Raw genomic sequence first — 72089 nt, 5'->3', positions numbered from 1 at the left:
GAAGTTATGAGGATTGCAACGAACGCGCAGCGTACCTCCGATCTGTTTGAGTCCTCCTTCCTGTGCGCCAACCAGGACTTCGAGAACTAGAAAAGAAAAAAGATTAGTGGGGAGTGTGCAGAATGTTCACATGAGCGAATAAATGTGCTAGTGAGTACAAAAAATATACTGAAAGCAGGCACTTGTAGTGCGTTTCAGCGCAGGCTGGTACGCTACTGGCCTGGGTAAATCGTTTAGTTTTATTAGGAATGAAGTAAAGACTGAGCTACTTGTCTCAAATATGTACCTCGTCACGGATTTCCTTACAAAACTGATGAATACGGTACTTTTCTACCCCCCCCCTCCCCTTGCGTTCCTTTCTGCTTCAGTGTGGATGCCTTCTGAAATGGTTCCACCGTCCCTACGCTTCGCACGTGGTGTTCGGAGCCAGTTGAAAAGAGCTAGTGGGTTCCAGATAATCACGTCACTGACCTCATAAAACGACCTTGTGGTCTTCCTTACTGTGCTAAAGCTGTTCTAAGGACATTCCATGCATTTGTGAAAGCCATGAACCCGGAGCGGACGACGCGAGGCTTTACCCGGATCGCTTGGAAAATAACCGATGACATTTGGGCCACCAAATGCATCTCGAAGTAAATCCAATGTGAAACATCACTTAAAATGAAAAGAAGTTGATTTAATAATTTGGCAGAGTGAAACACACAAAGCCTTCTCGAGGCGAGCTCCCGCCTGTGAAGGATAAACGAAAAGAAGTGCTCCCCCGCCACCGGGAGCTCTGGAAATAAAAAAAAGGAGTGGAGAAAAAAAAATTCATGCGCACTTGTGAGCTCAAAAAACATTCTCTTGGCCCTCGCTCCATTATATAGCTTAGCTCCCGGGACCTGCAGTTCGGAGCCCAGCCCTTCCCTTAGCGAAGGCGCTCTCCCTCTCACTAGAGTCACTAAATAAGCTCCGCTTCAGAGTATCGACACTGAGGTCTAAGGGAGAGCAGGACCGCCATCTGGTTTCCGCACCACACCGGTATCATCCCTATTTGAGGATCGTAAAAAGGCTAACGTAATGCTCGCTGTGGGATTAAGAAGCGTGTATGATTGTTGCGCGGTAATCCATGTATTGTCAGCCAGAGCGTCCAGAAGATGTCAAGGTGAGCTCAAGGCCGTCAACTGATGCTCGTACAGGAAAGGAACATTTCACCCGCGCACGATAGATGGCAGCGTGCGCTAACGTAGACTGTGCGCGTGCGCAGCGTGGCGCGGAAACAAGATGGCGCATGCTCGCTCTTGGAACTCAGTGTCGATACTCTGAAGCGTAGCCTATTTAGTGACTCCGGCTATCACCTCCCTGTCGGAACGGTTGCGGAAACACCCTTAGTAACGGAAAAGTAATCCGTCAAAGGTGTTGTCCGGACAAATAAACGTTGTTGAACTGTAGGTGCGATCGTAATAGTGGATGCCTCATATACATGTAGCCGGGATATTTCGTTTTGAACCAGTCGGAAATATTAGAAATTGACTTTAATTTGATATTGCATCCCCGGCTTCGCGCTCCCAGCAGAATTCAGGCAACAAGGCGCGTACCGACGTCACTGGAGTCGGTTACGAAGGCAGGCTGTCCGTCACAAAATACGGTCTGGCTTCCGACAGCAATCTAATGCCTCACTGTCGCTATAGAAACATCTCCGTTCACGATTTCGGTGGTATCCGATTGCAACCAGCAGGCGACGCCGTCAGCTGAGTGATTGGGAATCTCGCCGGCAATGTCAATCCGCCTTTTCAAAACATGTGTAGAGCGCATGCGCAAGACCGCTGCGCACCGAGCGGCAGAATGCCTAAACGACCTGGTAGGCACGGGACAGCTCGCGGCTCTGTTTTGCAATGTCAATTACGTCATCGGAATGGGCGAAGCACGGAAAGGCTGTTTCAATCGGAAGCTGACAGTTGGTTTCGAATTCCATGTTTTTGCTGTTTTATGAAGAAAAAGAAAAAAGAAACAGATGAAAAACACGAACTGACTTCGGGAAACTTTTTTTGTGTTTTCTTCTTGGAAGTTATCTTCAAGTGGATATCACGTTAACTTTAGAATTCCGGATTCCTCACGGACGCAAACTTTAACGAGGAACGAGAACTCGTTTGTTTTCGCTGTTGAGTAACGTATTTCGTTCCTTTTTTTTTTCTTTCTTTTCGTTAATGGTTGCGAGTCCAGGTCTCTTTAAAAAAACCCATACCGGTATTGCAACACGAAACTAACGTGGCCGACACACACACACACACAAGAGAAAAAAAACCTTCAAATCACATCAGATCACATTTTCCTGGGGGGGGGGGGTAACTTTGGTTCTCGAGGTACAAAAATGTGCCAAGATTTCGACGCAAAAGGAACTGTCGCTGCACGTACGTTTCGAATTTAGAAATATTGTAAAATGAAGCTATCGAAAGAAAGAAAAAAACTCAAATATGATATATTGACGATGAAGTGGGGTGATGTATCGAAAACTCGTTGTATATGTACCTTACTTCTGTAAGAATGAAATGGCAGTGATCATTCGTGGGTTTACGTCGCGAGACAACTTGTAAGAATAAGGGCGTGTAACCAACGCTTACCAATTAGGCACACGAACAGACAGAAGAAGGTGTACTTGAACATCGTAGAAGGCTTCACTGCAAAGGAAGGCCAACACCTCAGTTATCTTTTTGTCACACCACTCCTCTTTCTCTCGCATGCTAAACTACACTCTAAGGGAAAAAATACTCCTTGTGGACACTAAACGCATTGCCACAAAAAACAGTCCCTTTCGGGAGTAAATGAATGTCACTGAGTATTTCACGTTCTGTTCCAAGAGTCCCAGGTAAGTAATTCGTGTGCATGCATGAAAATCGTTTGAATCAAACCGTCAACCGCGATATATCGAGTGGTATAAAATCTTGCGACATACATACATCGAACACAATTTGCTAAGAAAGGAGCGCCAACTGTTTCTTACTCTGTGTGGGTGCAAAATTGCAAAGTTGGCTAAGTTATACAGCCGTAGGCCATCAGATCGACCAAGAGCACATATTTACGGAGACTATTGCATTCAGAAGGCCATTTGCGACGTTCAGTGACAATTTGCAGTGTAAATGTCAGTATCGGGGGACTAAAATGGGGAGTAAATGTAATCTAGGGGTCTAGAAGTTGCAATCAGTGGCGTAGCCACGGGCGGGCTAGGGGGGGCCCGAGCCCCCCTATACCTGCCACTGACCGACCAACGCAAATCATGTCAACCCGAGGGGAAAATAATATATGGTGGGGGGGGGCAGTGTGACGATCGGGAAAGTTCTTACAGTTCATGGCGTCTATCTAAGCGGCACACTTGAATGGTTTCCAAAGTATGAGCTTTTCAAAATCCTTCCAATCACGTGGCACCACCTCATTGGACATCACAGTATAATCGTATTGTGAATATCGAAATCAATTATTTTCGTGTTTTTTTTTTCAGCCGCATGATGCGGTGTGCACAAGTATTGTGTGTTGTCGCACCCAGGATCAGCGGGGGAGGGAGTGGGGCGGGTTTTCGTATAGAGCCCCCCCCCTACCTTGGAGGTCTGGCTACGCCACTGGTTGCAATTACTCCCCATTTTACTCCTTTCTTCTTAGAGTATATACATGTACTCGTCAGACACTGAACGGTTGGCCAGAGGCGTTATAGCTACCAGAACATCAATACGAATGTAGGCAAGTTTTCCTGTGGTAACAAATTATTACTAATACCGCCGGTAAATTTGCCTAAACTGGAACCCTTAATGGAAAACGGGATTTACGCCTAAACTATTAAGCCCGAACCAGAACAAAATCCGCCACGGATATATCGGTAATGGCATTGTGTTCTCGACAACAGGTATCTTTTTTTTTTTGAAATTTCCCTAGTGGTCTTATAAAGCAAGCTGCTCCCGGAATTCAACGTTGACGTTCCTGGACCTTCTACGGGAAGGCTTTGTTTCCTTTTCTTTTTGTTTAAGCATTACAACTCAAAGGCCCGCCGACAATCACACATGAAGCCACTCATTGAAACTCCTGTCGTACAGCGTACACCAAATATGCACAGATAAAAAAATTATACGAGGCGAGGTCACGTGTACAGTACGCAAAGCTAGTCGTGTCATAGCCCAACTATAGTCACTGGAGATGTCGTGGACCAAATTAGGCCACTTTCTCTGAGCTCCACTAACTTTAACACAGCTGACGTCCCGCACAATATGTCTACATGGCATCTGGAAGGCAACAATGACAGTAAATCCACACTCTAGTCCCAATGCAAAATACAGCAAAAGTGCCATTGTCTAATGAAAGACACGCGTAGTGAACCAATAGAGGTAAGAATGCTCGCTTCGGCGAGAAAACGGCGCAATTTGCCGTGCCGTCCACGTCCGCCGTTGCGGTATGTGTGAACTAGCCCCATGTCTTACCATCCAACGAAAACTGTGCTTGAGTACCTGAAAAACTGCTCCTCAGAAAACTCTTAGTGCATGTAACTTCCCAGCAGTACACAAGAGTGTAAACAGCAGCATCACAGAACGCAGAATGCCTCAGAGGATACAAACACACACAAATTACATGGAGTGATTCAAAAGCCGGACTACACAAGCCATAATATCCTTCCTACGACATTCTCACAGCGTACAAGCAATCCAACAACAACAACAACAGATAAATTAATGATGATGAATGGGAAAATCACCACATGAGGTGCGGCCCACTACCCCAAGGCACAATGGACAGGATGAGATCCGTCCAAGCAAGCCATGGATGCATACTACATGTATTACTGGCATACTGCAACGCGACGGCAACCGATACTACCTTTATTATTGCATTCGTCTACATGGTGACTGTCACTGCTCAGTAGAGCTTACAGTCGCACAGTTCGGCGAAAATGTCATCGGTCCATTTTATGCGGTGATCCAGATTATAGAAGCTTCCCCTACATCGCCTAACCTTGCATACAGAGGTAATCGACCCTCGCGACAACATGGCTTGCGCAGTCATGTATTCTCGATTGTCTTAAGTGCCATTTTGGCAAGGCGCAGCCGTATCGTATAACCAGAAGTGTATTAAGACGAACATGCAAGCGAAAAGCTCCATGCTCCTGCTGGCCTCCTTGCGGGTTGCCTGGGGAGGATGTGAAAGTTTATTAAATGATGGGTGATACCTGGGGGAATATAGGTTTATTGCAAAGAAAACACAAAGAAGAGGCGACAGGATAGCCTGACTCCAGAAGCCGACTTGGTGATGCCCGGGTCATGTGATGCATGTTCCTTGTTTGTTGCTGCTATGCGTAGATAGATTAGAGCACTGCACGAGTCGCGTTCCTAGGGCCATTCCCGGCGCGAGCCTCGCCTTCCTTTGATTTACCCGCCCGGTCCTCGCCCGTCTGCTCCATACCTGTCCCGGGTCCGGCCCAAGCCCGAAGAATTCCTAGGTTTCTGGCCGAGACCCGGCACGAGCTCGAGACAGTTATAGGCTACTCGGCCCGGCCAAGAGTTGCGGACTCTTAAATTGATACTGGCTAAACGGTGGTGTAACAGAGGCTCGATCCCGACCTATAGCCCAGGCAATGTACCTGCAAGGGCCCATAATGGTCAAACCCGTGCCCGGCCGAGGCCAGCAAAAAAGTGGCTTTACCCGGCTCGGCCCACGGACCCGTGCAGTGCTCTAAGACATGTATGGTTAGTTGTATGGGACAGCTCTGGAGTGTACCGTGCCATCCTCCAATTGCACCTTTCCTCAGCTCCCAAAAGGCTATTTGCCTGCAGCGATGCTCTAATTGGCTTTTGTTTCTTTTAGAAGGCAAACGTCATGCTGGAGAGTTCTGGACTTCCTTTTCTGACTTTAAAAAAATGCACGTGCCCATGACAACATATGCAGGCTACAGAAGCCACATGGAAGAATATCACGAATAAGCGTCCAATATCTGCAACAATCGCGTAAAAATCCTAAAATAGTTCACACACGGGCAAAGAACAGTGAGCAAAAAAGGAAACGCCGTTTACGCTCCTTAATAAAGAAGTAGAGCCAACAACAGAATTCATAATGTAGAAATATTATATGAAAACACATACATGTTACAGAGTCAACCTTGAAGAATAGCGTGAAGAATATGTGCAGGATGATCTCTCACACGGACCCTGCGGAATGACGAACAGAAACTGGGACATTCGAGTTACAAAACGCACAACGCAAAACGTACATACGCCACTTGCGCATGTGGATGCAGATGTAGGAAAATACCGAGTACAACAAGTGGAGCATGCGGTAGCAGTTCAAAAAAACAGTCAGAAAAAAAAACGGGGGGGGGGGGGGAGGACTGGCAGCTGAGCTCGCGCGTGTATCGCGCTTCCTTGTACGTAGCACCACGGGGCTCCACCACCTGGAAACGAGGCTGCGAAACACACACACGCAGTGATATTTGTGTTTTGTTGATTTGATCCAACCCGGATCTCCACGTGCCCTGTGACCATACCTGGGTAAATTACTTCAAAAATGTAATTAAATTACATTACTCATTACTCTAGTTAGAATTTAATTAAATTACATTACCCATTACTGCAATTGAAATGTAATGAAATTACATTACAGTTACTACGAAAAAGTAATGACATTACAAAGTCATTACTGCGGGTCTAATCGTAACGATATTGAGGATGTGGAAATTCACTGACAGACAACACTACGTTGCAAAAGCAAGACATATTTTACTCTGTGCCGATTGAATGCGTCACCGTTCATATGACGTTTTCACTGGTCAGTCGGAAACTCTCTTTCAGCCAAGTGCCAACACAGAACACACACTCGATTCTTTTTTAAAAAGTAATGAGTAATGTCATAAAAATACTGCCCAAATGTAATTAAATCACATTACAAATTACATAATGTCAAAAGTAATGCATTACGTTACAAATTACCAGAAAAAGTAATGTCATTACTGTAATTTCATTACAGTAATGACATTACTGCCCAGGTATGCCTGCGACCGTTCTTTGTGGTTGCCATGATGACGGTGTGGCCACAAGGTGTCCAGCGCATCAGTGTTGGCTACTGACGCTAATCTGGAATGGCAGCGGTAAGGTTGAGTTTCCGTCGCCAGAGGAAGAGTTTCTATGCCATTACATCCAACGTGCCGTTACATTCATCGTGCTGGTACATCCAAAAGCGAGATAGTACATCCATCATGCCTTTACATCCAACGAGCAGTTACATCCAACGCGTGCTTTCATCCATTTTTGGCTGATACGTCCCCAGGTCACTACGTCCAACGGCGTTGTTACATGCCCCGGCTGTGCTGTCTGAGGTTTTTCCTGTGCTTTGCAACTACATGAATGGCAATGAGATGAGATGTTTTACCGCAACAATTGCGCTACAATACCTCAGTGCATGTGGGTTAACATATGAGCGGGATGACGATGGAAAAGATGAGGCAAACACAGTCGCGCACACACATGACACACGCAAATGAGATATCACACACGCGGGGGCGTCGTAACTGATAGGGATAGGAGTCCATCCTGCCGGCCACCGGCGATGTAGTGCTGTGAAGATCACACCTCTCCATTCGTGGCGAAACCTCTGAGGTCAGAGGAGTTCAAGCAAGCTGGTAGACGTCAGGAACAGATAGAATGAGCGCAGGCATTGACGGTACTGCACAGGGTTAGAACAAGGACAGGCTACAAGGCTGAGCGGCTTGTTGTTTATACAGGTCAGTTGGAACTGGAGTATTGCTCTCTCCGAACTGTATAGAGGGCAGTCGATGAGGACGTGTTGGATGCTCTTCAACGTATACTGGATACCGAACTCAGTGTCGTTTGAAACAAGGCGTAACGCCATCACGATACCTGTCTACACCGGGAAAAGAACATCCACCTAAACGGCGCAAAAGTGTGAGTACTTTTGGTGTGAGTCCGTGCGGCCCAAATGCTTATCACAGATTTCACGATTCTGTAAGCGGGTTAATTTCATCTGCGCGACTTGGAACCTTACGGCACGCAAGAGAGAGATAGAGAGAAAGAGAAAAGAGAGATAGAGAGAAAAAAAAAGGACAAAGTGGAAGTTACCGAACCTAGCCACTAAACCCAGGCGGTGCACTGTTGATGAAAATAGACTTCGCTTAGCAGTGTCTTAGAAACCAGTGTCTTAGGCGTTATCGCCTCTCACACATGTCACCGTCTACTGCTGCGGAGATTCACGCCATTACCCAAGCTCTTCGATGCATCAAGACAGCAAATTGCAATCGTTGGGATGTGTACTGCGACAGCAAAATCGCTATATCTGCGCTAAGCCAGCCGCGACCCATTCTCATCGTGCGCTTCAATGGTGTACGACGCCCTTCTTGTTCACGACGCTGTTGTCCAGGACGGCCACGACATTAGGTTCCAGTGGGTACCCAGCCACTGTGGTATCACTGGCAATGAAAAGGCTGACTGTCTCGCTACAGAGGCATATAGTATGCGCCGATGTCGTGCTATTCCATTCACAGCGCACGACGCCCGCCGACTACTACACCGCGTCACGTACAACGTTCCTCGTCGGCTGTGGTTTGCAGACAGTAGCCATAACCTGTATGTTCTGCGACAGATGGGCCCCAACCTAAGATTTTTCATGCCTGGCTGCGTACCCCGATTCCCTCCACCGGCCGTGGCCGCTGTATTCCCCGTCTTCGAGCTGGCGTCCCGTTCTGCCGTTCTTTACTGCACAGGATGGGTCTGGTTGAGTCTCAGTTGTGCCCCGTGTGTGAGGTGATGGAATGACGGCGGTCACGTCTTGCTGGAGTGCCGCCACTTCAGGTCACAGAGACAGTCACTCCTTGCCGGCATTTTACGCATGACGGACCGCCCAGTGGAGCTGACTCATTTATTGGGTCCTTGGGATACTCCGCGCAATCAACGAAAGGCAATCCGTCTGCTGGTAGCCTTCTTGAGTGAGACTGGTCTCACAACTGTGTTTTGAACACTAAGTGCGAACTCCATCTTAGTGATCTGCTGACACCGTGTTTTGTAGATCTGTAGTGTACTATATTGTTTTCTCGCTCTATTGATTGAGTGCTCGTGAGAATGTGAGGAATCCCGATGTGATTTGTTTTGATTGCTGTGAGGATTTTGATTCAGAGTGTGTAGTAGCTAGATAGTTTTTGCAATGGAGCAGGTAGCACTCATGGCGGGTTGCCGACCTATAGCCCAGGCAATGTACCTGCACGGGCCCATAATGGTCAAACCCGTGCCCAGCCGAGGCCAGCAAAAAAGTGGCTTTTCCCGGCTCGGCCCACGGACCCGTGCAGTGCTCTAAGACAGTATATGGTTAGTTCTATGGGACAGCTCTGGAGTGTACCGTGCCATCCTCCAATTGCACCTTTCCTCAGCTCCCAAAAGGCTATTTGCTTGCAGCGATGCTCTAATTGGCTTTTGTTTCTTTTAGAAGGCAAACGTCATGCTGGAGAGTTCTGGACATCCTTTTCTGACTTAAAAAAAATGCACGTGCCCATGACAACATATGCACGCTACAGAAGCCACATGCAAGAATATCACGAGTAAGCGTCCAATATCTGCAACAATCGCGTAAAAACCCCAAAATAGTTCACACATGGGCAAAGTACAGTGAGCAAAAAAGGAAACGCCGTTTACGCTCTTTAATAAAGAAGTAGAGCCAACAACAGAATTCAGAATGTAGAAATATTATAAGAAAACACACATGTTACAGAGTCAACCTTGAAGAATAGCGTGAAGAATATGTGCAGGATGATCTCTCACACGGACCCTGCGGAATGACGAACAGAAACTGGGACATTCGAGTTACAAAACGTACAACGCAAAACGTACATACGCCACTTGCGCATGTGGATGCACATGTAGGAAAATACCGAGTACAACAAGAGGAGCATGCGGTAGCAGTTCAAAAAAACAGTCAGAAAAAAAGGGGGAGGGCTGGCAGCTGAGCTCGCGCGTGTATCGCGCTTCCTGGTACGTAGCACCACGGGGCTCCACCACCTGGAAACGAGGCTGCGAAACACGTACACGCAGTGATATTTGTGTTTTGTTCCTTTGATCCAACCCGGATCTCCACGTGCCCTGTGAGTCACAGGGCACGTGGAGATCCGGGTAAATCACTTCACCTGGTACCTGGGTAAATTACTTCAAAAATGTAATTAAATTACATTACTCATTACTGCAATTGAAATGTAATGAAATTACATTGCAGTTACTACGAAAAAGTAATGACATTACAAAGTCATTACTGCGGGTCTAATCGTAACGATATTGAGGATGTGGAAATTCATTGACAGAGAACACTACGTTGCAAAAGAAAACATATTTTACTCTGTGCCGATTGAATGCGTCACCGTTCATATGAGCGTTTCCACTGGTCAGTCGGCAGCTCTCTTTCTGCCAAGTGCCAACACAGAACACACACTCGATTCTTTTTTAAAAAGTAATGAGTAATGTCACAAAATTACTGCCCAAATGTAATTAAATCACATTACAAATTACATAATGTCAAAAGTAATACATTACGTTACAAATTACCAGAAAAAGTAATTCATTACTGCAATTTCATTACAGTAATGACATTACTACCCAGGTATGCCTGTGACCGTTCTTTGTGGTTGCCATGATGACGGTGTGGCCACAAGGTGTCCAGCGCATCAGTGTTGGCTACTGACGCTAATCTGGAATGACGGCGGTAAGGTAGAGTTTCCGTCGCAAGAGGTAGAGTTTCTATGCCATTACATCCAACGTGCCGTTACATTCATCGTGCTGGTACATCCAAAAGCGAGATAGTACATCCATCATTCCTTTACATCGAACGAGCAGTTACATCCAACGTGTGCTTTCATCCATTTTTGGCTGATACGTCCACAGGCCACTACGTCAAACGGCGTTCTTACATGCCCCGGCTGTGCTGTCTGAGGTTTTTCCTGGGCTTTCCAACTATATGAATGAGATGAGATGTTTCACCGCAACAATTGCGCTACAATACCTCAGTGCATGTGGGTTAACATATGAGCGGGATGACGATGGAAAAGATGAGGCAAACACGGTCCCGCACACACATGACACACGCAAATGAGATATCACACACGCGGGGGCGTCGTAACTGATAAGGATGGAGTTCATCATGCCGGTCACCGGAGATGTAGTGCTGTGAAGATCACATCTCTCCATTCGTGGCAAAACCTCTGAGGTCAGAGGAGTTCATGCAAGCTGGTAGATAGATAGAATGAAACAGATAGAATGAGCGCAGTCATTGACGGTACTGCACAGCGTTAGAACAAGGACCCAAGATTGCTGCAAGGCTGAGCAGCTTGTTGTTTATACGGGTCAGTTCGAACTGGAGTATTGCTCTCTCCGAACTGTAAGAGGGCAGTCGATGAGGACGTGTTGGATGCTCTTCAACGTACTACAGGTTTTCTCGCTCAATTTAATCCAATCGTCACTCATTTTAATCCCATGGTCACTGAAATTAATCCCATGGTCACTGAATTTAATCCTATAGTCTATCAATTTAATCATATGGTCAACCAAATTAATCCAGTGATCAGCCAATTTAATCTGACCCATATTATTGCATCTGCCGCCTTTGGAATCAGTATAACCCAATAATTTATGACTACTGCTGCACGATAAGGAGATAAATTGCGAGTACTTGGTCATTTATTACATAGGTATTGCGTCATGAGTTATGACTATGCGAGACTTTATGAGCTTTTCATGACTATAACCTATATTATAGTTCATGACTGAACTATTTGGGACCACCGTTGTCGGAAATCGTATAATGACATGAATAATGACTATGCGGGACTTCATGAGGTTTTCATGACTATAACCTACTTTATAGACTATAACTGGACTATTTCGGGGTAACGTCATTGCAGAGAGTATAATACCATGATCTATGACTATGTGGGATTTTATGGGCTTTTCATGACTAAAACCTGCATTGTATACTATGACTGAACTATTTCGGACTAGTACTCTTGTTGGAAATTGAATAATGTCATGACTTATGACTATGCGGGATTTTGAGCTTTTTATGAATATAACCTACATGATAGACTATGATCGGACTATTTCGGACCACCCTTGTCGAAAATAGTATAATGACATGAATTACAACTATGTGAGACTTCATGAGCTTTTGATGAATATAACCTAAATTATAGACTATAACTGGACTATTTCGGAGTAACCTCATTGTAGAGAGTAATACCATGATGTATGACTATGTGGGATTTTACGCGCTTTTCATGACTAAAACCTGCATTGTATACTATGACTGAACTATTTCGGACTACTCTTGTCGGAAATTTAATAATGTCATGACTACGCGGGATTTTTATGAGCTTTTTATGACTATAACCTATATTATAGACTATGACTGGACTATTTCGGACTACCCTTGTCAGAAATGGTATGCCATACTTTATTAGCTTTTCATGACTATAACCTGCATTATGGACTATATCTGGACTATTTCGGAGTAGCCTCATTGCAGAGTACCATGATCTATGACTATGTGGGATTTTATGAGCTTGTCATGACTAAAATCTGCATTGTTTACTATGACTGAACTATTTCGAACTGCTCTTGTTGGAAATTGAATACTGTCATGACTTATGACTATTTGGGGATTGTATGAGTTTTCATGACTATAACCTGCATTATAGGCTGTCACCGGATCAGTTCGAGCTCCCCTTGTTGGAAATGGTTTAATGCCATGACCTATTGCTATTTCAGCATTTTATGAGCTTTTGATGACTATAATATATATGAGTGGACAGTTTATCGGTTATGACGAGGGCAGTGCTGGGCTCCGTTTAATGGACCATATACATCAAACTGTCAATACCCCAACAGTTACATGCCATATCATTGCACACATTGCAGTTAGGGTAGTTCAAATTAGCCTTGTGGTAGTCATTAACATAGGCTATGGTCATGAAAAGCTCATCGGATACGAAGTAGTGATGTCATGACATTATACCATTTCCAAAAAGGCCAGTGCGAAACCGTCCGCTCATAGCCCATATAACAGATTATCCTAGGTCATATCATGTATATCATCATGTATCATCATCATGTATATGTATGCATCATCATGTATATGTATGCATCATCATGTATATGTATCATCATGTATATGTATCATATAACATAGGTCATAAAAAGCTCATAAAATGCTCAAATGGCAATAGGTCATGGCATTAGACTATTTCCAACAAGGGGAGCCCGAACTGATCAGGTGATAGTCTATAATGCAGGTTATAGTCATGAAAAGCTTATAGAATCCCCAAATTGTCACAAGTCATGACATTATTCAATTTTCAACAAGAGTAGTCCGACATAGCTCAGTCATAGTATACAATGCAGGTTTTAGTCATGAAAAACTCTTAAAATCCCACATAGTCATAGATCATGGTATTATACGCTATCCAATGCGTTACACTGAAATAGAGCACTGCAAGGTCCTAATTTTCAGGCCCGACCGCTGCGGCCCGCAACCGACCCGGGGCCCCACTTCTTCTATAGATTTGCAGCCCGGGCCCGACACAGGCCCGACTCCGCCGGCCCGGGCCCATCCCGTTCCCGACTGTTTCCATGCTCAGGCTCGGTCCCAGCCCACTTCTGCACTATGTGGTCTCGAGGCCCGGAGGCGTATTTAGGTTTACTAAAGAGCACAACGCAGCGAGGAAAAGGACGCAGCTAATTGGTGGACAGTGGTACACTCGAACGGAGCGGCTGTGTTTCTCTGCCGGCAAGCCGCTGTGTGCTTAGTGTTTACTTGCTTGGGAAGGCAGCGTGCAGTGGCGCGTGGGAAATATGTATGTACGATGCGGTTCAAGAGGGATTCATCTCCGCTCTATTGCGCATGCACCGGTGTTAGTTGCCCTGTCTCGAACTCTCAGCGATCGAATGTCAGAACGCCTAACCTAACTGACCCTTGTGCCGAACTCTCAGCGAACCCGCCACACCAATCATTCACAAATGCGTGTAAGTGCAAGTGTGAAATCCAGACCCATTACACGAAATAAGCATGATCACATATAAAAAAGTGATAGTTCTCAGATGAAAATATGATATCCCATAACCAATGGAGAAAAAGTGACATTAAAATTCAGCTGTCTGGTCCCCTGAAATATGTTCACTACATGCCCGACCATGGCGGGCATTGCCTAGCCCCTACCCAGTGGCTGAAATCCGAGCCCGGCCTAGGGCCCCGTAAAAAAGGCAAAGCCCGGCCCACGGTCCGGGCCGCACTCGGGATTTCGGGTAAGCCTGGGCCCGTGCAGTGCTCTACTCTGAAATAGTCCAGTTATAGTCTATAATTTAGGTTATAGTCATAAAAGCTCATGAAGTCTCACATAGTCATAATTCAGCTCTTTATACCATTTCGGAGAAGGATGGCCCGAAATAGTTCAGTCATTGCCTATAATGGAAGGTTATAGTCATGAAAACCTCATAAAGTCCCGCATAGCCATAATTCATGTCATTATACCATTTCCGACAAGGGAAGTCCGAAATAGTCCAGTCATAGTCTATAATGTAGGTTATAGCCATCATAAGCTCATAAAGTCCCGCATAGTCATAATTCATGTTATTATACCATTTCCGACAAGGGAAGTCCGAAATAGTCCAGTCATAGTCTATAATGTAGGTTATAGCCATCATAAGCTCATAAAGTCCCGCATAGTCATAATTCATGTCATTATACCATTTCCGACAAGGTTAGTCCGAAATAGTCCAGTCAGAGTTTATAATGTAGGTTATAGTCATCAAAAGCTCATAAACCCCGCATAGTCATAAGTCATGACATTACTCAATTTCCAGAAAGAGTAGTCCGAAATAGTGCAGTCACAGTATGCAATGCAGATTTGAGTCATGAAAAGCACATAAAACCCTACATAGTCATAGATCATGGTATTATACTCTCTGCAATGAGGTTACTCCAAAATAGTCCAGCTATAGTCCATAATGTAGGTTATAGTCATGAAAAGCTCATAAAATCCGGCATAGTCATAATTCATGTCATTATGCCATCTCCGACAAGGGAAGTCCGAAATAGTCCAGTCATAGTCTATAATGTAGGTTATAGCCATCATAAGCTCATAAAGTCCCGCATAGTCATAATTCATGTCATTATACCATTTCCGACAAGGTTAGTCCGAAATAGTCCAGTCATAGTTTATAATGTAGGTTATAGTCATCAAAAGCTCATAAAGTCCCGCATAGTCATAATTCATGTTATTATACCATTTCCGACAAGGGAAGTCCGAAATAGTCCAGTCATAGTCTATAATGTAGGTTATAGCCATCATAAGCTCATAAAGTCCTGCATAGTCATAATTCATGTCATTATACCATTTCCGACAAGGTTAGTCCGAAATAGTCCAGTCATAGTTTATAATGTAGGTTATAGTCATCAAAAGCTCATAAAGTCCCGCATAGTCATAATTCATGTCATTATACCATTTCCGACAAGGGAAGTCCGAAATAGTCCAGTCATAGTCTGTAATGTAGGTTATAGCCATCATAAGCTCATAAAGTCCCGCATAGTCATAATTCATGTCATTATACCATTTCCGACAAGGTTAGTCCGAAATAGTCCAGTCATAGTTTATAATGTAGGTTATAGTCATCAAAAGCTCATAAAACCCCGCATAGTCATAAGTCATGACATTACTCAATTTCCAGAAAGAGATGTCCGAAATAGTGCAGTCACAGTATGCAATGCAGATTTGAGTCATGAAAAGCACATAAAACCCCACATAGTCATAGATCATGGTATTATACTCTCTGCAATGAGGTTACTCCAAAATAGTCCAGCTATAGTCCATAATGTAGGTTATAGTCATGCAAAGCTCATAAAATCCAGCATAGTCATAACGCATGACGCAATACCAATATAATAAATTACCAAGTATTCGCAATTTATCTCCTTATCGTGCAGCAGTAGTCATAAATTACTGGGTTATACTGATTCCAATGGTGGCAAAGCAATGATATGGGACAGATTAAATTGGCTGACCACTGGATTAGTTTGGTTGACCATAGGATTAAATTCAGTGACCATAGGATTAAATTCAGTGACCATAGGATTAAAATGAGTGACCACAGGATTAAATTACAGGATAGATACGGGTCAGTTGGAACTGGATTATTGCTCTCTCCGAACTGTATAGAGGGCAGTCGATGAGGACGTGTTGGATGCTCTTCAACGTACTAGATACCGAGCTCAGTGTCGTTTGAAAAAAGGCGTAACGCCATCACAATACCTGTCTACACCGGGGAAAGAACATCCACCTAAACGGAGTCCGTGCGGCCCAAATGCTTATCACATATTTCACGATTCTGCAAGCGGGTTAATTCTCATCTGCGCGACTTAAAACCTTGAGGCACGCAAAAGAGAGAGAGAAAGGGAGAGGCAGAGAAAAAAAAGGCCAAAATGGAAGTTACCGAATCACTAAACCTAGGCGGTGCACTGTTGATAAAAATAGACTTTGCTTAGCAGTGTCTTAGGCAGTTCTGGTAGAGATGGTTCTGGTAGAGAGTCCGGCGCAGCGAATTACATCCTGTACTGTCAAACTTGGGCTGTAGGACCACAGTCATGCAGATGATCGTAGCATGCACTTGTCCAAAATAATTTGAAAGTGACTGTTCAATGCATATATTGCGCGCACATACGAGTGAAAATACGTGCGGGCAGGCAAACTCAATGTGGATCATCAAGAACCATTTGTGCCCAACTCAATCAAGCGAGGTATTCTGCTTTTTTCGTCTAAGGTTTTCACCGTTGGTTGCTAGGTATTCATTGAGCTTCGTGAGAGAAGGTGTTAGTCTTTTTTCTTTGTCGGTCGTGCGACTATGCATCTTAATGTTGAAATGTCGTTCATAATGAATCTGTATTCTAATGTACTGTGTTCTAACTTCTAATGTACAAATAAAACGGGAAAGCTGTGCAGATATGTCACCATTGTGCCACGATTCTTTCAGTGTCTACGAATAATTCCGTAAGTGCAACCTTCACCAAGCATAAGCCCCCCCCCCCCCCCCAGTAGTGAATTTCTGGGGAAATCACTGCTTCTGTGGAACACCGCCAGAGGAATCACGTCATCGAAACCCTTAAGAGAACGGCCAAGGTATACTCCCATCAGGCCCCGCGTCTTCAAATCTACGCCATCTTTTGACGGTCAGCGCCGTCCATCCTTTGTGCGGACAACTACAATTGTGACGGCACTTATGACATCAGGTGACGTCACAGTCGATGTCAGTTAACGGGTTCGCGCACTTCCGTTTCCCTTTCCCTTCTTTTCCCTTTTTTCTTTCCTTTTCCCTCATGCGCTTCGTTTTCCTTTACTTCCACCGCGACGTACAACAGTGGTACGAAGGCCGATCGATTACCTCTTTGACCATGGAAGTAGCCCACTGAAGAGAGCAATGAAATGCAAGACAGAGAACACTTCATGTAAGAGTGCACTTTTAACAAGTTTAATGACAAATCACCCATAGTAACATATCATAACTCGTGCGAACATTGAGAGTTTTGTGTGTGGTAGCTTGACGTTTACCGGATCCGCAATTGTGTGGCGTACTTGTGATCTCATAAGGGTCTTGCTCAAGTTTGGATTACTAGAAATTTTTCAAAGAAGCTAGTCCATTCCACCAGCACACATCACTGCAACACATGGTCTACAATCTGTGAGAGTGCACTATGCAACATATGCCACTGTATACCAACTGTAACTTTCACATGCAGATCACAAGTGAACGTAGGGCACAACACGGCATCACTCGAAATGGCATGGAGGGTTACTTCATCTCGCACATCTGTCATAATGCCGTGTGGGTTGCTTCACCTTTTTAAAAAGTGTTGAGTAATTCAAGGTGGTAATTCTGAGGCAATGAGGCAGGGCAAAAAGCAGCAAATGTGCATGACCCCTGGTACATGGTATATGCATATGACAGTCAACCTGAAACATTCGAAATAACACAATGCAAAGCACAAAATACATAATAAGCACCAAGCCACACTATATTACTCAGTAAAGCAGCCGATACATACTACGAACAGTGTTTCTAAGCTCACCAAAAGCATTTACCGTCCTCACGTGGACCGAGTGAAATTATGAAAGAGGTTAAACAAATACGTACAAACAGCAGCCTTGCAACTTCCCCTGCAGCCCTCGGATGCACTGTAGAGTCCTTCAGCTGTGCATTTTTGCGTCCCCACGGGTCAAAACAAACACACTCGAAGAAAAGGAATGAATAAGTCTGCGTACACTGACAGAGAACACAATGTTGGAATGTTAAGTTTCACCATAACTAAGATTTCCCTGAGAGCTTAGACCTGACCCCTTGGGCAGTAAGGAACCTGTCAACATTGCACTCAAAAGCTTCTTCACTGGTGCTAGCGAATGCGGAATGTTCTTCCAGACTCTGCACGAGTTCACACATTGTTCTTGATTGCTGACGTCGCGTAGATATTTGTGTAGTTTTTCGTTGCAAGCCAGGAATCTGTGCACCTTTTCCCGCAGCTCCTGCATCTTGCTCCTCGGATGTTCAAGTGTTGTCTTATATTGAATCACATGCTGCGGACGGAGGCACTGATCAACCGTGCCCATAGGAATGATGACAAAAGGAAGGTTACGGATTGCAGTAACTGTGACAACAAAACTACTCAATGAGGGTGCACACCTAGGTTGGCGGTCCTGATGGTACTTGTACAATATTGTCAACTGCAGGTGCACAGACACCGCTAGCAGTTGTCCTGAAGGGAGGAGTCGTACGTCATGATGCTCAGTAATCTGCTGGTTGTTGAGACCTCTGCCCCATTCCCTGTTGTGCAGTGCAAGGTGATGCACGGTTGACTTCAGGTTATGCCACTTTCTCATGTCAGCAGTGGCGTCGGAACTATTTTTGCACTGGGGGAGCGAAAAAAAAAACTATCATCATCACCATCATCATTTATTTTCCTTGAGGGCTCATGCAGGTAATACAGGGGTGGTACACACAGGCTTCTCGACAAGATGCACAAAAGGGATCTCTGCTCCTCACAATCAAAATCGCCATACAGGCTACCCGACAAATTGAACAAAAGTGATCTCTGCTTCTTAAAACCACAATCGCCGGGCTACCCAACAAGGTGGACAAATTCTTAAACTCAAAATTACCGCACAGGCTACCTAACCAAACAGCTTTTATGTCAGTCTCGTCAACTTCACTTAGCTGTAGGGGTGGGAAGTCCGAAGATTCCTCGAAGAGGCCTGAGACGTCTTCTTGTCGGTGGGGTGTCTTCTGGCATTTTCCTCGACGTCACACCGTGGCAAACAACACTTGCACACGTCACAAAAATAATCTAATCGCACGGTGCAGCAACCTGCTGTTGAGCAGGATCCATCCAAAAATGGGAAGAAGAAGAAATCATACGACAAGCTCGTGACTCTATGTGAGGTGCAGTGGGGCGCACTGTTCAATTCCGCGTGCCCAATATCAGAAACAGCAAGGTACCTTTTTAATATTTTGAGTGTTTACCAGCTCAGTTGATGTTGACCAATGCGGACAGATGTTCACGCAGCAACAGTGCTGAAAATCACACAATACCCTCCATGCACCAGCAAACCATCACATGCAGTTGCTTGACAGTGTTTGTTTATTTGCTCTAGGCATCACATGATATCCAAAGCTAACCGCTTGAAGTATGCATAAATGAGAAGAACCGCAGACCCATGTATATGCACGTATAGCGCTACTCGAAACAACAATGCTTCTTCAGGTGCTCATCTGGCAGGATCCTGAAGAAAACGGTAGAAAGCTTGTGCCGCTTGTGTGGTGCCGCCAGCGACAGTCTCCTCTGCTGTTCAGAAAGCACGCCTACCTGTGTATCTGGACATGGCTCACGCATTTACCAGGTCATGCAATAGGGAACATTCTGACTATGTTCAGCTTCTCTACTACAAGTTCAACTTACCTTCAAGTCCTCAAATATGCAACTCGAGTGTTCTTGTACGACATAGCAATAAATACAAGCAAAAAATGCGAAGCGGTCTGTACGGCACACGCGGAGACACTTGAGGAACTGCGCAAGCGCAGCCCTCGGAGAGCAGGAGGATCTCTATGGCGGAAACTCGCTTACTGTGCACAGCTTTGACGTACGCATAGAGCAGGCAAAGATGTACTTTTTCCTATATTGAATAACCGAGTAAGTGATTAGTACACACCTATCTTTTCTTATCGATGTAAAAAAAAAAGTTGTTTACATTCGTGTTTGTCCTCGCAACACCCAGGTTCGTTCGCGCATCAAAATACCAGGGTTGCCGGGCCAGATTTTGTATTTTTTCCCGCTTTCACTACCAATTCAGATTTACCTATATTGAGTTAGTACAGAAAGTAGAGGGGGAGCTCCGGCCGGAGGATGAAAACTACAGACGCCATGTTTCGAGGACTACGTGACGCAATATCCGTCGGAGTTCGTCTGCTACTGCTGCGGCGTCACTCCGTCTGCCAGACGAAATCAAGGCATAATATCGATAAAATTGCTGCGTTTTACTCACGAAAAGCAGTTTTTTAGTTGTTCGTGTGTGTGGGTGCGTTTCTATACTGTCTCAAATTGCTCTAAACGGGAATCAATTACTTTTAGATGAAAATTTGCTGTATAGTCTATTCTTTCGTGGGGGCTGCAAGGTTCGCTCGTCACGCTCATGCTCTTAACTCGACATCGGTTGTTCTTTTATCAGCAGAAGGCAGGTGACATTCCTCTTGACAACAGCGTGGCGATGCGGTCTGTTGATATCGCATGCATGATTGACACATTTTTGCCGACGGTGTGATATGCGCGCCAGTTAAAGCGCTTTTAAATCTACCCCAGCCCTTCTGCCCCGCCTTCGGCACATCTAGGCGTTCATGTTTTATATAGCGCAAATCACCAAAGCTAGCGTTTTGCATTTTCACAAAAACTGAATATCCGTGAAATTGTTCCTCTTTCAAACTTGGCTATCCTTTATACATGTTTCATATGCCTGTAACAACTTGTCCATCTTGTGCTCTTATCTGTGACAACTATTTCTCCCCAAACGCTGCACTTTGTCAACGAGTAAGCAGTTCCTTGTCATCCGTTTTTGCTGTTTTGGATGTTGCTAAAACATTCCTGCCTAACTGTAGCACATCTGTTGTAGGTTCCCCATAAAGAATGCTGCACTATTGGCCAAATGGTTGGAAAGCATGAAAGCTAGCTCATATGCAGTCACAAGCATCATGTTCATTTTCTCACTCCACTTCGAGAAGTCATGCTTCTACAGTGGTCTTGAGCGAGTGCGTCTGAAAGAACGCGCTGTGCCAACTCTCTTCAACTTTCAGGAAGAGACTGGACAGGTAAACTGATTACAACACTGACTACGTTTGAAAAGCACGTCATTGAATTATGAGCTCAAAATCTACTTTTACAACTTCCACAGTCATCTCAGTCACTTTCACTTTAGCCGGTGTCACTTTTGCACAAAGTTGTTGTTGACGTTGCTTGATTTACACGAGCTGTGCTGTCCCTGTGGTACCACTTACTTTTTATGTTCAGATAATACCTGTTTCTTCAGCGTCTTTGTTATATACATACTACGTCACCTGATATCAGTGCTTGGGATATTAACTTTTGCATAGGGTGGTACTTCAAGAGTGTCCATTGGAGGCACTGCGTACTGCGCAGTCCCAGCCACCCTGTGTTGATGTTCCTGCACTGGCACGGCTGCTTCCAGAAACTGTGAGTCCATGCTGTACTATTTGTAATTATACTATGCAGCCCAATGGAACAGTAGCTACTTTGGTACAATATACAGTACTCTGTCTGTTATATAGTCTCTTTGCCAGTTACTCCTCTGTTTCCAGGAAAATCCACCGTTGGACAGACCAAGCTGCTCTCGGGAATCTGCAACGGGCCAGGACAGTTTATCGAGCACTACTGCAGAGACAGTGGAAGTAGGGCAGGACACCACCCTCTCATTCGAGCTCTCTGAGGTCATAAGTTCAGGATGCACCATCCGTAATTATACCTATTGAGCATAATCAAACAATAGTTATTTTGGTATACAATAAGTACTGCATCTGTTATAGTCGTTGTTGTTGTTGGTTGGTTAAATAACAAGGGAAGGTTGAATTCGCGCAAGGGAGTTCTGCTATAGTCCCCTAGCCGGTTACTGCTTTGTTTGTAGGAATCAATACCCGACTTGGACAGACCGAGCAGCTCGTATCAACCAATCGTGGAAGATGAAAGCAGCAGAGGTGCTGAGTGGCGAGCCCTCCAGGATGAGCTGCTACGGGTAAAGTTATTTATTTATTTACTGTTGTATACCCAAGAACCAGAAGGCATCACATGGGTTGACATGAGGAGCCAGAAGGGTAATGTGGCACAAACAAGGAAAAACAAAGATGAAAAGTGTAAAACACAATGAGACAGAGGCTCCTGCATCAGGGTGGCATATCTTTTAGTGATCGAGCGGACGACTGAGCGCGTGATTGATTGTAATATTAGTGATGTCGATCAGGGTGGTTGGTCGATGGCTTAATTCCTCCTCTTTATTTCCACAACACACTCCCGGCAATGGCAAAACAATTTGATGAAGGCACGTGAATTCAGACACACGTTAATAATTTTGGTGTTCAGTTGGTGATGAAGTTCATGAGGCAGTCATCCGTGTCGACGTTCCATGATTGGCGACAATAATAATGCCGGGAGTTCTTCTGAAATTTTTGACCTGGTTGGGTCAATGTTTATGTCGTCGTCCGGATCCGTAAGCAGGATGTCGCAAGATGTGTCTGTCAGTACCGCATCGTCCGCGTGCATTAAAGTAAGGGCAGAGGCCTTCAGGAAGCTGCGTCACGCGTAGACCTCCGCTCTTCTGGGGCAATGGATTCAGGAGAACTAACAATGTGGCTGACCTCTTCAGGAACTGCGACAGCACGGATGGTTCCTGGTTGCTGTTGTCCAGGTCGTTCCATCATCCAGTAGATAGCAGGTTCAGGAGGATCATAAGCTGTCCCCTTCTTCTAATCCGACGGGGTTCCCGGGTTTCGACACCAAAATGTGAACGAAAGAGGGAGGCTCCTGCGTCAGGGTGGCATATCTTTTAGTAGTCCAGCGAACAACTGAGCGTGTGGTTGAGGGTGATATCGGTGATGCGTGGAATGATGTGGAACTGCCCCAGCCTGCGTCTGAAGTAACTAATCAGCAGTTCTATTCATTAATGTTATGGCAGATGTGAGTATGCCGCTGGACTGTAAACGTGATATGAAGACCATGGTATTTGTAACGCAATGTGTTACTAATGGGTGTATTGTGAAGTATGTACGGGTAGGTGCTTAGATGTTATCCCAACATAGAGGCACGCACATTTACTGATGTTAAGTTCGTACCAACCAGACAATGTGCCACTTGTCTCAAACATCTCTACCACTATTCCTTCTGCAGGATGAAACCATGTCAACAACATTAGAGGAGACAGATAATGAAGAAGCTGCCTCAAAGACTGGTGAACCACCGCCTGAGTGGCTGGAACATAACTATTTTTACTGGGAGACACCCCGCAAGAAGGTTAAAAGACTTTCCGACAACCTCTGGAAAACAAGGAAAAGACTCTACGCTTCCCAACAAGACCTAAAGCGCCAAGATGCAAAACTTCTGAACCTCAAGTAAATGATTGAAAGGATGAAGAAAGATACCCTTCTGTCTTCAGAAGCAGCAGCACACATAGGATCCCTCAAGGAGCTCCCAAAGGAGCTACATCCTAAAGGTCGCAGGTACGATGAAGAGACACGTAACTTTGCATCGACCCTCCATTTTTATTCTGCAAGAGCATACGAATTTGTTGCAAGTCGTTTTCTCATGCCTAGTGAGATGACAATACGGAATTGGCTTCAGGTAGTGGAAGGATTTCCAGGCTTCACGAGAGAGTCATTGGAAACGCTGAGAAAGCAAAATCAAAGCTCGACAGACCACGACAAATTGTGCACGATTATGCTTGATGACATGAGCATCGTGACGCACTGCCAGCTTGACACAAAGAGTGGAAAACTTGTTGGCTATGTGGACTGTGGAAGCACATCACTACCAAGAGACACAAGGAACCTTCCGCTTGCGACAGAAGCTTTGGTGCTCATGGCGTTGCAGCGCACTGGAAGATGCCATTTGGGTATTTTCTACAGAGAGGAATGACGGGCGAAATGCTCAAAAACCTTGTTACTGACGCAATCCTGTCCCTGGAGGACTGTGGTCTTCACGTCGTAGGCATTGTCTGCGACGGGTTATCAGCAAACGTTTCAATGGCACGGCTCTTCGGATGCAATGTCCACGAGAAAAGAAGTCAAGATTTCAGAACATCGTTCGCTAGCCCTGCAGATGCATCCAGGGTGGTGCATGTGATGTTCGATGCATGTCATGTCCTGAAACTGCATTTCACTTCATAGAGGGGTGTTGCACAGCTAAATTTCAACTGCTTCATTGCAGGTACCTGTGCACATATCGCTTGAGCAAAGACCACCTTGATATGTTTTTCTCCTGCGTCCGTCAGAGAGGTGACTGGAGCAAGAACTCGACAGCAGCACAGTAAAGAAACGCTGTAAAAACGCGCAAACATAATGAAAAACCGCCACGGCAAATCACTCATCTTTTCCCCCACGACCATGGTGCGACCAGGGTGTCGAACCGAAACGTTTTTCGTTCCGGTTACATCATAAACGATCCGGTACTGGTTCTGCTCCGGAGCAAAAAAATAACGGTTCATACCGGTTTTTAACCGGTTCCGCTTCTGCTGGGAATATTCATCCCCACAAAACAAAATCAATGTTACAAAATGCAAACCCGTTTATTCCGCATACATGGTATTTAATATTAATAGACAGCTGTGAAATTGGTAGCTCCTGGTTCCTGTAGGTTACTGTCTGTTCAAATGGGCTTTCTCTTTTCTTGAAGCGCATGCTACAAACGGTCGTGATGTCATACGTAAAGCACTTTCTTGCTGGGCTGGAGCGATTGCGTCCCATCCGAATGTCTTGCTACTGTCTAGCCAGCAAGCACCACCGCACGAGTACGATGCAAAGCGAGGAACACCTTCACTCACAAACGCGCTCGACGGCTCCGTTTTATTTTCTTCGTGTCCTGTCCACAAAAGAGTTGCCACTCTGCACGGGCTTGCCCTCGCGTATACGTAAATGTATTCAACTTAGCTGTTGTCAAACAAGGGACGCGTTGCGCGACAATACCGATAAAGAAGCCGTTATGCAGCCCCCTTGGGTCGCTGTTAAGTTGAGGAGAGTTTGGGGGGATCAAATTAAAACGAACACTACGGCACATTGCTAGAGAGTCACATGTACCTCGAAGTCTGTGTGCGTGCGCGAATGATAAACCATTCCAAAGGGAGCCTAAGGGTCATACTATACCGACATACATTCCACCGTAACCCTAACCCTCGTATAGTATCCATGACATGACTTCAGAGCACACGACGTCTGTTTCATTCGCCTATCCGTAGTCCAAACCGGCGAAGTTTTTTTCTGGACCGAAAACCGTTAAATATATTTTTCGGTATCCCTCCTGAGCGAAAAAAAAAAACGTATACGGTTTCGATTGCGTTCCGGTTCGCACCAAAATAGCGGTTTTTTTTTCGGTTTTCGGTTCCGGTTTTCGGTTCGCTCCGACACCCTGGCGACTGATCCCGACGACAGTCAGGCACAAACTGACCCGGCGCGGGGACGGCGGAGCAGTAGAACGGACTTCAGCTGCCATACACATGGGCTTCCCTGGCTTGAGAAAAGAAAATGAATAACACACACTCTTCAAAATGAACTTCGCCGCATAGCACGCTCCTAGCCAAACATCATCTCGAAAAATTTCGTTATCTGCCCTGATTTGTTGAAAACGGGAGGTGTAAGCCGTTTTTGTGACAATTATGAACAGCATAAGTGTCACAAGGCGTACGCCTCCCGTTTTCAACAAATCTAGGGCGAGAACGTTGTCATTCGGGATGATGGTTGGCTAGGAGCGTACTATGTGGTGAAGTTCATTTTTAAGAGCGCAGAATGCAACTCCAGTTCCGGTGAATGCAAATGGATGAAGTCCACGTAAGTAATGATTTAAGATAAGGAACAAAAGCCTGCAGCTCTTAAAAGCACCTTAGCTTATTCAGGTATAATCAAGTAAATGTCCCCCTCAATATCATATGATATGATAAACTGATATGATTGTGCATATATATAAGGTAAACTGAAATCAAATCACAAAATGAAAAAAAAAAACTGTGAACAATATACAGAGCCTGAATGGGAGGCAAGATAATGCTGCAAACAGGAATATGGAAGGAGGCTGCACAGCATTTGTCCACTCTGGTTGCAGCTCTTGGCCATGCTGTCTCAACTCACGGGTTTCCTGCTATGCTGAGGAAATTACCTCTAAACGTGAAAGCACATAAGTGAAGGGAAGAGCACGGATACATATGTTCAATATGTTAAAGCATGGTTTCTAAGGTCATGCTAAACGAAGTCTATTTCTATCAACAGTGTATCACCTGAGTTTGGTGACGAGATTCGGTAACTTCCATTTTGTCTTTTTTTGGACACTTCCTCTCTTCCCTCATATGGGCCCCAAGCGGCCACAAGGTTCTAACCTTGTTAGCCCCAATAACGAAAAGTATACTCACACTTTTGCGCCGTTTAGGCGTGGATGTTCTTTCACCGGTGTGGACAGGTATTGTGATGGCACTACACCTTTATTCAAACGCCACTGAGCTCGGTATCCAGTACGTTGAAGAGCTTAAGCGTCTCTTTCGTAATCGCAATCATGGAAATGTTCGCTACAAACACGGGCAGTCGATGGCACCGCGCCGTCTTTCCATTCCGGCGATCCGATTGCTTCCTGGCATCAAAAGCTGTCCGTCTCGTCACTGAGAAGCATATGACACTGGATGCTCCGCGGATATTGACGTGAATTAGGGCAACCAACCAGCCAACATCGTCTCGGTATGTCGGCGAAAACCACAGGATGCGACTGCGATAGACTGCGACCACCGCGCGGAAGCTGGCGTCATGGAGATTTCCACTCCCGATGAACGCATACGCAGGATCCTACTGATCCATACTTGAGTGAAATTGCAGCAAGAGACGCGGACAGGTGGGTTAAACAAATGTGACAGGAGACATGCAGACTCGCAACTAGCAGAAGTTTAATGGGAGGAGACAAATATACCCCGCTACAACCCGCTTGTTTCCAACAGATCCTATGGCGCATGCTCCTGGCGGGACCACGACACGTCATGATGACGTGTCGCAGACCCGATCGTGGTTCGCGTCAAGTTACTCATGGTGTCTTCGCGCGGCAGCTCGACACGGCGTGGCGCCAGCTGTACTCCCTTTGCGGCTCCGTCTAAATTCGCTCCAGAGAAAACTCCTCGCATGACGAAGGTAAAATTTTGGTTCTACGCTCAGAAAAGTGTTTTCTTTCTGATGAAAACGAGAAAAAAATCGTTTCATAGTCCCTTTAACGAAGGGAAGAAAGAGGAGCGCAGGAAAGCAGAACAAAGAGAGCGTGAAGGATTATATTCTAACTTATGCTTACTAAATTAGTTAATAATATACGAATACTCAGGCTCTAGAAGACGAAAACTGTTGAAAAAGACCAAACAAACATATAAACATACAAAATATCGCGACACCTCCCCCCTACGAAGAAAGAGTGTCCCCACTCTTCAACAAAACCATAGTACCTAGCACAAAAAGCATAAGAAACAGTGAATAGAATAACAAGGATTCATTCTGACTTCCGAGTAGCGTCAAAGCGTTTAAAACATTGGGCTATTGATAATGGCGTATCAGTAATATACAAAGTCAGCATGTTCGTTAGGTCGCGCGTTACGACGAGGCCGGCCATGTGCATCGGTATCCTTCGCACGTGCATCGTCCTCGACATCCGATGAGTCGTCGGCACTAAAAAAATCGTCCTCGGAGTCACTGGATTTGCCAAGGTCACAGGCTCCATGGTCCTCCGGCGCATCATCTGAACTATCTGGATCGCTGTCTGAGTTGTCTAATTCCCATTCCGGGTGATACAGCTTCAGTCGAGCAACGTTCACCACATCTGTCTTGGAGCCAGTTCTATTTTCTACTCCCCAATCGTTTTCCGCAGTCTGTCTTACAAGTCGGAATGGGCCGTGTGTAGCAGTGTAGAAGCTTGTCCTTGTCCTGTTCTTCGACCTTGCCGGTGACTATACGTAGACGAAGTCGCTAGGTTGGAAGCTGTGTTCCCGTCTGCGTTGATCGTAGCGCTGCTTGTTCTTGCGCTGCGTATTTCTCTCCCTTTCGGCAACAATTTTTCGGGCACGCTCGAAGCGATGTTGCACTATCTGTGGGCTCATATCCGTGCAGGAGAAAGAAGGGGGTGTATCCAGTCGTCTCGTGCTGGGAAGAATTTATTTAACAAACAAAACACACGGAAGACTTTCGTCCCAGCCCTGGTGGTTCGCTGACACGTACATGCTTACCATGTCCACCAAGGTCTGGTTAGACCTCTCACAGAGCCCGTTCGTTTGCGGATGATAAGCTGTTTGTCTTTGCATGATTGGTCTTCAGCAGGACGAGTATTTCCTAGCGTTGCCACAAAGTGCTGTCTAAGATCTGTGAGATCAGCTTCTCCGGAGCACCATGTTTGAGCACTATATTCTCAACGAATCCTTTGGCCGCACAGGATGCGTGGCTGCTGGAGTTGCAACGGCTTCCGCAAACTTGGAGTTGTAGTCCGTCATTACTAGGATGTAACGTTTACCGGTCTTACGTTTACCGACGTTTACCGTAACGTTTACCGGATTCTTTACATTCATTAGCCATGCGACACTAGATTGGTCCGTCACAACAGTAAATGTGCTTCCAAACACGTAGGGTCGGAACTGATGGCAGGCGTGCACACCGGCAAGGCACTCTTTTTCTGTTGTGCTGTAGTTGCATTCCGCTCTGTTGAGGCGGCGACTGGCGTAAGCAACCACACGTTCTTCGTGCCCATCTCTTTGCACGAGGACAGCACCAATTCCGCAATCGCACGCGTCCGTGTGTATCTCTGTCTGCTTACCTGGATCGAAATGGCACAACACTGGTTCAGGCACAAGGCGTTGCTTCAGGGTTGCGGCATCACACCCAGCTGTCCATACAGAGGGTACGCCCTTCCCCGTGAGGTCGGTTAATGGTCGGGCTAAGCGCGCAAAATCTTTTATGAAACGGCGATAGTAGTTGCAGATTCCAAGGAAACTTTGCACTTCTTTCCGGTTCTTTGGCAGGAGGATCTCTTGTACCGCTTTAATCTTCATAGGGTCAGGTTTTATGTGACCTCCGTCGAGTACATGTCCCAAGTACTTAATTTCGCCCTCAGCAAATTTGCATTTTTCGAACCTAAGTCGCAGGATCGCGTCGTCCAGAGCACCAAGTACTTCCTCTTGATCTTTCACATGTGCTTCTATTGTTTTAGAAAATATCACAATGTCGTCCAGATAGGCTAAGCACACTCTCCAGAGAAGACCACCAAATGCCTTGTTGATCATTCTCTGAAAAGTGGCTGGAGCGTTGCACAACCCGAACGGTACCACGTTGAACTCGTACAGGCCTGCGCTGCAGGTGAAGGCTGTCTTTTCCTCGTCCTCCTCGCGGATACCGACTTGCCAGTAACCTGCTGTCAAATCGAGGGTCGTGATATATTTCGCTCCTTGCAGTACGTCTAGGATGTCATCAATGCGAGGGAGTGCATGCACGTCTCTTTGTGTCACGGTATTGACCTTTCGAAAGTCAACACAAAAACGCCAGCCCCCATTTGGCTTCCGGACTAGTACTATCGGCGAGGCCCACAGGCTGTTGGATTCGCGTATAATGCCGTCTTCCAACATCTCGCGTACCTGAGCTCGAATAACGTCGCGCTCGTAGGGCGATCGGCAAGATGGGTGCTGCTTGATTGGCGTTGCGCTGCCTGTGTCGATCCTACACTCTAAAAACAGAGCTTCACCGCATAGCACCTTGTGCGCCAACCATTGCCACGAATGATAGGGTTATCGCTTCCGATTCGAAGAGAGAAGGGGGCGTACGCCTTTTTGTGGCAATTTGGATATATGGTAATTGCCACAAAAAGGCGTACGCCTCCCTCTCTCCTCGAATCAAAAGCGATAACCCTATCGTTCGCGGCAATGATTGGCGCACTACGTGCTATGCGGTGAAGTTCTGTTTTTAGAGTGTATGTTCAGCCAAATGCGTCTAACGAATAGGGTTCTCTTTGCTGGTGAACAGATGGTCAAATTTGCCTAAGAGGGTGAACAGTGATGTTTCCTCCTGGTCTGTTAGGTGTGGCCCTAATTGTCGACTGACGCTGCCCTGATTGACGCGATTTTGTTGCGGCTTCTCCTGTGGTGCCACGACGCAAAGCTGCGTGCTCAGTATGGAACTGGCTGAGCCCACATTACTAGAAGCATGGACTATAACCGGCGATGAGGTCGGATTCGCTACGCGAACAAATCCCTTGACTCTGCTGCACGTTGATGATTGTTCGTGCCACGGACAACACATTTTTCACTTTCGGATTGGGCTCTATAAGCTGCAGGCCATCGTTGCGCATACTTACTGGCAGCACTACTTCAGTTCCTGGATCTCTGCGCATTTGACAGGTGCTATACACAGGTACAATTTGATTCGAACACTTTATATAGCAATCGTCTAGATTAATGGGAAATGTTTCATTAACAATACACAGCTTGCGAGTATGAAAGTCAATTAAAACTTGTGCGTCCTTGCAAAAAGGAAGTCCCCCGAGAATGTCATATTGAAAGTCTTTCACAATTAAAATTGACACTTCAAAAGATAAACTGTCCGAAAAATTAATGCATAGTGTAAGTTCTCCTGACGGATGCACCAAATTCCCGCTCACAGTTTTGATAAACACATGTGTGGCGCTGGCTTCACAGTCATACCGCGTATAGAAGACGCAAAAGTTGACGATATTATGTTCACTGCCGAACCAGTGTCTATAACAAAGTCCGTTGTCACGGCGAGACTTAAAAGTTCATTCTTGGAAAGCGTTGCGGAAGGGCGGTCAGACGGGCCCCTTACATCTGGCCGTTTCCGTTTCCCGTCTGGGGGAAGCTTTCTTGGGGGTGACCACAGTGGGGATGACTACGCTGGCCTCTGGACCCTGTCTGCTCGTCGTTCATGCGCCTGCGGCACTGCCTGTATACAGGGTGTCCCAGGAAACGTGTCATTGAATTATAATAAAAAACTACACCACCTAGAGTCATGCGGTCAATGGCATTTGTTCTTACTGGGTTTTTGCCACCTCCTTTAATTATGTATCCATAATATTCCATATAATTTAAATCCAAGTTTAATTATGTAAATTTTTGCGAGCTTAAGTCGGAAATTTGCATAGTAAAGGTCACTTTTTTACCCCACCAATGTGAAGAGCGTGTCTAATTTAGTCAATTTAATTATAATTGACAGGGATATTCAGGAGCTATCCCATCGGAAAAAATAGCCGAACATCATGCTCTACGGAGGTCGCACAGAATAGCGCACGATGAATTTTTCAGCGCAATCTTTGTCAGTCCGACGAAAGGAGGTTGGAAACCCAGCCCTCCCCGACATCGCAGAAAGAGATAAAACAGGCACGGCTTATCACGTCCGACTTTCGCTGGGATAATGCTTTCACTCTCCCAATTTTAGGAACTGTTACTTTTTCTACTATCACTCTGTGGGCTGGCTTCGGAACCTCCTTTCGTCGCACTGAGAGCGATTGCGCTCAAAAAGTCATCGCGCGCTATGGTCCGGTGCTCCGAAAAGCATGATATTCGGCTATTTTTCCGATGGGATAGCTCGTGAATATCACTGTGAATTATCATGAATTTGAGTGAATTCGGCACGCTCTTCATATTGGTGGGGTAAAAAAGTGACCTTTACTTGGCAAATTTCCGAGTTCAGTTCGCAAATATTTACATAATTAAACTTTGAGTACATGACATTCACATTAGGAGGTGGCAAAAACCTAATAAGAACAAATGCTGTTGACCGCATGATTCTAAATGGCGTAGTTTTTTATTATAATTTGTGGCGCCCCGTGGAAGACGACGACGACGCGCCTCTGCTGCCGCGCGCTACTGCGCCTGGCAGCCAGTTCTACCGGCACAGTCCTAGTGTGAGGCCACGTCCATCTGCCCGCTGGGACATTCCATCATCGCCGGTCAGGACCCATGTAGAGGAACACCACCTCCTCTACATTTGGTGACCCGAACAACGAACACCATGTTCGGCGTAATTCGGCCATTCACCATCCTAAATTTTTCGGCAAAGCAGCAGCGAACCAACCTCTAGCAGGCAAGGCGCACCGGGACCACTGTTCCACCGGGGACCCGCAGGGAGACCACAGTAAGCTTGAGTTTCCGGCCTCCACCTGCTTTATGATGGTCCTCCCCGGCACTTCTCTGGCGGCAACCGGCATTCACGCTGTCGTACCGGTCGCGGTACTGTCGCCCACTCATCAATGCACTCAGCCAGCAACAATCAGCACTCAACAACTCAATCACTCAGCAACAATCAACGCTCGGCAGCAATCTCTCAGCAAGCACTCAGCGCAGTCAACAAGAGCTCAACGCACTCAGCAGACAATCAGCAACCACTCAAGCACCCAACCACTCAACCAATCGGCATTCGCATCTCATCACTGGAACCCACCCGGATCGCAGCGCTCTTGTTCCCGCCATCCCGCTGCTGCTGTATCAACAGCCACAAGCACAAGGCGTATGCCCAGCCGTCCACCATCTACGAGCCGTCATCATTCTCCTCTTCGTGGTATCGACGCGAACCTCAACCTCATGCACCGCTCCGCGTCTGAGGGGGGGAGTGATGTGGCGGCCCGTGGACGACGATGACTACGTGCCTCTGCTGCCACGCGCTACGGCGCTGGCACGGCAGTTCTACCGGCACCGTCCTAGCGTGAGGCCACGCACATCTGCCCGCTGGGACATTCCATCATCGCCGGTCAGGACTCATGTAGAGGAACACCACCTCCTCTACAAATTCAATGACACGTTTTCTGGGACACCCTGTATGTGCCCCCTGCGGTGGCAATAGTCGCACAATGGCCTCCCGTTATCGCTTCGTCTCTTTGCCGGTGGCCATCGAGGCGGGGGGCGAAGAAAACTGCTTCGAGAGCTGCGAGCCTTTCCTCCACGGAGCGAAGGGGTAGGCCAAGTGCCTCAAGGTCGCCTTGCGGTTTTCGTTGTTCCTTCAGCTGTGTGGCTGGTACGCTCGTCACTGCCAGTGCCGCCAAGCTTGACATGGAGGTTGTTGACAGAGGTCCTCCGAAGGAGTTCGGGTGCTGTGATGGATGTAGACCCGATGTATGCTGTGAAAAAGTCACACCCGTGACCTGCGTTGCTTGTGGTTGATTTAGTGGTGGAAATGGCGATGACAATATTGCACTTTGGGCCATGATGGTGGCTTGGCTAATGCGCTGCAGTGTCTGGATAAATTCCGCGCACGTCTGGGAATTTACGAGCAGCATCTTCTGTATGTCGTCGGGTCGTAACCCTTTCATGAGATGCCGTAGCTTCGTCGTCTCGGTCATCTGTGGATCCACGCGAGCGCAAAGCTGGAGGACGTCGTAGTAATATTGCTCGGGTGCTTCCAGTGGCGTGTGGCTGCGGTTGCAGAGGCGGAGGTGGAGCACCTCTGTGGTTTGGTGGCCGCCGAAGCTTTGGATCATCTCCCGTTTCCAATCGTCCCAGGTTGATGGTGCAGCGGTCAGCATCTTGGTTGTGTACCATTTCCGCGCATCTCCCTCGAGTGCCACTTAATTCTTGGATCTTGGTCCCAGCGGTTTATTCCCGCGATGTGCTCATACCAGGTGATTCACTCGTGGATACACTCATCGGGTCCTCCCCTAAAGGTGGGTGCTGCCACAGCTGGTCTCGGGGTTGATGTTGCCATGACAGTGGGCGATAGCTTACTCATGTTTCGCGACTTTTTCATGGGACCTGAGGTGCTCCTCTGCCAATGCGAATAGACGATTGAAGTGATGATCAATGCGGATTTTGCGTAGTTTTTCAGATTCTTGGGCGCCGTTGTCGTCACTCACTTGAATTAATAATGCGCTGGTTTTGGGTCCAGAATTTGCACGCCTTGCCAAAAAGACACGTCGACGACGATTACGTTTTTATCTTTTAGATAGCAGCGGGATTTCCGAATGTTGAATTCATAGCGTGTTACTTAGGATGGGTGTACTATATTAGGGATTGCACCGCACTCCCCACCACTTTGTCGCGTCTGAATTTGATCGCGTTGGAGTTTCTTGTTTCTGGAAAGGCTGCCCTGATAGCTGTGCTCCACACAACACAGGCGGGAAAACTTAGTTTTCCACAGCCGGAAGGGGAGCTTGCCCCTTGTCCACGTCTCCCACAGCCGAGGGAAGAACAAAGTCCTGACACAAGGCGGGAAGAGGGACGATGGAACGGAGTAACTAACAACCAAGACAGTTTCCAGAAGACGGACTGCCTACAGTGGACCAGGCTGCCGCTTATATAGGCCCAGAGGATGGACCCGAGCGCTGGTACCACTGTGACTCAACTTTATTTTAACACAAACACATACAAAACAACGAGGGGCGAGGGTGTCGCTCCCGCAGATGTGCAACAGTTACACGAAGCCATTAACGAAGGGAAGAAAGAGGAGCATAGAAAAGCAGAACAAAGAGAGCGTGAAGGATTACATTCTAATATATGCTTACTGTTGATAAATTAGTTAATACTATACGAATATTCATGCTCTAGAAGACGAAAACGGTTGAAAAAGACCAAACAAGCATATAAACATACAAAATATCGCGACAGCACTCACGTCGTATTTATTTTAACTGGACGATTGAGGCGGATTGCCTCGGCGATTACAACGCTTCCACGGTAAACGAAGTACAATTCTCCATGGTATTGAAGGCGTCGTCGAACGTCTATTCTTGAATACACACTTTCATTTCGTTGTTCATTGTGCCATGACCTTCCTTCCTTAACGTCCTAAGGCATCCTCCAGAGCCTTGGAAAATTCGTCTAAGGAACCATCATGGATTTAAGTTAACATGTAAAAAAAACAATGCTCCAAAATACAGAGACAATGTACTGCTTGCAATATACTTGTCTGAAATCTCCACCCAGTGGGCCCAGCCAGCTGTGCCCTATCGGCGGTGTCGCGCGCGGAGGAGCCGTACCATTATCCATTATCGTCTCCGAGGGGTGGCCGTGTAGGGTGCCTGTTTAGGGTACTCGTTTAGGCGCCTGTAGGGTGCCTCAATACTAGCTCCCTCTGCATAGGATGAAGACAACCGCGTCGTCTGCTACGAATTTCCGCCATACTGACTCCAACGAACAGCTCGCGGTACGCTCACAAAGGTGTGGCGATACGCTTAGTTACGCAGTGCATTTTAGAGCTGAGTAAATTTGTAGCAAAGGAGGTTTGAAAAAATCAGTGCATAGCATTCATGCATGGTAAGCGTGGTAGTCAATACGCGGCTTGGCGGCATTCGCTTCTACAAATGGTGACTCCACCCTACACCGTGGGAGGGAGCTAGTATTCAGGCACCCTAGGCGTCTGTTTCACACAAAGCCACCAATCGGGAGGGATCATCTGTGATACTTGGGCGTCGTCTGCTAGCATTCTTTCCTCCGTCCACAGAGGTGACATAAATCCGCCATTTTTGTAACTACCCTCAAGCGTGCTTGAGCAGCTTGTTGCAAAACCGCCATACTGTCCTGGTCACACGTCATAGAAAACGTCATTTTGAGGTCACGTGACTTTGTTTACATGTCGTTTTGCCGCTTGCCGACATATTCCCGTCGACATAAAGCCAAGAGATGAACGTATTTTGCCAGCGTAAACTAGCTGAAGCTTAACTGCCAGCTGAACTAGGCATCCCGAAACCCGGGATCGAACCCGGGATCCCTGGTTCGATCCCGTGTTTCGGCATCAAAATCTAGGAAAGGATGACTCCAATTGAGAGAACAAGTGCTTAATGCAACACGAACGAGCAGCTATCCACGAGCTCGAGATCTGCTGATTCACGAAGATGATCGCAGGTGGGGTCAGGTGATCCTCATCCTCTTCGCAATTTCTTATAATAATAATAAAGTGCGTAGGGAGTCGAGAACTACCCGGAGGACGCACACGTACTGGGACATCAATTTCGAGAGTGCTCATTCAGCAGCACATTAAGCTAGATAGTGATTGCTCCGCTACCCTCGAGCGCCACCTGACCGTAACCAGCATCACCATCAAGCTCTGACACGTCGAAATTGCGTGTGTGTGTTTTTTTCCTATGCTAAGACACTTTGAACGCGGCGTGATATTGAAAAAGAACTCAAGACATGCTCCTGGGTTTCTGTTTCTTTTTTCCCCTGAGTCGCATACCCCACTCCCTCAGATGGTGGTAGTGCTGAATGAGCTCGCCGTCGTCGGTCTCACAGAGTTCACTCTCAGAACAGAATGGGGAGGGGGGGGGGGGGTTATGGCAGGATCGGCTCACCGTTGTTGGCCACACAGAAGTGGGCGTCGTCACGACTATAGCAAAAACAAAAAAGAAAAGAAGAAAAGAAAGACGAATGGAGGATAGAGGATGAAGGGTGGAGATGCGTAGAGGGTGCATGAGTTAGTCGTGGAGAGCAAAGTGTTAGATGGGTCGTTGAGCAAGACCCGCCTCCTGCAGAAAGAGACCAAGAGACCAACCATTGTCATGAATGATAGAGTTACCGCTTCTGATTCCAAGAGCGAGGGGGGTACTCCTATTTGGGACAAGTTGGATATACGATAATTGCTACAACTGTGCGTATGCCCCTCTTTCTCTTCAAATCAGAAGCGATAACCCTATCACTCGTGGCAGTGGTTGGCGCACAACGTGCTGTGCGGTGAAGTTCTGTTCTGAGAGTGCAAAAGCGATGCTAACCGCACATGCACGTAGACTACACCATTAAAAACGAAGTTCACCGCATAGCAAGCTCTTAGCCAACCATCATCTCGAATGATATCGTTATCTGACTCGATTTGTTAAAAACAGGAGGCGTCCGCCTCTTTTGTGACAATTATGGACAGCATAAGTGTCACAAAAAGACGTACGCCTCCCGTTTGCACGATATCATTAGAGATGGTGGTTGGCTAGGAGCGTGCTATGCGGTGAAGTTCATTTCTAAGAGTGTAAATATGTACTGCTGTCGTCAAAGCTAACTGTAACAACGCCTTCATAACGAGGGCCGCCCCTCTAACTGTAAATACAAACAAACACTCTCCGACATTATTTCTACTAAGCTCCACCAGGGTCCGGAATGGTTAACTCTCATGCGAGCTGTACATGTAGGCTACACATTTTTCATTGGCGGTATTCAAGGAATACCAACCGAAATTGCCTTACCAAACTTCGACCGTTTTCTTGATTTAGGGTTTTTAGGCCTATCCCTTTATTGCGTAAGGAGGTTTCAAAGCACACAAATTACAAAATGAAAAGCAAGAAAAGCAGTAGTTACCGTCTCTTATTTTCTGTAGTCGTTTAAGTTCCGCTGAAACGAGGAATGCTTCTGTTTTAGTGTCGCCACTTGACAGTGCATGTAAGAAACTCGTTGTGGATATAACTGTTACTCTTGACGATACTATATGTTTCTACAATCCTACACCGTGCACTGTTAAAACAGAACTTCCCCGCATAGCAAGCTCTTAGCCAACCATCATCTCGAATGATATCGTTATCTGACTCGATTTGTTAAAAACAGGAGGCGTCCGCCTCTTTTGTGACAATTATGGACAGCATAAGTGTCACAAAAAGACGCACGCCTCCCGTTTTCACGATATCGTTAGAGATGGTGGTTGGCTAGGAGCGTGCTGTGCGGTGAAGTTCATTTCTAAGAGTGTAGATATGTACGGCTCTCGTCAAAGCTAACTGTAACAACGCCTTCATAACGAAGGCCGCCCCTCTAACTGTAAATACAAAAACACTCTCCGTCATTATTTCTACTAAGCGCCACCAGGGTCCGGAATGGTTAACTCTCATGCGAGCTGTACATGTAGGTTACACATTTTTCATTGGCGGTATTCAAGGAATACCAACTGAAATTGCCTTACCAAACTTCAACCGCCTTCTTGGTTTAGGGTTTTTAGGCCTATCCCTTTATTGCGTAAGGATGTCTCAAAGCACAAAAGTTACAAAATTAAAAGCAAGAAAAGCGGTAGTTACCTTGTAGTATTTCGTCTAATCCACCCTTAGGTCCCACTGAAACGAGGAATACTTCTGTTTTACTGTCGCCACTTGACAGTGCATGTAAGAAACTCGTTGTGGATGTAACTGTTACTGTTGACGATACTATATGTTTCTACAATCCTACACCGTATACGCACTATCACGGCACGGGAAACATATGTCTTAGCAAACAGTTAGTACAAGCAGAACGACTTGCTCCGACAGAATAACCAGGAGCACGCACCACAGATACTGGGTTCCTAGCTTCATACACTGAGTAGAAGAAAAAAAGCAAGATGGTCAAACTTCTGCATCTCCTGTCCAAAGGTACGTGCACATACGGTCATCTGCTAGCCTCGGTCACCTTCCCTTATATTCCCTCTAACGGGCACACTAGAAATACTAAGCACTCACACGAGTGATTCTACTGCGCTAGCCCAGTGGCTATCAAATGGGTTTTCTCGCTCGCACATGGGAATGTTGCACCCTAAATGCAGGCTATACCCCTTTGCAGACTAAGCGCGGGCTGACTTTGCACCGTGTTTTCTTTTTCTTTTTCTTTTTTCACGACGCACCCAAGTGGTGACGTGACTCTGTTTTGTTCTTGCTGGTCCCGACCTAAGCTAAAGGTAAACACAATTGTGTTTACCTTTAGCTTAGGTCGGGACCAGCTACAGCTTAAGCTGTAGCATACTCTCTCACATTGCTCAGTGCCACCGTAGCGTAGAGCTTTCGCTGCCGTGCCGTCACTATACAAATAACGTCCAGTTCCTGTATACAACACCTCTAAGATAGCAGAAGGCCTGCGCCCTACGTCAAAAGCTCACTGAGACCTCCCTGTGCGTACGCACAGGGAGGTCTCAGTGAGCTTTTCACTTGTAGAATATGCACTCGTTGAGACAGACAAAGACCAAGATCAGGAGAGCCTTTTACGTATTTCACACGTTGGGGAGTGGTTCAGGTCATGTAGAATATGCACCTGTCGGGACTGACCAAGGTTAGGTGAGGAGAGGCTTTTACGTATTTCACACGTTGGGGAGTGGTTCAGGTCATGTAGAATATGCACCTGTCGGGACTGACCAAGGTTAGGTGAGGAGACCCTTTTACGTATTCTACACGTTGGGGAGTGGTTCAGGTCATGTAGAATATGCACCTGTCGGGACTGACCAAGGTTAGGTGAGGAGAGGCTTTTACGTATTTCACACGTTGGGGAGTGGTTCAGGTCATGTAGAATATGCACCTGTCGGGACTGACCAAGGTTAGGTGAGGAGACCCTTTCACGTATTCTACACGTTGGGGAGTGGTTCAGGTCATGTAGAATATGCACCTGTCGGGACTGACCAAGGTTAGGTGAGGAGAGGCTTTTACGTATTTCACACGTTGGGGAGTGGTTCAGGTCATGTAGAATATGCACCTGTCGGGACTGACCAAGGTTAGGTGAGGAGACCCTTTCACGTATTCTACACGTTGGGGAGTGGTTCAGGACATGTAGAATATGCACCTGTCGGGACTGACCAAGGTTAGGTGAGGAGAGGCTTTTACGTATTTCACACGTTGGGGAGTGGTTCAGGTCATGTAGAATATGCACCTGTCGGGACTGACCAAGGTTAGGTGAGGAGACCCTTTTACGTATTCTACACGTTGGGAAGTGGTTCAGGTCATGTAGAATATGCACCTGTCGGGACTGGCCAAGGTTAGGTGAGGAGAGGCTTTTACGTATTTCACACGTTGGGGAGTGGTTCAGGTCATGTAGAATATGCACCTGTCGGGACTGACCAAGGTTAGGTGAGGAGACCCTTTTACGTATTCTACACGTTGGGGAGTGGTTCAGGTCATGTAGAATATGCACCTGTCGGGACTGACCAAGGTTAGGTGAGGAGAGGCTTTTACGTACTTCACACGTTGGGGAGTGGTTCAGGTCATGTAGAATATGCACCTGTCGGGACTGACCAAGGTTAGGTGAGGAGACCCTTTTACGTATTCTACACGTTGGGGAGTGGTTCAGGTCATGTAGAATATGCACCTGTCGGGACTGACCAAGGTTAGGTGAGGAGACCCTTTTACGTATTCTACACGTTGGGGAGTGGTTCAGGTCATGTAGAATATGCACCTGTCGGGACTGACCAAGGTTAGGTGAGGAGAGGCTTTTACGTATTTCACACGTTGGGGAGTGGTTCAGGTCATGTAGAATATGCACCTGTCGGGACTGACCAAGGTTAGGTGAGGAGACCCTTTTACGTATTCTACACGTTGGGGAGTGGTTCAGGTCATGTAGAATATGCACCTGTCGGGACTGACCAAGGTTAGGTGAGGAGAGGCTTTTACGTATTTCACACGTTGGGGAGTGGTTCAGGTCATGTAGAATATGCACCTGTCGGGACTGACCAAGGTTAGGTGAGGAGACCCTTTTACGTATTCTACACGTTGGGGAGTGGTTCAGGTCATGTAGAATATGCACCTGTCGGGACTGACCAAGGTTAGGTGAGGAGACCCTTTTACGTATTCTACACGTTGGGGAGTGGTTCAGGTCATGTAGAATATGCACCTGTCGGGACTGACCAAGGTTAGGTGAGGAGAGGCTTTTACGTATTTCACACGTTGGGGAGTGGTTCAGGTCATGTAGAATATGCACCTGTCGGGACTGACCAAGGTTAGGTGAGGAGACCCTTTTACGTATTCTACACGTTGGGGAGTGGTTCAGGTCATGTAGAATATGCACCTGTCGGGACTGACCAAGGTTAGGTGAGGAGAGGCTTTTACGTATTTCACACGTTGGGGAGTGGTTCAGGTCATGTAGAATATGCACCTGTCGGGACTGACCAAGGTTAGGTGAGGAGAGGCTTTTACGTATTTCACACGTTGGGGAGTGGTTCAGGTCATGTAGAATATGCACCTGTCGGGACTGACCAAGGTTAGGTGAGGAGAGGCTTTTACGTATTTCACACGTTGGGGAGTGGTTCAGGTCATGTAGAATATGCACCTGTCGGGACTGACCAAGGTTAGGTGAGGAGACCCTTTTACGTATTCTACACGTTGGGGAGTGGTTCAGGTCATGAAGAATATGCACCTGTCGGGACTGACCAAGGTTAGGTGAGGAGAGGCTTTTACGTATTTCACACGTTGGGGAGTGGTTCAGGTCATGTAGAATATGCACCTGTCGGGACTGACCAAGGTTAGGTGAGGAGAGGCTTTTACGTATTTCACACGTTGGGGAGTGGTTCAGGTCATGTAGAATATGCACCTGTCGGGACTGACCAAGGTTAGGTGAGGAGAGGCTTTTACGTATTTCACACGTTGGGGAGTGGTTCAGGTCATGGTGAATATGCACCTGTCGGGACTGACCAAGGTTAGGTGAGGAGACCGTTTTACGTATTCTATACGTTGGGGAGTGGTTCAGGTCATGTAGAATATGCACCTGTCGGGACTGACCAAGGTTAGGTGAGGAGAGGCTTTTACGTATTTCACACGTTGGGGAGTGGTTCAGGTCATGTAGAATATGCACCTGTCGGGACTGACCAAGGTTAGGTGAGGAGAGGCTTTTACGTATTTCACACGTTGGGGAGTGGTTCAGGTCATGGTGAATATGCACCTGTCGGGACTGACCAAGGTTAGGTGAGGAGACCGTTTTACGTATTCTACACGTTGGGGAGTGGTTCAGGTCATGTAGAATATGCACCTGTCGGGACTGACCAAGGTTAGGTGAGGAGAGGCTTTTACGTATTTCACACGTTGGGGAGTGGTTCAGGTCATGTAGAATATGCACCTGTCGGGACTGACCAAGGTTAGGTGAGGAGAGGCTTTTACGTATTTCACACGTTGGGGAGTGGTTCAGGTCATGTAGAATATGCACCTGTCGGGACTGACCAAGGTTAGGTGAGGAGACCCTTTTACGTATTCTACACGTTGGGGAGTGGTTCAGGTCATGTAGAATATGCACCTGTCGGGACTGACCAAGGTTAGGTGAGGAGAGGCTTTTACGTATTTCACACGTTGGGGAGTGGTTCAGGTCATGTAGAATATGCACCTGTCGGGACTGACCAAGGTTAGGTGAGGAGACCTTTTACGTATTCTACACGTTGGGGAGTGGTTCAGGTCATGTAGAATATGCACCTGTCGGGACTGACCAAGGTTAGGTGAGGAGACCCTTTTACGTATTCTACACGTTGGGGAGTGGTTCAGGTCATGTAGAATATGCACCTGTCGGGACTGACCAAGGTTAGGTGAGGAGAGGCTTTTACGTATTTCACACGTTGGGGAGTGGTTCAGGTCATGTAGAATATGCACCTGTCGGGACTGACCAAGGTTAGGTGAGGAGACCCTTTTACGTATTCTACACGTTGGGGAGTGGTTCAGGTCATGTAGAATATGCACCTGTCGGGACTGACCAAGGTTAGGTGAGGAGAGGCTTTTACGTATTTCACACGTTGGGGAGTGGTTCAGGTCATGTAGAATATGCACCTTCGGGACTGACCAAGGTTAGGTGAGGAGACCCTTTTACGTATTCTACCACGTTGGGGAGTGGTTCAGGTCATGTAGAATATGCACCTGTCGGGACTGACAAGGTTAGGTGAGGAGACCCTTTTACGTATTCTACACGTTGGGGAGTGGTTCAGGTCATGTAGAATATGCACCTGTCGGGACTGACCAAGGTTAGGTGAGGAGAGGCTTTTAAGTATTCACACGTTGGGAGTGGTTCAGGTCATGTAGAATATGCACCTGTCGGGACTGACCAAGGTTAGGTGAGGAGACCCTTTTACGTATTCTACCACGTTGGGGAGTGGTCAGGTCATGTAGAATATGCACCCTGTCGGGACTGACCAAGGTTAGGTGAGGAGAGGCTTTTACGTATTTCACACGTTGGGGAGTGGTTCAGGTCATGTAAAATGCACCTGTCGGGACTGACCAAGGTTAGGTGAGGAGACGCTTTTACGTATTCTACACGTTGGGGAGTGGTTCAGGTCATGTAGAATATGCACCTGTCGGGACTGACCAAGGTTAGGTGAGGAGAGGCTTTTACGTATTTCACACGTTGGGGAGTGGTTCAGGTCATGTAGAATATGCACCTGTCGGGACTGACCAAGGTTAGGTGAGGAGACCCTTTTACGTATTCTACACGTTGGGGAGTGGTTCAGGTCATGTAGAATATGCACCTGTCGGGACTGACTAAGGTTAGGTGAGGAGACCCTTTTACGTATTCTACACGTTGGGGAGTGGTTCAGGTCATGTAGAATATGCACCTGTCGGGACTGACCAAGGTTAGGTGAGGAGAGGCTTTTACGTATTTCACACGTTGGGGAGTGGTTCAGGTCATGTAGAATATGCACCTGTCGGGACTGACCAAGGTTAGGTGAGGAGACCCTTTTACGTATTCTACACGTTGGGGAGTGGTTCAGGTCATGTAGAATATGCACCTGTCGGGACTGACCAAGGTTAGGTGAGGAGAGGCTTTTACGTATTTCACACGTTGGGGAGTGGTTCAGGTCATGTAGAATATGCACCTGTCGGGACTGACCAAGGTTAGGTGAGGAGAGGCTTTTACGTATTTCACACGTTGGGGAGTGGTTCAGGTCATGTAGAATATGCACCTGTCGGGACTGACCAAGGTTAGGTGAGGAGAGGCTTTTACGTATTTCACACGTTGGGGAGTGGTTCAGGTCATGGTGAATATGCACCTGTCGGGACTGACCAAGGTTAGGTGAGGAGACCGTTTTACGTATTCTACACGTTGGGGAGTGGTTCAGGTCATGTAGAATATGCACCTGTCGGGACTGACCAAGGTTAGGTGAGGAGAGGCTTTTACGTATTCACACGTTGGGGAGTGGTTCAGGTCATGTAGAATATGCACCTGTCGGGACTGACCAAGGTTAGGTGAGGAGAGGCTTTTACGTATTTCACACGTTGGGGAGTGGTTCAGGTCATGTAGAATATGCACCTGTCGGGACTGACCAAGGTTAGGTGAGGAGACCTTTTACGTATTCTACACGTTGGGGAGTGGTTCAGGTCATGTAGAATATGCACCTGTCGGGACTGACCAAGGTTAGGTGAGGAGAGGCTTTTACGTATTTCACACGTTGGGGAGTGGTTCAGGTCATGTAGAATATGCACCTGTCGGGACTGACCAAGGTTAGGTGAGGAGAGGCTTTTACGTATTTCACACGTTGGGGAGTGGTTCAGGTCATGTAGAATATGCACCTGTCGGGACTGACCAAGGTTAGGTGAGGAGAGGCTTTTACGTATTTCACACGTTGGGGAGTGGTTCAGGTCATGGTGAATATGCACCTGTCGGGACTGACCAAGGTTAGGTGAGGAGACCGTTTTACGTATTCTACACGTTGGGGAGTGGTTCAGGTCATGTAGAATATGCACCTGTCGGGACTGACCAAGGTTAGGTGAGGAGAGGCTTTTACGTATTTCACACGTTGGGGAGTGGTTCAGGTCATGTAGAATATGCACCTGTCGGGACTGACCAAGGTTAGGTGAGGAGAGGCTTTTACGTATTTCACACGTTGGGGAGTGGTTCAGGTCATGTGAATATGCACCTGTCGGGACTGACCAAGGTTAGGTGAGGAGACCGTTTTACGTATTCTACACGTTGGGGAGTGGTTCAGGTCATGTAGAATATGCACCTGTCGGGACTGACCAAGGTTAGGTGAGGAGAGGCTTTTACGTATTTCACACGTTGGGGAGTGGTTCAGGTCATGTAGAATATGCACCTGTCGGGACTGACCAAGGTTAGGTGAGGAGAGGCTTTTACGTATTTCACACGTTGGGGAGTGGTTCAGGTCATGTAGAATATGCACCTGTCGGGACTGACCAAGGTTAGGTGAGGAGACCCTTTTACGTATTCTACACGTTGGGGAGTGGTTCAGGTCATGTAGAATATGCACCTGTCGGGACTGACCAAGGTTAGGTGAGGAGAGGCTTTTACGTATTTCACACGTTGGGGAGTGGTTCAGGTCATGTAGAATATGCACCTGTCGGGACTGACCAAGGTTAGGTGAGGAGACCCTTTTACGTATTCTACACGTTGGGGAGTGGTTCAGGTCATGTAGAATATGCACCTGTCGGGACTGACCAAGGTTAGGTGAGGAGACCCTTTTACGTATTCTACACGTTGGGGAGTGGTTCAGGTCATGTAGAATATGCACCTGTCGGGACTGACCAAGGTTAGGTGAGGAGAGGCTTTTACGTATTTCACACGTTGGGGAGTGGTTCAGGTCATGTAGAATATGCACCTGTCGGGACTGACCAAGGTTAGGTGAGGAGACCCTTTTACGTATTCTACACGTTGGGGAGTGGTTCAGGTCATGTAGAATATGCACCTGTCGGGACTGACCAAGGTTAGGTGAGGAGAGGCTTTTACGTATTTCACACGTTGGGGAGTGGTTCAGGTCATGTAGAATATGCACCTGTCGGGACTGACCAAGGTTAGGTGAGGAGAGGCTTTTACGTATTTCACACGTTGGGGAGTGGGTCAGGTCATGTAGAATATGCACCTGTCGGGACTGACCAAGGTTAGGTGAGGAGAGGCTTTTACGTATTTCACACGTTGGGGAGTGGTTCAGGTCATGTAGAATATGCACCTGTCGGGACTGACCAAGGTTAGGTGAGGAGAGGCTTTTACGTATTTCACACGTTGGGGAGTGGTTCAGGTCATGTAGAATATGCACCTGTCGGGACTGACCAAGGTTAGGTGAGGAGAGGCTTTTACGTATTTCACACGTTGGGGAGTGGTTCAGGTCATGTAGAATATGCACCTGTCGGGACTGACCAAGGTTAGGTGAGGAGACCTTTTACGTATTCTACACGTTGGGGAGTGGTTCAGGTCATGTAGAATATGCACCTGTCGGGACTGACCAAGGTTAGGTGAGGAGAGGCTTTTACGTATTTCACACGTTGGGGAGTGGTTCAGGTCATGTAGAATATGCACCTGTCGGGACTGACCAAGGTTAGGTGAGGAGACCCTTTTACGTATTCTACACGTTGGGGAGTGGTTCAGGTCATGTAGAATATGCACCTGTCGGGACTGACCAAGGTTAGGTGAGGAGACCCTTTTACGTATTCTACACGTTGGGGAGTGGTTCAGGTCATGTAGAATATGCACCTGTCGGGACTGACCAAGGTTAGGTGAGGAGAGGCTTTTACGTATTTCACACGTTGGGGAGTGGTTCAGGTCATGTAGAATATGCACCTGTCGGGACTGACCAAGGTTAGGTGAGGAGACCCTTTTACGTATTCTACACGTTGGGGAGTGGTTCAGGTCATGTAGAATATGCACCTGTCGGGACTGACCAAGGTTAGGTGAGGAGAGGCTTTTACGTATTTCACACGTTGGGGAGTGGTTCAGGTCATGTAGAATATGCACCTGTCGGGACTGACCAAGGTTAGGTGAGGAGAGGCTTTTACGTATTTCACACGTTGGGGAGTGGTTCAGGTCATGTAGAATATGCACCTGTCGGGACTGACCAAGGTTAGGTGAGGAGAGGCTTTTACGTATTTCACACGTTGGGGAGTGGTTCAGGTCATGGTGAATATGCACCTGTCGGGACTGACCAAGGTTAGGTGAGGAGACCGTTTTACGTATTCTACACGTTGGGGAGTGGTTCAGGTCATGTAGAATATGCACCTGTCGGGACTGACCAAGGTTAGGTGAGGAGAGGCTTTTACGTATTTCATACGTTGGGGAGTGGTTCAGGTCATGTAGAATATGCACCTGTCGGGACTGACCAAGGTTAGGTGAGGAGAGGCTTTTACGTATTTCACACGTTGGGGAGTGGTTCAGGTCATGTAGAATATGCACCTGTCGGGACTGACCAAGGTTAGGTGAGGAGAGGCTTTTACGTATTTCACACGTTGGGGAGTGGTTCAGGTCATGTAGAATATGCACCTGTCGGGACTGACCAAGGTTAGGTGAGGAGACCCTTTTACGTATTCTACACGTTGGGGAGTGGTTCAGGTCATGTAGAATATGCACCTGTCGCGACTGACCAAGGTTAGGTGAGGAGAGGCTTTTACGTATTTCACACGTTGGGGAGTGGTTCAGGTCATGTAGAATATGCACCTGTCGGGACTGACCAAGGTTAGGTGAGGAGAGGCTTTTACGTATTTCACACGTTGGGGAGTGGTTCAGGTCATGTAGAATATGCACCTGTCGGGACTGACCAAGGTTAGGTGAGGAGACCCTTTTACGTATTCTACACGTTGGGGAGTGGTTCAGGTCATGTAGAATATGCACCTGTCGGGACTGACCAAGGTTAGGTGAGGAGAGGCTTTTACGTATTTCACACGTTGGGGAGTGGTTCAGGTCATGTAGAATATGCACCTGTCGGGACTGACCAAGGTTAGGTGAGGAGAGGCTTTTACGTATTTCACACGTTGGGGAGTGGTTCAGGTCATGTAGAATATGCACCTGTCGGGACTGACCAAGGTTAGGTGAGGAGAGGCTTTTACGTATTTCACACGTTGGGGAGTGGTTCAGGTCATGTAGAATATGCACCTGTCGGGACTGACCAAGGTTAGGTGAGGAGAGGCTTTTACGTATTTCACACGTTGGGGAGTGGTTCAGGTCATGTAGAATATGCACCTGTCGGGACTGACCAAGGTTAGGTGAGGAGAGGCTTTTACGTATTTCACACGTTGGGGAGTGGTTCAGGTCATGTAGAATATGCACCTGTCGGGACTGACCAAGGTTAGGTGAGGAGACCGTTTTACGTATTCTACACGTTGGGGAGTGGTTCAGGTCATGTAGAATATGCACCTGTCGCGACTGACCAAGGTTAGGTGAGGAGAGGCTTTTACGTATTTCACACGTTGGGGAGTGGTTCAGGTCATGTAGAATATGCACCTGTCGGGACTGACCAAGGTTAGGTGAGGAGAGGCTTTTACGTATTTCACACGTTGGGGAGTGGTTCAGGTCATGTAGAATATGCACCTGTCGGGACTGACCAAGGTTAGGTGAGGAGACCCTTTTACGTATTCTACACGTTGGGGAGTGGTTCAGGTCATGTAGAATATGCACCTGTCGGGACTGACCAAGGTTAGGTGAGGAGAGGCTTTTACGTATTTCACACGTTGGGGAGTGGTTCAGGTCATGTAGAATATGCACCTGTCGGGACTGACCAAGGTTAGGTGAGGAGAGGCTTTTACGTATTTCACACGTTGGGGAGTGGTTCAGGTCATGTAGAATATGCACCTGTCGGGACTGACCAAGGTTAGGTGAGGAGAGGCTTTTACGTATTTCACACGTTGGGGAGTGGTTCAGGTCATGTAGAATATGCACCTGTCGGGACTGACCAAGGTTAGGTGAGGAGAGGCTTTTACGTATTTCACACGTTGGGGAGTGGTTCAGGTCATGTAGAATATGCACCTGTCGGGACTGACCAAGGTTAGGTGAGGAGAGGCTTTTACGTATTTCACACGTTGGGGAGTGGTTCAGGTCATGGTGAATATGCACCTGTCGGGACTGACCAAGGTTAGGTGAGGAGACCGTTTTACGTATTCTACACGTTGGGGAGTGGTTCAGGTCATGTAGAATATGCACCTGTCGGGACTGACCAAGGTTAGGTGAGGAGAGGCTTTTACGTATTTCACACGTTGGGGAGTGGTTCAGGTCATGTAGAATATGCACCTGTCGGGACTGACCAAGGTTAGGTGAGGAGAGGCTTTTACGTATTTCACACGTTGGGGAGTGGTTCAGGTCATGTAGAATATGCACCTGTCGGGACTGACCAAGGTTAGGTGAGGAGACCCTTTTACGTATTCTACACGTTGGGGAGTGGTTCAGGTCATGTAGAATATGCACCTGTCGGGACTGACCAAGGTTAGGTGAGGAGAGGCTTTTACGTATTTCACACGTTGGGGAGTGGTTCAGGTCATGTAGAATATGCACCTGTCGGGACTGACCAAGGTTAGGTGAGGAGACCCTTTTACGTATTTCACACGTTGGGGAGTGGTTCAGGTCATGTAGAATATGCACCTGTCGGGACTGACCAAGGTTAGGTGAGGAGAGGCTTTTACGTATTTCACACGTTGGGGAGTGGTTCAGGTCATGTAGAATATGCACCTGTCGGGACTGACCAAGGTTAGGTGAGGAGACCCTTTTACGTATTCTACACGTTGGGGAGTGGTTCAGGTCATGTAGAATATGCACCTGTCGGGACTGACCAAGGTTAGGTGAGGAGAGGCTTTTACGTATTTCACACGTTGGGGAGTGGTTCAGGTCATGTAGAATATGCACCTGTCGGGACTGACCAAGGTTAGGTGAGGAGAGGCTTTTACGTATTTCACACGTTGGGGAGTGGTTCAGGTCATGTAGAATATGCACCTGTCGGGACTGACCAAGGTTAGGTGAGGAGAGGCTTTTACGTATTTCACACGTTGGGGAGTGGTTCAGGTCATGTAGAATATGCACCTGTCGGGACTGACCAAGGTTAGGTGAGGAGACCTTTTACGTATTCTACACGTTGGGGAGTGGTTCAGGTCATGTAGAATATGCACCTGTCGGGACTGACCAAGGTTAGGTGAGGAGAGGCTTTTACGTATTTCACACGTTGGGGAGTGGTTCAGGTCATGTAGAATATGCACCTGTCGGGACTGACCAAGGTTAGGTGAGGAGAGGCTTTTACGTATTTCACACGTTGGGGAGTGGTTCAGGTCATGTAGAATATGCACCTGTCGGGACTGACCAAGGTTAGGTGAGGAGAGGCTTTTACGTATTTCACACGTTGGGGAGTGGTTCAGGTCATGTAGAATATGCACCTGTCGGGACTGACCAAGGTTAGGTGAGGAGAGCCTTTTACGTATTTCTACACGTTGGGGAGTGGTTCAGGTCATGTAGAATATGCACCTGTCGGGACTGACCAAGGTTAGGTGAGGAGAGGCCTTTTACGTATTTCACACGTTGGGGAGTGGTTCAGGTCATGTAGAATATGCACCTGTCGGGACTGACCAAGGTTAGGTGAGGAGAGGCTTTTACGTATTTCACACGTTGGGGAGTGGTTCAGGTCATGTAGAATATGCACCTGTCGGGACTGACCAAGGTTAGGTGAGGAGACCCTTTTACGTATTCTACACGTTGGGGAGTGGTTCAGGTCATGTAGAATATGCACCTGTCGGGACTGACCAAGGTTAGGTGAGGAGAGGCTTTTACGTATTTCACACGTTGGGGAGTGGTTCAGGTCATGTAGAATATGCACCTGTCGGGACTGACCAAGGTTAGGTGAGGAGAGGCTTTTACGTATTTCACACGTTGGGGAGTGGTTCAGGTCATGTAGAATATGCACCTGTCGGGACTGACCAAGGTTAGGTGAGGAGAGGCTTTTACGTATTTCACACGTTGGGGAGTGGTTCAGGTCATGTAGAATATGCACCTGTCGGGACTGACCAAGGTTAGGTGAGGAGACCCTTTTACGTATTCTACACGTTGGGGAGTGGTTCAGGTCATGTAGAATATGCACCTGTCGGGACTGACCAAGGTTAGGTGAGGAGAGGCTTTTACGTATTTCACACGTTGGGGAGTGGTTCAGGTCATGTAGAATATGCACCTGTCGGGACTGACCAAGGTTAGGTGAGGAGAGGCTTTTACGTATTTCACACGTTGGGGAGTGGTTCAGGTCATGTAGAATATGCACCTGTCGGGACTGACCAAGGTTAGGTGAGGAGAGGCTTTTACGTATTTCACACGTTGGGGAGTGGTTCAGGTCATGTAGAATATGCACCTGTCGGGACTGACCAAGGTTAGGTGAGGAGAGGCTTTTACGTATTTCACACGGTGGGGAGTGGTTCAGGTCATGTAGAATATGCACCTGTCGGGACTGACCAAGGTTAGGTGAGGAGACCCTTTTACGTATTCTACACGTTGGGGAGTGGTTCAGGTCATGTAGAATATGCACCTGTCGGGACTGACCAAGGTTAGGTGAGGAGAGGCTTTTACGTATTTCACACGTTGGGGAGTGGTTCAGGTCATGTAGAATATGCACCTGTCGGGACTGACCAAGGTTAGGTGAGGAGACCCTTTTACGTATTCTACACGTTGGGGAGTGGTTCAGGTCATGTAGAATATGCACCTGTCGGGACTGACCAAGGTTAGGTGAGGAGAGGCTTTTACGTATTTCACACGTTGGGGAGTGGTTCAGGTCATGTAGAATATGCACCTGTCGGGACTGACCAAGGTTAGGTGAGGAGAGGCTTTTACGTATTTCACACGTTGGGGAGTGGTTCAGGTCATGTAGAATATGCACCTGTCGGGACTGACCAAGGTTAGGTGAGGAGAGGCTTTTACGTATTTCACACGTTGGGGAGTGGTTCAGGTCATGTAGAATATGCACCTGTCGGGACTGACCAAGGTTAGGTGAGGAGACCCTTTTACGTATTCTACACGTTGGGGAGTGGTTCAGGTCATGTAGAATATGCACCTGTCGGGACTGACCAAGGTTAGGTGAGGAGAGGCTTTTACGTATTTCACACGTTGGGGAGTGGTTCAGGTCATGTAGAATATGCACCTGTCGGGACTGACCAAGATTAGGTGAGGAGACCCTTTTACGTATTCTACACGTTGGGGAGTGGTTCAGGTCATGTAGAATATGCACCTGTCGGGACTGACCAAGGTTAGGTGAGGAGAGGCTTTTACGTATTTCACACGTTGGGGAGTGGTTCAGGTCATGTAGAATATGCACCTGTCGGGACTGACCAAGGTTAGGTGAGGAGAGGCTTTTACGTATTTCACACGTTGGGGAGTGGTTCAGGTCATGTAGAATATGCACCTGTCGGGACTGACCAAGGTTAGGTGAGGAGAGGCTTTTACGTATTTCACACGTTGGGGAGTGGTTCAGGTCATGTAGAATATGCACCTGTCGGGACTGACCAAGGTTAGGTGAGGAGAGGCTTTTACGTATTTCACACGTTGGGGAGTGGTTCAGGTCATGTAGAATATGCACCTGTCGGGACTGACCAAGGTTAGGTGAGGAGAGGCTTTTACGTATTTCACACGTTGGGGAGTGGTTCAGGTCATGTAGAATATGCACCTGTCGGGACTGACCAAGGTTAGGTGAGGAGAGGCTTTTACGTATTTCACACGTTGGGGAGTGGTTCAGGTCATGTAGAATATGCACCTGTCTGGACTGACCAAGGTTAGGTGAGGAGAGGCTTTTACGTATTTCACACGTTGGGGAGTGGTTCAGGTCATGTAGAATATGCACCTGTCGGGACTGACCAAGGTTAGGTGAGGAGAGGCTTTTACGTATTTCACACGTTGGGGAGTGGTTCAGGTCATGTAGAATATGCACCTGTCGGGACTGACCAAGGTTAGGTGAGGAGACCCTTTTACGTATTCTACACGTTGGGGAGTGGTTCAGGTCATGTAGAATATGCACCTGTCGGGACTGACCAAGGTTAGGTGAGGAGAGGCTTTTACGTATTTCACACGTTGGGGAGTGGTTCAGGTCATGTAGAATATGCACCTGTCTGGACTGACCAAGGTTAGGTGAGGAGAGGCTTTTACGTATTTCACACGTTGGGGAGTGGTTCAGGTCATGTAGAATATGCACCTGTCGGGACTGACCAAGGTTAGGTGAGGAGAGGCTTTTACGTATTTCACACGTTGGGGAGTGGTTCAGGTCATGTAGAATATGCACCTGTCGGGACTGACCAAGGTTAGGTGAGGAGAGGCTTTTACGTATTTCACACGTTGGGGAGTGGTTCAGGTCATGTAGAATATGCACCTGTCGGGACTGACCAAGGTTAGGTGAGGAGAGGCTTTTACGTATTTCACACGTTGGGGAGTGGTTCAGGTCATGTAGAATATGCACCTGTCGGGACTGACCAAGGTTAGGTGAGGAGACCCTTTCACGTATTTTACACGCTGGGAAGTCGGTCAGACCATGTAGAATATGCACCTGTCGAGACTGGCCAAGGTTAGGTGAGGAGACCCTTTTACGTATTTTACACGTTGGGGAGTGGGTAAGGTCATGTAGAATATACACCTGTCGAGACTGGTCAAGGTTAGGTGAGGATACCCTTTTACGTATTTTACACGTTGGGGAGTGGGTCAGGTCATGTAAAATATACACCCGTCGAGACTGGCCAAGGTTAGGTGAGGAGACCCTTTTACGTATTTTACACGTTGGGGAGTGGGTCCGATCATGTAGAATATGCCCCCGTCGAGACTGGTCAAGGTTAGGTGAGGAGACCCTTTTACGTATTTTACACGTTGGGGAGTGGGTCAGGTCATGTAAAATATACACCCGTCGAGACTGGCCAAGGTTAGGTGAGGAGACCCTTTTACGTATTTTACACGTTGGGGAGTGGGTCAGGTCATGTAGAATATACACCTGTCGAGACTGGTCAAGGTTAGGTGAGGAGACCCTTTTACGTATTTTACACGTTGGGGAGTGGGTCAGGTCATGTAAAATATACACCCGTCGAGACTGGCCAAGGTTAGGTGAGGAGACCCTTTTACGTATTTTACACGTTGGGGAGTGGGTCAGGTCATGTAAAATATACACCCGTCGAGACTGGCCAAGGTTAGGTGAGGAGACCCTTTTACGTATTTTACACGTTGGGGAGTGGGTCAGGTCATGTAAAATATACACCCGTCGAGACTGGCCAAGGTTAGGTGAGGAGACCCTTTTACGTATTTTACACGTTGGGGAGTGGGTCCGATCATGTAGAATATGCCCCCGTCGAGACTGGTCAAGGTTAGGTGAGGAGACCCTTTTACGTATTTTACACGTTGGGGAGTGGGTCAGGTCATGTAGAATATACACCTGTCGAGACTGGTCAAGGTTAGGTGAGGAGACCCTTTTACGTATTTTACACGTTGGGGAGTGGGTCAGGTCATGTAGAATATACACCTGTCGAGACTGGTCAAAGTTAGGTGAGGAGACCCTTTTACGTATTTTACACGTTGGGGAGTGGGTCAGGTCATGTAGAATATACACCTGTCGAGACTGGTCAAGGTTAGGTGAGGAGACCCTTTTACGTATTTTACACGTTGGGGAGTGGGTCAGGTCATGTAAAATATACACCCGTCGAGACTGGCCAAGGTTAGGTGAGGAGACCCTTTTACGTATTTTACACGTTGGGGAGTGGGTCAGGTCATGTAAAATATACACCCGTCGAGACTGGCCAAGGTTAGGTGAGGAGACCCTTTTACGTATTTTACACGTTGGGGAGTGGGTCCGATCATGTAGAATATGCCCCCGTCGAGACTGGTCAAGGTTAGGTGAGGAGACCCTTTTACGTATTTTACACGTTGGGGAGTGGGTCAGGTCATGTAGAATATACACCTGTCGAGACTGGTCAAGGTTAGGTGAGGAGACCCTTTTACGTATTTTACACGTTGGGGAGTGGGTCAGGTCATGTAGAATATACACCTGTCGAGACTGGTCAAGGTTAGGTGAGGAGACCATTTTACGTATTTTACACGTTGGGGAGTGGGTCAGGTCATGTAAAATATACACCCGTCGAGACTGGCCAAGGTTAGGTGAGGAGACCCTTTTACGTATTTTACACGTTGGGGAGTGGGTCAGGTCATGTAAAATATACACCCGTCGAGACTGGCCAAGGTTAGGTGAGGAGACCCTTTTACGTATTTTACACGTTGGGGAGTGGGTCCGATCATGTAGAATATGCCCCCGTCGAGACTGGTCAAGGTTAGGTGAGGAGACCCTCTTACGTATTTTACACGTTGGGGAGTGGGTCAGGTCATGTAGAATATACACCTGTCGAGACTGGTCAAGGTTAGGTGAGGAGACCCTTTTACGTATTTTACACGTTGGGGAGTGGGTCAGGTCATGTAAAATATACACCCGTCGAGACTGGCCAAGGTTAGGTGAGGAGACCCTTTTACGTATTTTACACGTTGGGGAGTGGGTCCGATCATGTAGAATATGCCCCCGTCGAGACTGGCCAAGGTTAGGTGAGGAGACCCTTTTACGTATTTTACACGTTGGGGAGTGGGTCCGATCATGTAGAATATGCCCCCGTCGAGACTGGTCAAGGTTAGGTGAGGAGACCCTTTTACGTATTTTACACGTTGGGGAGTGGGTCAGGTCATGTAGAATATACACCTGTCGAGACTGGTCAAGGTTAGGTGAGGAGACCCTTTTACGTATTTTACACGTTGGGGAGTGGGTCAGGTCATGTAAAATATACACCCGTCGAGACTGGCCAAGGTTAGGTGAGGAGACCCTTTTACGTATTTTACACGTTGGGGAGTGGGTCAGGTCATGTAAAATATACACCCGTCGAGACTGGCCAAGGTTAGGTGAGGAGACCCTTTTACGTATTTTACACGTTGGGGAGTGGGTCAGGTCATGTAAAATATACACCCGTCGAGACTGGCCAAGGTTAGGTGAGGAGACCCTTTTACGTATTTTACACGTTGGGGAGTGGGTCCGATCATGTAGAATATGCCCCCGTCGAGACTGGTCAAGGTTAGGTGAGGAGACCCTTTTACGTATTTTACACGTTGGGGAGTGGGTCAGGTCATGTAGAATATACACCTGTCGAGACTGGTCAAGGTTAGGTGAGGAGACCCTTTTACGTATTTTACACGTTGGGGAGTGGGTCAGGTCATGTAGAATATACACCTGTCGAGACTGGTCAAGGTTAGGTGAGGAGACCCTTTTACGTATTTTACACGTTGGGGAGTGGGTCAGGTCATGTAGAATATACACCTGTCGAGACTGGTCAAGGTTAGGTGAGGAGACCCTTTTACGTATTTTACACGTTGGGGAGTGGGTCAGGTCATGTAAAATATACACCCGTCGAGACTGGCCAAGGTTAGGTGAGGAGACCCTTTTACGTATTTTACACGTTGGGGAGTGGGTCAGGTCATGTAAAATATACACCCGTCGAGACTGGCCAAGGTTAGGTGAGGAGACCCTTTTACGTATTTTACACGTTGGGGAGTGGGTCCGATCATGTAGAATATGCCCCCGTCGAGACTGGTCAAGGTTAGGTGAGGAGACCCTTTTACGTATTTTACACGTTGGGGAGTGGGTCAGGTCATGTAGAATATACACCTGTCGAGACTGGTCAAGGTTAGGTGAGGAGACCCTTTTACGTATTTTACACGTTGGGGAGTGGGTCAGGTCATGTAGAATATACACCTGTCGAGACTGGTCAAGGTTAGGTGAGGAGACCATTTTACGTATTTTACACGTTGGGGAGTGGGTCAGGTCATGTAGGACATACACCTGTCTAGACTGACCAAGGTTAGGTGAGGAAAGCCTTTTACGTATTTTACACGTTGGGGTGCGGGTCAGGTCATGTAGAATATACACCCATCGAGACTGACCAAGGTTAGGTGAGGAGAGCTTTTTACGTATTTTACACGTTGAGGAGTGGGTTAGGTGAGGAGACCCTTTTAAATATTTTACATGTTGGGGAGTGGGTCAGGTAATGCAGAATATGTACCCGTCGAGACTGGCTAAGGGTAGGTGTGGAGACCCTTTTACGTATTTTACACGTTGGGGAGTGGGTCAGGTCATGGAGAATATACACCTGTCGAGACTGACCAAGGTTGGGTGACGAGACCCTTTTACGTATTTTACACGTTGGGGAGTGGGTCAGGTCATGTAGAACATACACCTGTCTAGACTGACCAAGGTTAGGTGAGGAAAGCCTTTTACGTATTTTACACGTTGGGGAGTGGGTCAGATCATGTAGAATATGCACCCGTCGAGACTGGTCAAGGTTAGGTGAGGAGAGCCTTTTACATATTTTACACGTTGGGGAGTGGGTCAGGTCATGTAGAATATACACCCGTCGAGACTGACCAAGGTTAGGTGACGAGACCCTTTCACGTATTTTACACGCTGGGAAGTCGGTCAGACCATGTAGAATATGCACCTGTCGAGACTGGCCAAGGTTAGGTGAGGAGACCCTTTTACGTATTTTACACGTTGGGGAGTGGGTCAGGTCATGTAAAATATACACCTGTCGAGACTGGTCAAGGTTAGGTGAGGAGACCCTTTTACGTATTTTACACGTTGGGGAGTGGGTCAGGTCATGTAAAATATACACCCGTCGAGACTGGCCAAGGTTAGGTGAGGAGACCCTTTTACGTATTTTACACGTTGGGGAGTGGGTCCGATCATGTAGAATATGCCACCGTCGAGACTGGCCAAGGTTAGGTGAGGAGACCCTTTTACGTATTTTACACGTTGGGGAGTGGGTCCGATCATGTAGAATATGCCCCCGTCGAGACTGGTCAAGGTTAGGTGAGGAGACCCTTTTACGTATTTTACACGTTGGGGAGTGGGTCAGGTCATGTAAAATATACACCCGTCGAGACTGGCCAAGGTTAGGTGAGGAGACCCTTTTACGTATTTTACACGTTGGGGAGTGGGTCAGGTCATGTAGAATATACACCTGTCGAGACTGGTCAAGGTTAGGTGAGGAGACCCTTTTACGTATTTTACACGTTGGGGAGTGGGTCAGGTCATGTAAAATATACACCCGTCGAGACTGGCCAAGGTTAGGTGAGGAGACCCTTTTACGTATTTTACACGTTGGGGAGTGGGTCCGATCATGTAGAATATGCCCCCGTCGAGACTGGTCAAGGTTAGGTGAGGAGACCCTTTTACGTATTTTACACGTTGGGGAGTGGGTCAGGTCATGTAGAATATACACCTGTCGAGACTGGTCAAGGTTAGGTGAGGAGACCCTTTTACGTATTTTACACGTTGGGGAGTGGGTCAGGTCATGTAGAATATACACCTGTCGAGACTGGTCAAGGTTAGGTGAGGAGACCCTTTTACGTATTTTACACGTTGGGGAGTGGGTCAGGTCATGTAGAATATGCCCCCGTCGAGACTGGTCAAGGTTAGGTGAGGAGACCCTTTTACGTATTTTACACGTTGGGGAGTGGGTCAGGTCATGTAGAATATACACCTGTCGAGACTGGTCAAGGTTAGGTGAGGAGACCCTTTTACGTATTTTACACGTTGGGGAGTGGGTCAGGGCATGTAAAATATACACCCGTCGAGACTGGCCAAGGTTAGGTGAGGAGACCCTTTTACGTATTTTACACGTTGGGGAGTAGGTCCGATCATGTAGAATATGCCCCCGTCGAGACTGGTCAAGGTTAGGTGAGGAGACCCTTTTACGTATTTTACACGTTGGGGAGTGGGTCAGGTCATGTAGAATATACACCTGTCGAGACTGGTCAAGGTTAGGTGAGGAGACCCTTTTACGTATTTTACACGTTGGGGAGTGGGTCAGGTCATGTAGAATATACACCTGTCGAGACTGGTCAAGGTTAGGTGAGGAGACCCTTTTACGTATTCTACACGTTGGAGAGTGGGTCAGGTCATGTAGAATATACACCTGTCGAGACTGGTCAAGGTTAGGTGAGGAGACCCTTTTACGTATTTTACACGTTGGGGAGTGGGTCAGGTCATGTAGAATATACACCTGTCGAGACTGACCAAGGTTACGTGACGAGACCCTTTTACGTATTTTACACGTTGGGGAGTGGGTCAGATCATGTAGAATATGCACCCGTCGAGACTGACAGAGTTTAGGTGAGGAGAGCCTTTTACGTATTCATGACCATGAAAAGAAATGTTCCATTCAAAAAGAGGCGGGAGGTGTTGTGAGCTTTTCTCGGGAGCCGAACCTGAGGTTCCGCCATTATCCTGCTTTTGGATTTGGCAACCGTTGGCAAATACGTTAACTGAAAATGTTATTTAAATAAGCCAACATTAACATGAAATACATAGAACTGCTCCAGAGGAAGACGCACACGATATTATTATATTACAGAACATTACAGTGTTAAAACAGAACTTCACCACATAGCACGCTCATAGCGAACCACCATAATTCCGAATGATATCATTCTGGGTACTGATTTGTTGAAAATGGGAGGAGGGGCCTATTTGGACACATTATGCTTGTCCATTAGTGCGCGACATTCTTCGGCGACCAGCATCCGGGTACTGCCAAGCCGTTTTAGCTCACCGCAGCCTCATTCCAAAGCATAAAAAACTGGTTCTACCCGCAGTCCCTCCATGGGCCCTTCAGGCACCATCGGTGCATGTCAATGTCCCTGGCTTGACTTCCAGAAAATCGGCTACAACAATTGTTCTTCGCCAACTCACCCTGAGTCTGCTTCATCGCGATGAAGGCAGAATTAAAATCTTTACTGATGGCTCATCGACACAGACCGGCTCTACCTGTGCATTCGTAATCCCTGAGCTGTCGATTGAACGAAGCGCTAAGCTGTCGCACCCGACGTCGGCTGCTGTGGCCGAGCTGCATTCCATTCTTATGGCGCTTTCCTTCATTGTGTCCCGTCAACCACCGATGCACTGGACCATATACAGTGACTCCAAAACCGCCCTCCAAGCTCTGCAGTGCACCCTGGGCTCGAGCTCCCTCGCTCCACTGGTGTGTGACGTCCTCAGGGAGTATTCATGTGCTGTCACACAGACACATAACATCACCTTGCAGTGGATCCCAGGTCATTGTGGCGTCCCTGGGAATGAGGCTGCCGACCTACTTGCGAGACGGGCTCATGTGGCACGAGGCGTACCGACGCACCGTACGTATTTCACCCAAGCGGACGCGAAGCAAGCAATTGGTACTCTCATGGGACATCTGTACAGTGAACACTGGCGCAGAAGTGTCCCTTCTACGTCGTTCCTGCGCAGGGTGGACCCAGATCTCCGTTTTTATATGCCGTCAGCGCTTCCTCGACCCATCACGTCGCTCATCTACAGGCTTCGCCTCAACGTGCCATACAGTGGACGACTTTTGTTTAAGCTCGGCATGGTCCCGTCCCCCAACTGCAGTCTGTGTGATGTAGTTGAGGACGTGGATCATATACTCCAAGACTGCCCGAGGTACAGTGCACACCGATGTACCCTTGTGTCGTCCCTGTCTCGCCTGGATAATCGGCCATACTCCACCGAAAAGGTTCTTGGGTGCTGGCCAGCAAATCAGCTCATACCTGCCATGCGCGCCCTTGTGCAATTTCTCGTCTCGACGGACCTGTTTGACACATTGTGACACCCTTTGGTTTTAGTGCCTTGAGACTTCGCTTTTGGTGACAAGCTCGGTGATGATGTTCTCATTTATTCTTTCAAAGCGGTTCAAAGCGTCGAGGTTAGTGTAGTTTCCCTTTCTTTTATTAATAACGCGTCCTGGAGTAGCCAGTCCCGAGTGGCTCGAGACTACCATCTCAATTTTTTTCTTTTAATATCAATCATGCTTGTCCCAGATAGGCGCCTCCCCCCATGTTTTGAACAAATCAGGACACAGGGTGATATCACTCGGAATGATGGTTGGCCAGGAGCGTGCTATGTGGTGAAGTTCTCTTTTAACAGTGTACTGCTGCGGCCCACGTTACCTCTGCTGCGCTTGAAGGCGTTGTGCCAATATTGTGTTAGAAGGTGGACCACGGGCATCAAGTGTTTATCGCTCGAAAGAAATAGTTTTGCAATACCTGGAGATTTGAGATGAGATAAGCCACGAAGTGCTGATTTTAAACAGCCGTGTCTCCTACAGCACATGCATTTTCAGCATGTGTAACAGGGTTGAGTTTTTAAAAGTAGCGTAGCGTATCTTTTACTTCGTGAGTGGGCTGCATCGACATCATGGCGTGTATTTTTTTTTTGATTGCGTGTTAGCGCCGCGAAGCAACTGTGGCTATGAGCGGCGCATGGCGTGTAATATCATTAGAAAATGTCGTGTGGCTACAGCCTTTTCGTGTTAACGTCATTCGAGACCCGAATGACGTTAGCACGAAAAGGCTGTAGCGGTATCTGTTTTGCCACAGGGTGAAGTTATGAGGATTGCAACGAACGCGCAGCGTACCTTTGTTCTGTGTGAGTCCACCATTTCCTCCTTCCTGTGCGCCAACCAGGACTTCGAGGAGTAGAAAAAAAAGGTTAGTGGGGATTGTGCAGAATGTTCACATGAGCGAATAGATGGGCTAGTGAGTCTAAAAATTAATACTAGGAGCAGGCACTTGTAGTGCGTTTCAGGGCAGGCTGGTACGCTCCTGGACTGGGTAAATCGTTTAGTTTTATTTGGAATGAAGTAAAGACTTAGCTACTTGTCTCAGATATGTACCTCGTAACGTATTTCCTTACAAAAATGATGAATGCGTTACTTTTCTATCACCACCCCCTTGCGTTCCTTTCTGCTTCAGTGTGGACACCTTCTGAAATGGTTCCACAGTCCCTATGCTTCGCACGTGGTGTTCTGAGAAAAGAGCTAGTGGGTTCCAGATAATCACGTCACTGACCTCATAAGACCACCTTATGGTCTTTCTGACTGTGCTAGGGCTGTTCTAAGGACATTCCATGCACTTGTGAAAGCCATGAACCCGGAGCAGACGACGCGAGGCTTTATGGCGGCTTTACCACGGATTGCGTGAAAATAACCGATGGACATTTCGACCACCAAATGCATCTCGAAGTAAATCCAATGTGAAACATCGCTTAGAATGAAAAGAAGTTGATTTAATAATTTGGCAGCCTGAAACATACAAAGCCTTCTCGAGGCGAGCTCCCGCCCAGGAAAGGATTAGAGTCACTAAAAAGCTACGCTTCAGAGTATCGACACTGAGTTCCAAGAGGGAGCATGCGCCATCTTGTTTCTGCGCCGCGCTTCCCACGCGCAAGCGCACTTTAGCGCACGATGCTATCTATCGTGCGCTGGTGAAATGTACCTTTCGTTTACAAGCAGCAGTTGACGGCCTTGAGCTCACATTGACATCTTCGGGACGCTCTGGTGGATAACACATGGATTATCGCACAACAATTGTACACGCTTCTCTATGCCACAGCGAGCATTATGTTATCCTCTTTGATCCTCAACTGGGGATGGTGCCGGTGTGGTGCGGAAACAGGATGGCGCTCCTGCTCTCCCTTGGACCTCAGTGTCGCTACTCTGAAGCGAAGCTTATTTAGTGACTCTAGGAAGGATAAACGTAAAGAAGTGCTCCCCCCGCCACCGGGAGCTCTGGAAAGAAAAAGGGGGTGGAGAAAAAAAATTTCATGCGCACTTGTGAGCTCAAAAATTCTCTTGGTCCTCGCTCCATTATTTAGCTTAGCTCCCGGGACCTGCAGTTCGGAACCCAGCCCTCCCCCCTCCCCTTAGCGAAGGCGCTGTCCCTCTCACTAGACTAGAGTCACTAAATAAGCTTCGCTTCAGAGTATCGACACTGAGGTCCAAGGGAAAGCAGGAGCGCCATCTTGTTTCCGCACCACACCGGTATCATCCCCATTTGAGGATCAAAGAGGATAACATAATGCGCACTGTGGGATTAAGAAGCGTGTATGATTGTTGCGCGGTAATCCATGTATTGTCAACCAGAGCGTCCAGAAGGTGCCAAGGTGAGCTCAAGGCCGTCAACTGATGCTCGTACAGGAAAGGAACATTTCACCCGCGCACGATAGGTGGTTCGTGCGTTAACGTGAGCTGTGCGCGTGCGCAGCGTGGCGCGGAAACAAGATGGCGCATGCTTGCTCTTGGAACTCAGTGTCGATACTCTGAAGCGTAGCCTATTTAGTGACTCCTGCTATCACCTCCCTGTCGGAACGGTTGCGCAAACACCCTTAGTAACGGAAAAGTAATCCGTCAAAGGTGTTGTCCGGACAAATAAACGTTGTTGAACTGTAGGTGCGATCATAATAGTGGATGCCTGATATACATGTAGCCGGGATATTTCGTTTTGAACCAGTCGGAAATATTAGAAATTGACTTTAATTTGATATTGCATCCCCGGCTTCGCGCTCCCAGCAGAATTCAGGCAACAGTGCGCGTACCGACGTCACTGGAGTCGGTTACGAAGGCAGGCTGTCCGTCACAAAATACGGTCTGGCTTCCGACAGCAATCTAATGCCTCACTGTCGCTATAGAAACATCTCCGTTCACGATTTCGGTGGTATCCGATTGCAACCAGCAGGCGACGCCGTCAGCTGAGTGATTGGGAATCTCGCCGGCAATGTCAATCCGCCTTTTCAAAACATGTGTAGAGCGCATGCGCAAGACCGCTGCGCACCGCGCGGCAGAATGCCGAAACGACCTGGTAGGCAAGGGACAGCTCGCGGCTCTGTTTTGCAATGTCAATTACGTCATCGGAATTGGCGAAGCAGGGAAAGGCTGTTTCAATCGGAAGCTGACAGTTGGTTTCGAATTCCATGTTTTTGCTGTTTTATGAAGGAAAAAAAAAGAAACAGATGAAAAACACGAACTGACTTCGGGAAACTTTTTTTGTGTTTTCTTCTTGGAAGTTATCTTCAAGTGTATATAACGTTAACTTTAGAATTCCGGATTCCTCACGGACGCCAACTTTAACGAGGAACGAGAACTCGTTTGTTTTAGCTGTTGAGTAACGTATTTTGTTCCTTTTTTTTTCTCTCTCTTTTCGTTAACGGTTGCGAGTCCAGGCCTCTTTAAAACAAACCCGTACCGGTATTGCAACACGCAACTAACGTGGCCGACACACACACACACAAGAAAAAAAAACTTCAAATCCCATCAGATCACATTTACCTGGGGGGGGGGGGTAACTTTGGTTCTCGAGGTACAAAAATGTGCCAAGATTTCGACGCAAAAGGAACTGTCGCTGCACGTACGTTTCGAATTTAGAAATATTGCAAAATGAAGCTATCTTCTAGAAAAAAAGAGAAAAAGTCAAATATGATATATTGACAATGAAGTGGAGTGATGTATCGAAAACTCGTTGTATATGTACCTTACTTCTGTAAGAATAAAATGGCAGTGATCATTCGTGGGTTTACGTCGCGAGACAACTTGCCAGAATAAGGGCGTGTAACCAACGCTTACCAATTAGGCAGACGAACAGACAGAAGAAGGTGTACTTGAACATCGTAGAAGGCTTCACTGCAAAGGAAGGCCAACACCTCAGTTATTTTTTTGTCACACCACTCCTCTTTCTCTCGCATGCTAAACTACACTCTAAGGGAAAAAATACTCCTTGTGGACACTAAACGCATTGCCACAAAAAGCAGTCCCTTTCGGGAGTAAATGAATGTCACTGAATATTTCACGCTCTGTTCCAAGAGTCCCAGGTAAGTAATTCGTGTGCATGCATGAAAATAGTTTGAATCAAACCGTCAACCGTGATATATCGAGTGGTATAAAATCTTGCGACATACATACATCGAACACAATTTGCTAAGAAAGGAGCGCCAACTGTTTCTTACTCTGTGTGGGTGCAAAATTGCAAAGTTGGCTAAGTTATACAGCCGTAGGCCATCAGATCGACCAAGAGCACATATTTACGGAGACTATTGTATTCAGAAGGCCATTTGCGACGTTCAGTGACAATTTGCAGTGTAAATGTCAGTATCGGGGGACTAAAATGGGGAGTAAATGCAATCTAGGGGACGAGAAGTTGCAATCAGTGGCGTAGCCACGGGCGGGCTAGGGGGGGCCGGAACCCCCCCTACCTGCCACTGACCGACCCACGCAAATCGTGTAAACCCGAGGGGAAAATAATATATACTGTGGGGGGGGGGGGGACCAGTGTGACGATCGCGAAAGTTCTTACAGTTCATGGCGTCTATCTAAGCGGCACACTTGAATGGTTTCCAAAGTATGAGCTTTTCAAAATCCTTCCAATCTCGTGGCACCACCTCATTGGACATCACAGTATAATCATATTGTGAATGTCGAAATCAATTATTTTCGTGTTTTTTTTCAACCGCATGATGCGGTGTGCACAAGTATTGTTCAAACGCCACTGGTTGCAATTACTCCACATTTTACTCCTTTCTTCTTAGAGTATATACATGTACTCGTCAGACACTGAACGGTTGGCCAGAGGCGTTATAGCTACCAGAACATCAATACGAATGTAGGCAAGTTTTCCTGTGGTAACAAATTAATACTAATACCGCCGGTAAATTTGCCTAAACTGGAACCCCTAATGGAAAACGGGATTTACGCCTAAACTATTAAGCCCGAACCAGAACAAAATCCGCCACGGATATCTCGGTAGCGGCATTGTGTTCTCGATAAAAGGTATCTTTTTCTTTCTAGAAATTTCCGCTAGTGGTCTTATAAAGGAAGCTGCTCCCGGAATTCAACATTGACGTTCCTGGACCTTCCACGGGAAGGCTTTGTTTCCTTTTCTTTTTCTTTAAGCATTACAACTCAAAGGCCCGCCGACAATCACGCATGAAGCCACTCATTGAAACTCCTGTCGTACAGCGTACACCAAATATACACAGATAAAAAAAATCATACGAGGCGAGGTCACGTGTACAGTACGCAAAGCTAGTCGTGTCATAGCCCAACTACAGTCACTGCAGATGTCGTGGTCCAAATTAGGCCACTTTCTCTGAGCTCCACTAACTTTAGCACAGCTGACGTCCCGCACAATATGTCTACATGGCATCTGGAAGGCAATAATGACAGTAAATCCACACTCTAGTCCCAATGCAAAATAGAGCAAAAGTGCCATTGTCCAATGAAAGACACGCGTAGTGAACCAATAGGGGTAAGAATGCGGCGCAATTTGCCGTCCACGTCCGACGTTGCGGTATGTGTGAACTAGCTTCATGTCTTACCATCCAACGAAAACTGTGCTTGAGTACCTGAAAAACTGCTCCTCAGAAAACTCTTAGTGCATGTACTTCCCAGCAGTACACAAGAGTGTAAACAGCAGCATCACAGAACGCAGAATGTCTCAGAGGATACAAACACACACAAATTACATGGAGTGATTCAAAAGCCGGACTACACAAGTCATAATATCATTCCTACGACGTTCTCACAGCGTACAAGCAATCCAACAACAACAACAACAGATAAATTAATGATGATGAATGGTTAGATTCACCACATGAGGTGCGGCCCACTACCCCAAGGCACAATGGACAGGTTGAGATCCGTCCAAGCAAGCCATGGATGCATACTACATTGTATTACTGGCATTTCAACGCGACGGCAACCGATAGTACCTTTATTATTGCATTCGTCTACATGGTGACCGTCACTGCTCAGTAGCGCTTACAGTCGCACAGTTCGGCGAAAATGTCATCGGTCCATTTTATGCGGTGATCCAGATTATAGAAGCTTCCCCTACATCGCCTAACCTTGCATTCAGAGGTAATCGACCCTCGTCGACAACATGGCTTGCGCAGTCATGTATTCTCGATTGTCTCGAAGGCGCAGCCGTATCGTATAACCAGAAGTGTATTAAGACGAACATGCGAGCGAAAAGCTCCATGCTCCTGCTGGCCTCCTTGCGGGTTGCCTGGGGAGGATGTGAAAGTTTATTAAATGATGGGTGATGCCTGGGGGGATATAGGTTTATTGCAAAGAAAAACAAAGAAAGAGGCGAAAGGATATCCTGACTCCAGAAGCCGACTTGGTGATGCCCGGGTGATAATGCATGTTCCTTGTTTGTTGCTGCTATGCGTAGACAGATTAGAGCACTGCACGAGCCGCGTTCCTAGGGCCATTCCCGGCGCGAGCCCCGCCTTCCTTTGATTTACCCGCCCGGTCCTCGCCCGTCTGCTCCATACCTGTCCCGGGTCCGGCCCAAGCCCGAAGAATTTCTAGGTTTCTGGCCGAGGCCCGGCACGAGCTCGAGAAAGTTATAGGCTACCCGGCCCGGCCAAGAATTGCGGACTCTTAAATTTATACTGGCTGAACGGTGGTGTAACAGAGGCTCGATCCCGACCTATAGCACAGGCAATGTACCTGCAAGGGCCCATAATGGTCAAACCCGTGCCCGGCCGAGGCCAGCAAAAAAGTGGCTTTACCCGGCTCGGCCCACGGACCCGTGCAGTGCTCTAAGACATGTATGGTTAGTTGTATGGGACAGCTATGGAGTGTACGGTGCCATCCTCCAATTGCACCTTTCCTCAGCTCCCAAAAGGCTATTTGCCTGCAGCGATGCTCTAATTGGCTTTTGTTTCTTTTAGAAGGCAAACGTCATGCTGGAGAGTTCTGGGCTTCCTTTTCTGACTTTAAAAAAAATGTACGTGCCCATGACAACATATGCACGCTACAGAAGCCACATGGAAGAATATCACGAATAAGCGTCCAATATCTGCAACAATCGCGTAAAAATCCGTAAAATAGTTCACACACGGGCAAAGAACAGTGAGCAAAAAAGGAAACACCGTTTACGCTCCTTAATAAAGAAGTAGAGCCAACAACAGAATTCAGAATGTACAAATATTATATGAAAACACATACATGTTGCAGAGTCAACCTTGAAGAATAGAGTGAAGAATATGTGCAGGATGATCTCTCACACGGACCCTGCGGAATGACGAACAGAAACTGGGACATTCGAGTTACAAAACGCACAACGCAAAACGTACATACGCCACTTGCGCATGTGGATGCAGATGTAGGAAAATACCGAGTACAACAAGTGGAGCATGCGGTAGCAGTTCAAAAAAACAGTCAGAAAAAAAAAAAACGGGGGCGGGGGAGGACTGGCAGCTGGGCTCGCGCGTGTATCGCGCTTCCTGGTACGTAGCACCACGGGGCTCCACCACCTGGAAACGAGGCTGCAAAACACACACACGCAGTGATATTTGTGTTTTGTTCCTTTGATCCAACCGGGATCTCCACGTGCCCTGTGACCATACCTGGGTAAATTACTTCAAAAATTAATTAAATTACATTAATCATTACTCTAGTTAGAATTTAATTAAATTACATTACCCATTACTGCAATTGAAATGTAATGAAATTACATTACAGTTACTACGAAAAAGTAATGGCATTACAAAGTCATTACTGCGGGTCTAATCGTAACGATATTGAGGATGTGGAAATTCACTGACAGACAACACTACGTTGCAAAAGCAAGACATATTTTACTCTGTGCCGATTGAATGCGTCACCGTTCATATGACGTTTTCACTGGTCAGTCGGAAACTCTCTTTCTGCCAAGTGCCAACACAGAACACACACTCGATTCTTTTTTAAAAAGTAATGAGTATTGTCATAAAATTACTGCCCAAATGTAATTAAATCATATTACAAATTACATAATGTCAAAAGTAATGCATTACGTTACAAATTACCAGAAAAGGTAATTCATTACGTAATTTCATTACAGTAATGACATTACTACCCAGGTATGCCTGTGACCGTTCATTGTGGTTGCCATGATGATGGTGTGGCACAAAGTTTCCAGCGCATCAGTGTTGGCTACTGACGCTAATCTAGAATGGCAGCGGTAAGGTAGAGTTTCCGTCGCCAGAGGCAGAGTTTCCATGCCATTACATCCAACGTGCCGTTACATTCATTGTGCTGGTACATCCAAACGCTAGATATTACATCCAGCATGCCTTTACATCCAACGAGCAGTTACATCCAACGTGTGCTTTCATCCATTTTTGGCTGATACGTCCACAGGCTACTACGTCCAACGGCGTTCTTACATGCCCCGGTTGTGCTGTCTGAGGTTTTTCCTGTGCTTTCCAACTACATGAATGGCAATGAGATGAGCTGTTTCACCGCAACAATCGCGCTACACTACCTCAGTGCATGTGGGTTAACATATGAGCGGGATGACGATGGAAAAGATGAGGCAAACACAGTCGCGCACACACATGGCACAAACGCAAATAAGATATCACACACGCGGGTGCATCGTAACTGATAGGGATAGGAGTTCATCCTGCCGACCACCGGAGATGTAGTGCCTTGAAGATCACATCTTTCCATTCGTGGCAAAACCTCTGATGTGAGAGGAGTTCAAGCATGCTGGTAGACGTCAGGAACAGATAGAATGAACGCAGGCATTGACGGTACTGCACAGCGTTAGAACAAGGACCCAAATTGCTGCAAGGCTGAGCGGTTTGTTGTTGAGACGGATCAGTTGGAACTGCAGTATTGCTCTCTCAGAACTGTATAGGGGGCAGTCGATGAGGACGTGTTGGATGCTCTTCAACGTATACTGGATACCGAGCTCAGTGTCGTTTGAAACAAGGCGTAACGCCATCACAATACCTGTCTACACCGGGGGAAGAACATCCACCTAAACGGCGCAGAAGTGTGAGTACTTTGGTGTGAGTCCGTGTGGCCCAAATGCTTATCACATAGTTCACGATTCTGTAAGCGGGTTAATTCTCATCTGCGCGACTTGGAACCTTACGGCACGCAGGGGGGAGAGAGAGAGAGAGAGAGAGAGAAAGGGAGAGAGAGAAAAAAAAAGGACAAAATGGAAGTTACCGAATCACTAAACCTAGGCTGTGCACTGTTGATAAAAATACAGTTTGCTTAGCAGTGTCTTAGAAACTGTACTTTATACAGAATAGTTACGTAATATGTTGAACATATGTATCTGCTTTCATGTTTACAGGTAACTTCCTCAACGGAGCCTGAAACCCCCTGAGGTGAGACAGCATCATCACTGCAACCCACTATTCAGCGAAGACGAATGGTGTGCAGCCTCCTTCCAGATTCCTCTTTGCAGTATTCTTTTACTTACCATTCAGGCTCTGTGTATTGTTCATAAGTTCTTTTTGTCTGTTTGTTGGTTTTCAGTTTACTTTATCACAAATATGATATTGAGGAGGACATTTTCATGACACCTGAATAGGCTAGGTTGCTTTTAAAGGTACTGTAAAGCAGCACCGATCAAATGTCATTTAGTGTGGCTATTAGATAGTCCAAGCCACCAGGACAAAAACTGTGCAAGTTTCATTCCAATAGACGGTGCAGTTAATTAGAAAATTACAATTAAAGATTACGGGCAACACTGTACTAGGTATTCGAAATGAACCCGTACTTCTGATACATACGGCGGCAACCACATTGCATGCGTATAACACTGGGCCCGACGTAACAATCCACCACAATTCACCATAAAATCCGCCCCTGCAATCCACACAACGATCCACATCTGAGGATAAATGGATAAGCGAACTGAAATGAAATGCTGAGCTTTTGAAAAAAATGTGTCAGACGTTCAAGAAGCCAGACAGCGTCCAGACTTGTTTGTTCACAGAGGTTCACAGAGAGAGATTGTTCGTTCGAAAGAGGCCGCGAACAAAAGGAGCGCGCAGGCGCAGCACAGAAGTAGAGAGAGCCCCCATCGAACAGCGGCCAGCACTGGGTTACTTCGCAAAAACAGGGGTTAACAGGTTAAACTGTTAACAGGGGTTTCAGAATGCATAGATAAACAGGAAAACTAATAATATGGTTACTAAAATAACGAAGTTCCGATGTCATGGTGTGTAATACCAATTTTCAGTGTTGCCCGCTGTACAGGGGGTTGTTTGACACCAGGCGTCGCACCGCTCCACTACGCCGCACCTTTCATGGCAAATTAAAAATATTTATAGCGCGTTGTAGGTCGTATGGTTCTGCATATGGTATTTAGAAGCAATAAAGTCTCTAGTCACATCACCGGCATATCATGCTTGTCTACTGCTTTACAGTACCTTTAAGAGGCGCAGACTTTTGTTCCTTATCTTGTATCCTTATCTCAGGTGGACTACATACATTTGCATTAACCGGAACTGGAGTTGTATACTGGGTTATTTATTTTCTTCTCTCAAACCAGGGCGGCACATGTGTATAGCGGCTGAAGTCTTTCACCAGGGTAACATGCCAGAACAACACCAGGAAATACTCTGCAAGCTCACCCCTAAAGCAAAGGAGCCTGATGCACCATGTCGTCAGGAGATTTTGTTTCTACTACAACTCTTTGTGCTTTGTTTTGCATTACCAAAAAATAAAAATAAACTACCAACCATTAATATATCAGTGATGTACTGCTGCGTTCAACCAGTTCAACTTGCTCTGGGCATCCTGTAAAACCTGTGCAGCGATTTCATATTGCATATAGCTGGTTTACTTCAGCCCTTATTTGCTGATAACATTGGTACCAATACAGTTGTTATATGAGCTGTGAGGCGGTGTAAAATAGAATACATCCTGCGCTTGCATTTGTTTGTGCTCCAGAGGGGTGCATTTCATTTTTAAGAGTGTAGCTCGCTAGAGATATGGCTCTTTTATGGCGCTTGTCTAGGGAAAGGGATAAGTGCTAGAGACGGTGGAGATAACGCAACGCTGGAACAAATAAATAGGCCAGTAGATAGTAAATAGGCCATCCTTTATCCCTCTCCCTCCGCTCCGGGAGTTGCTAGGTATTTTGGAGGCTTGGTTTATTAAATCAGTACTGTGTCTGAAAACTCTTGTGCTTGCCTTCGTGTCCCGTGTCTCTCGATTATTCGTTCCTTCATCATCATGCACCAGTTAGTCTGCGCCCTGTCCCTTTTATAGATCATATTACCAAATGCAGGATTCAAGTCTGTTCCCGTGTGTGATATCTCTCCTGATCATGAACTGTTTCTGCGTCATATTGCTCTCATCAGCCTCTGCTCGTCCACTGCTTCCTTGGAAGCGGATGTCTGTATCCTAAAGTACGCACTTAGTCACAGGATTGTACCGCCCGTGCCTCTAGTGGGGTCTTCTTAAGTATGTTGCCGTGGCGTCTGTCTCAGCGAATTCTTCGTGCTCATAAGTAATCTGTTGTTTCTTCCCATAAAAGATTTATACTGCATTTCATCCATCATATGGACTGAGCTTCTTGGTAACCGGTATCGTTCTTCCGTACCATTCTCCAATATCTTCTTCCGACAGTGGGTCTTCTTAAACAATCGGAACTTTGCGAAGGTGTGGTTTTCAAGGAAAGTTCTGCTTCATCTTCACGCTGCGCCACCTTCTCGACGTAACCCTGGCCAACATTTCAGTGGCTCTGTGATTAATCCCTGAAATATTCCGCTACCGAAACCCGTGGTTGAGCTGCTATCATCAACACCGAAGTTTTGCCTTCCTGTCAAGCC

At 47.0% G+C, this 72089-nt stretch overlaps 3 long non-coding RNA genes across 3 annotated transcripts in view; 1 reads left to right on the top strand and 2 right to left on the bottom strand.

Annotated features, from left to right (window-relative positions):
- LOC135374536 (uncharacterized) overlaps positions 1 to 6218 on the bottom strand; it is an 18498-nt gene extending 12280 nt beyond the window's left edge. Inside the window, exons 1-3 of the long non-coding RNA XR_010416946.1 lie at positions 6096 to 6218; positions 2601 to 2657; positions 36 to 86 (exon numbers count right to left, since the gene is read on the bottom strand). This is a non-coding gene — a long non-coding RNA (uncharacterized LOC135374536). The remainder of the gene's footprint in view (positions 1 to 35; positions 87 to 2600; positions 2658 to 6095) is intronic.
- A 13243-nt stretch (positions 6219 to 19461) lies between these two features.
- LOC135374533 (uncharacterized) lies at positions 19462 to 24351 on the top strand. The gene is made up of 6 exons (XR_010416943.1): positions 19462 to 19525; positions 21194 to 21389; positions 21672 to 21771; positions 21897 to 22025; positions 22220 to 22327; positions 23476 to 24351. It is a non-coding gene; the product is annotated as an uncharacterized LOC135374533 (long non-coding RNA).
- Positions 24352 to 34899: 10548 nt separating this feature from the next.
- LOC135374535 (uncharacterized) lies at positions 34900 to 67568 on the bottom strand. Its single transcript, XR_010416945.1, has 6 exons — positions 67474 to 67568; positions 64087 to 64143; positions 61105 to 61155; positions 38278 to 38313; positions 37574 to 37606; positions 34900 to 35113 (listed from the first exon to the last, which is right to left on the bottom strand). It is a non-coding gene; the product is annotated as an uncharacterized LOC135374535 (long non-coding RNA).
- Positions 67569 to 72089: the final 4521 nt, after the last annotated feature.

Source organism: Ornithodoros turicata, unplaced genomic scaffold (assembly GCF_037126465.1).
Source record: "Ornithodoros turicata isolate Travis unplaced genomic scaffold, ASM3712646v1 Chromosome69, whole genome shotgun sequence".
In the NCBI taxonomy this organism is placed as follows: domain Eukaryota; kingdom Metazoa; phylum Arthropoda; class Arachnida; order Ixodida; family Argasidae; genus Ornithodoros; species Ornithodoros turicata.
Note: the sequence above shows the minus strand (reverse complement) of the source record. Positions and strands in the feature narration are given on the sequence as shown.